Genomic DNA, 72,089 nt, shown 5'->3' on the forward strand with positions numbered 1-72,089 from the left:
CTGGGAGGCCTTCATTAGGAGGCAAGCCGTCATCCTTCCCACCATCGTCCATACGACTGTGCCATAGATCTCCTACCCGGCTTCACACATCATCGGGGCAATCTGTACTCCCTCTCGACCCCTGAAGCAGCAGTCATGGACAATTACATCCGGGAGTCACTCTAGCGACAGGTTTCATTCGCCCCTCTACATCCCCAGCTGGTGCAGGCTTCTTCTTTGTGGGTAAGAAGGATGGAGGCCTGCGTCCTTGCATCGATTATAGAGCGTTGAATGGGATTACGATCAAGAATCGTTACGCCTTAACCCTGATGTCCACCGCCTTCGAATTAGCCCTAGGGTCCCAATTCTTCACCAAACTGGACCTCCGCAACGCTTACAATCTGGTGAGAATCATTGAGGGAGATGAGTGGAAAACTGCCGTTAACAACCCTAGTGGTCACTATAAATATTTAGTCATGCCCTTCAGATTATCAAACTCACCAGCAGTCTTTCAAGCATTGGTCAATGACACTCTTAGGGATATGTTGAATCGGTCCGTCTTTGTTTACCTCGACTACATCCTGATCTTCTCCAAAATCCTTCCAGAACACATACTGCAAGTCCGCCAAATCCTGAGACGCCTCCTGCAGAGCCAACTATATGTCAAGATAGAAAAGAGTTCCACGTATCCCAAGTGTCTTTCCTGGGTCACATTATCTCTACCGCAAGCATGCGAATGGATCCCATAAAGGTTGAGATGGATGCCGTCTGCCCCCGTCCCACCACACTCAAGCAGGTCCAGCGGTTCCTCGGGTTTTCCAATTTTTACAGGCACTTTATATGCAACTTTTGTGCAGTGGCAGCGCCTCTCATGGTCCTAACCTGCAAGTCCCAGACCTGTTTTTGCTGGACTCCTGAGCTAACAGGGAGGTCATTCATGGAGCTCAAAGGACGTTTCACCTCTGGACCCATCCTCGTTCATCCTGATCCTACTCATCCCTTTATGGTAGAGGTGGACGCCTCTGACACCGGAGCAGGGGCGGTCCTTTCACAGCGGAATGAGGAGGACAAGAAACTGCACCCAAGCGCCTTTCTCTCCCAGCGGTTCTCGCCAGCGGAACGCAACTACGATGTAGGCAACCAGGAGGTCTTGGCAGGTAAGTGGGCCCTTGAGGGGTGGAGACACTGGTTGGCGGGTGCACTTCATCCTTTCGTGATCTGGACAGAACATAAAAACTTGGTCTCCATTCAAGAAGCCAAGAAATTGAATGCTCGCCAGGCTAGGTGGGCTCTGTTTTTTAACAGGTCTGATGTCAGACTAGCCTATCGCCCGGGATCCAAGAATCAGAAGCAGAAGCACTGTCCCGCCAACACGATGTATCTTATAAGGTGAGGGACTCCGAGCCCATCATCCCCAGCTCCCGCATTTTGGCCCCTGTCATATGGAGTATTGAGACCATGGTCCGACAAGCCCGAGAACCTGACCCCGGCGGGGGACCCACTAGCAGACTTTATATTCCACGATCAGCCCATTCCTGAGTACTACAATGGCGACACCACTCTAACTTAACTGGGCATCCAGGGGTTAACTTTTTATGGCTGCAGGGGCAGTATTGAGTAGCTTGGATGAAAAGGTGCCCATTGTAAACGGCCAGTTCCTCAGTCTCAGCTGCTAATATATGCATATTATTAGTAGTATTTCCAAAACTGTCGAAATATTCCTACTGTGAAAGACATTTGCGGTTGATATATTATCGATTATATATTTTTAAAACATGAGGATTGATTATAAAAAACATTTGACATGTTTCTGTGGACATTATGGAAACTATTTGGAATTTTCGTCTGCGTTGTCGTGACCGCTCTTTCCTGTGGATTTCTGAACATAACGCGACAAACAAACGGAGGTATTTTGTATATAAAGGTAATCTTTATGGAACAAAAGGAACATTTGTTGTGTAACTGGGAGTCTCGTGAGTGAAAACATCTGAAGATCATCAAAGGTAAACAATTAATTTGATTGCTTTTCTGATTTTCGTGACCAAGCTTCCCGATGCTAAGTGTACTTAATGTTTTGTTGTGCGATCGATAAACTTACACAAACGCTTGGATTGCTTTCGCTGTAAAGCATAATTTCAAAATCTGACACGACTGGTGGATTAACAAAAGGCTAAACTGTGTTTTCCTATATTGCACTTGTGATTTCATGAATATAAATATTTATAGTAATATTTATTGAATGTAGCGCTATGCTATTCAGCGGTTGTTGATGACACTTATCCTGATAGGGGGATTGCAGCCATAACAAGTTAATCAGACACTGGAGTTCCTGAGGCAGAAATTCTGGAGGCCCAACATGATTGAGGATGTGATATCCTTTGTTGCGGCCTGTTCCACCTGTGCCTAAAGAAAGTCCTCACAACAGCGACTGGCTGGGTTGCTCCAACCTCTGCCCATCTCCAGCCGGCCCTGGTCCCACCTGTCCATAGACTTTATCACAGGGTTACCTCCATCGAAAGGGCTTACCACTATCCTGGTGGTCGTTGATCGGTTCTCCTTACCCAAGTTGACCTCAGCAAAGGAGATCGTGGCTCTCATGATTACCTATGTCTATCGACTACACAGACTTTCCCAGGACATTGTCTCGGATCGTGGGCCCCAGTTTGTCGCACGGTATTGGAAAACCTTCTGCTCCCTTTTGGAGGCATCAGTGAGTCTCTCCTCGGGATTCCACCCACAGTCAAATGGGCAAACGGAGCGGGCCAACCAAGAGCTGGAGAAGTTCCTCCGCTGTTTTGTCTCCACCCAGGCCAGCAACTGGAGCAAGTTCCTCGTCTGGGTGGAGTATGCTCACAACACACTGCCAAACTCGTCGACTAGACTGTCGCCGTTCGAGTATCAGTTCGGGTTCACCCCCTCCCTTGTATCCTGAACAAAAGGCTGAAACGGGGGTGTCATTTGCAGAGGCTTTCATTCGATGATGTCGCCGCACCTGAATCAGAGCGGGATCCTCCTTGCTCCGCTCCTCTGCCCGTCACCAAACCAGGCAAACCGGCACTAAAGACCTCCTCCGACCTGGTCACCGGGTGTGGCTGTCCACTCGTTATCTTCCCTTAAAGGTGGACTCACGGAAGCACCCTCCACACTACATAGGACCATTCAATATCTTGAGTTGCATCAACCCGGTCACCTATCGTCTCCAGCTTCCCAGGTCTATGTGGGTCTGTCCTTCCTTCCATGTCTCCCATCTCAAGCTGGTAAGGACCAGTCCCTTCTCTCGCCCTATACCTGCGCTCTGCCTCCTCGACTTGTTGGTGGCCCCCCGGCCTACACTGTTTGGTGTCTGTTGGAGGCTCATCGGGTCCGAGGCACCCTGCAGTACCTGGTGGACTGGGAGGGCTACGGCCCCGAGGAGGTGCCTGCCCGGGACATCCTTGATTCGAGACCGGTTCGGGACTTCAATCAACTACGTGGCGGTTGCCCTGGCTCCACAGCTGGGGCTGCTCCTAGAAGGGGGTTTCTGTCATGGTCCCACCTGTGACCAGAAGGTGGCAGAGACTGTCCTAGAGACATTAACGACACTCATTACTCATTATGATTTCCCTGTTAAAAGAGGTGTGTTTTCTGTTGTCCTTTGCAAAAGCGAGACTTAGTGTTTGCTGTTTTTTCAAGTGTACTGTGATCCTGCGGCTACCTTTTCTCAGTAAAGTATTATGCTTATCCTTAACCACTGATTCCTCATCTGGTCTTTTCTCTACACCTGGGTCCAACCTTACCACGTCACAGTTCTTAGGCCCGAGGCGAAGCCTAAATCTGATGTCAACCAGATGTCATCAAACAGGCACATCAAACAGGCGGCAGGTAGCCTATTGGTTGATGTGCCTGTTTGATGACATCTGGTTGACATCAGATTTGGGCTTCACCTCGGGCCTAAGAACTATGACGTGGTAAGGTTGGACCCAGGCGCAGAGAAACCGAAAGGTTGCTGGATCCAATCCCCGAGCTGACAAGGTAAAAATCTGTCATTCTGCCCCTGAACAAGTTAAATAAAGTTAGGTACAAATACATAAAAAAGTTCACTCACATCATCAAAACTCTCCAACCCATTATTATAACAATATCACCACAAACTAACTCGCTCGCACACACACAAACAATGTGTGATTGACTATAGGATATACATAAGTTATGCTTTAAAGTTGAGGAAGGCCTAATGCAAAGTGCATATTGGATTGCTGACTGCAGGAATGTCCACCAGATCTGTTACCAGAGAATGTAATGTTAATTTCTCTACCATAAGCCGCCAATGTCTTTTAGAGAATTTGGTATACGTCCAACCGGCCTCACAACTGCAGACCACATGAAACCATGGCAGGCCAGGACCTCCACATCTGCCTTCTTCACCTGCGACATCGTCTGAGACCAGCTATCCGGAGAGCTGATGAAACTGTGGGTTTGCACAACTGAAGAATTTATACACAAACTGTCAGAAACCATCTCAGGTAAGCTCATCTGAATCCTCGTTGTCCTCACCAGGGTCTTGACCTGACTGCAGTTCGGCGTCGTAACCAACTTCAGTGAGCAAATATTCACCTTTGATGGCCACTGGCACGCTGGAAAAATGTGCTCTTCACAGATGAATCCCTGTACCGGGCAGATTGCAGACAGCGTGTATGGCGTCGTGTGGGAGAGCGGTTTTCAGATGTCAATGTTGTGAACAGAGTGCATCATTGTGGCGGTGGGGTTATGGTATGGGCAGGCATAAGCTACTGACGACTAACAAAATTGCATTTTATCGATGGCAATTTGAATGCATAGAGATACAGTGATGAGTTCCTGAGGCCAATTTCCGTGCCATTCATCCTCCACCATCACCTCATGTGACAGCATGATAATGCATGCCCCCATGTTGCAAGGATCCATACACAATTCCTGGAACCTGAAAATGTCCCAGTTCTTCAATGGCCTGCATACTCACCAGACATGTCACCAATTGAGCATGTTTGGGATGCTCTGAATCGACGTGTATGACAACATGTTCCAGTTCCCGCCAATATCCAGCAACTTCGTATAGTCATTGAAGAGGAGTGGGACAACATTCCACAGGCCAAAATCAACATCCTGATCAACTCTATGCGAAGATGTGTGACGCTGCATAACATAAATGGCGGTCACACCAGATACTGACTGGTTTTCTGATCCACACCCCTATGCATATCTGTATTCCCAGTCTGTATTCCCAGTCATAGGGCCTAAATTTAAAAAAATGTCACAAATACACTACCGTTCAAAAGTTTGGGGTCACTTAGAAATGTCATTTTTTTTGTCCATTAAAATAACATCAAATTGATTTACAACATTAACAATGTCTACACTGTATTTCTGATCAATTTGATGTTATTTAAATGGACCAAAAATGTGCTTTTATTTAAAAAACAAGGACATTTCTATGTGTACCCAAACTTTTGAACGGTAGTGGACATGTTTTGCAGATCTTATTGTGGGTGTAGAGAAATGCTTGTGTTTCTAGCTCCAACAGTGCAGTAATATATAACAATTCACAACAATACACGCAATACACACAACCTAAAATAATGGAATTAACCTCTCTGGGATATGTGGGACGGTAGCGTCCCACCTCGCCAACAGCCAGTGAAATTGCAGGGCGCCAAATTCAAAACAACAGAAATCCCATAATTACAATTCCTTAAACATACAAGTATTTTACACCATTTTAAAGATAAACTTGTTGTAAACCCAGCCACAGTGTCCGATTTCAAAAAGGCTTTACGACGAAAGCACACCAAACGATTATGTTAGGTCAGCACCTAGTCACAGAAAAACACAGCCATTTTTCCAGCGAAAGAGAGAAGTCACAAAAAGCAGAAATAGAGATAAAATTAATTACTAACCTATGATGATCTTCATCAGATGACACTCATAGGACTTCATGTTACACAATACATGTATGTTTTGTTCGATAAAGTTCATATTTATATCCAAAAATCTCAGTTTACATTGCCGTGTTTTGTTCAATAGTTCCTAAACATTCTGGGATTTTGCAGAGAGCCACATCAATTTACAGAAATACTCATAATAAACATTGCTAAAAGATACAAGTGTTATGCATGGAATTTTAGATCCACTTCTCCTTAATGCAACCGCTGTGTCAGATTTAAAAAAAACTTTACGGAAAAAGCACACCATGCAATATTCTGAGTACAGGGCTCAGACACAGAAACAAGCCATACAGATATCCTCCATGTTGTGGAGTCAACAGAAGTCAGAAATAGCATCATAAATATTCACTTACCTTTGATGATCTTCATCAGAATGCACTCCCAGGAATCCCAGTTCCACAATAAATGTTTGTTTTGTTCGATAAAGACCATAATTTATGTCCAAATACCTCCTTTTTGTTCACACGTTTAGCCCAGTAATCCAAATTCATAAGGCGCGATCACTAGGTCCAGACGAAAAGTCAAAAGTTCCGTTACAGTCCGTAGAAACATGTCAAACGATGTATAGAATCAATCTTTAGGATGTTTTTAACATAAATCTTCAATAACGTTCCAACCAGAGAATTCATTTGTCTTCAGAAATGCAATGGAACGCAGGTCGCTCTCATGTGTGCGCACGTGATCAGTTCATGCCACTCTGGCAGACATCTGGTTAAATCAGCTCTCATTCCCCCCTCTTCACTGTAGAGAACTCAAACAAGGTTCTGTTGACATCTAGTGGAATGCTTAGGAAGTGCATTATGACCCCATAGACACTGTATATTCGATAGGCAATGACTTGAATAACTACAAACATCAGATTTCCCACTTCCTGGTTGGATTTTTTCTCAGGTTTTTGCCTGCCATATGAGTTCTGCTATACTCACAGACATTATTCAAACATTTTTAGAAACTTCAGAGTCTTTTCTATCCAATACTAATAATAATATGCATTTTCTAGCTTTTAGGCCTGAGTAAAAGGCAGTTTACGCTGGGCACCTTTTTATCCAAGCTACTCAATACTGCCCCCCAGTCCCAAAGAAGTTTTAAGGAAAATATAACTATTAGGATGAGCAATGTAGGAGTGGCATAGACTAAAATAGGGTAGAATAGAATACAGTATATACATTTGAGATGAGTAAAGCAAAAATATGTAAACATTATTAAAGTGACTAGTGTTCCGTTATTAAGTGGGCAGTGATTTCAAGTCTATGTATATGGGGCAGCAGCCTCTAAGGTGCAGGGTTACGTAACCGGGTGGAAGCCGCCTAGTGATGGCTGTTTAACAGTCTGATGGCCTTGACATAGAAGCTGTTTTTCAGTCTCTCGGTCCCAGCTTTGATGCACCTGTACTGACCTTGCCTTCTGGATGATAGTGGGGTGAACAGGCAGTGGCTCGGGGGGTTGTTGTCCTTGATGATGTTTTCGGTCTTCCTGTGACATCAGGTGCTGTAGGTGTTCTGGAGGGCAGGTAGTTTGCCCCCGGTGATGCGTTGTGCAGACCGCACCACCCTCTGGAGAGCCCTGTGGTTGCGGGTGGTGCAGATGCTGTACCAGGCTATGATACAGCCTGACAGGATGCTCTCAATTGTGCATCTGTAAAGGTTTGTGAGGGTTTTAAGGTGCCAAGCCAAATTTCTTCAGCCGAATGAGGTTGAAGAGACTCTGTTGCGCCTTCTTCACCACACTGTCTGTGTGGGTGGACCATTTCAGGTCGTCAGTGATGTGTACGCAGAGGAACTTGAAGCTTTCCACATGCTCCACTGCGGTTCCGTCGATGTAGATAGGGGCGTGCACCCTCTGCTGTTTCCTGAAGTCCACGATCAGCTCCTTTGTTTTGTCGACATTGAGTGAGAGGTTATTTTCCTGGCATCACACTCCGAGGGCCCTCATCTCCTCTCTGTAGGCTGTCTCATCATTGTTGTTATTCAGGCCTACTACCATTGTGTCGTCTGTAAACTGTGTGTGTGTGTGTGTGTGTGTGTGTGTGTGTGTGTGTGTGTGTGTGTGTGTGTGTGTGTGTGTGTGTGTGTGTGTGTGTGTGTGTGTGTGTGTGTGTGTGTGTGTGTGTGGAGCAGGATCAGATGATGCAGGTTCAGATGATGCAGGACTCCTGTTTACCCATGAATGAAGAATACATTACATCACACACAGTTTTTTCTAACATTGCAAAATACTGTATGTCATTCACATATTTATTCCAAATAACAATGTTTGCAAGATCACACAGTAGGCCTATGAGGCAAATGCGAAGATATGATCTGCATTCAACCCGTAATAAATAATTCAAAATTATGTATGCCCACTAATTTATACCTTATAAATTTGTGGACAATAATTTAACAACAGTTTACAAACTAAGACAAATTACATGCTATGATTTAGATTCACCCGATAGTAAAGTAAATTTGAGATTTCTTATTTTTTACCAATTGATTTGAATAACTTCTATCAAAGACTCAAAACCTGTAGCTTTCGCAAAACAATTTCACCCAATTTCCTCCAGCACCAACTGTATCTGAAGTACAGAGGGAAGGAGTGAACGAAGGAGGGAGGGGATAAACTGGAGGGTGAGGGTAGCTCCATTTCACACTAAGGTCTGTGCTAATTTGCAATCAGACACTCTCTTTGAGTTCTCTCTCCATGCCTCCAGACAGTGTAAATGGCAGCTGAGACAAAGCAGCCATTCTCTGGGGCCTGAGCGGCCGACCAGCCAGAGCCCTAGCTAGCTCGTACTTTTATTTCAGGCCAGTGCTCTCAGACGGAGAGCATTCTGGGACTGGAGAGAGCCAAGAGACGGCAATGACGTCCTAGGAGGCGGAACCAAAGCAGGACAAACTGCCATTCTCTATCCCTCCCTCCCTTCTCACCAAAGACATGCTGCAGTGCCACACCCTAGGGCCTAGGCAGGCACTGCGTGTTCAGGCCTCTGGGGTAGTTCTACTCTTTTAACATCTGATAACCATGGTTATGTCATCAGGTTTTATAGCTCTGCTCTGTTACAATATCTGGTATCCAGGTCGTGGAGTTCTTCTGTGGCTCTTGGCTATGCAGTATTACATTATACACTGTCTTCACATTGAACTGACATTGTGAGGGAGAGGTCACCTCTGGAAAATAACCTAATTCTCCTTGTTTCAGAAATGTATGCAGAATAATTTGCGAATCACTTGAATAACTTTAGATATTATACAACGTGTTCATGTTAAACTGATATTATGAGGGAGAGGTCACTCTTGGAAAATAACCTTATGTCAGAAATCTACACAGAATAAACTGCTAATCACTCGTATTTCTTTAGAAGAACAGGGTTGTTAGAGGCCTCCCAAAAACATCTGCTATTTCAATAGAATATAATATATTTTATTAAATGGACCTGCATCTTTAACTTTTCCGTACTACCAAGAGACCATCTGAAAGTCAAATATACCCATAATAAAAACATTTCATCAGGACTAAATGTGGCAGACTATGACAGAGTAGGCCTAAGCTTCTGATAAGGCAGTCATAAAGTCTGTCTGTGTGATTGTCGATAACAGCTCACCTGAGTGTGTGTGCATCTCCAGTGCTGTCATTGCCCTGCTATCTGTTGGGTGTTTGCTGTAGCTCTGTTGCCACAGGTAACAGGTGAATGATTACCCAGGGAGCCCCGACCGAGGGAGGGTTTCCTCAGGAACAAGTCATGGCCTGGCCATCAGGCTCACCACACTGTGACAGATACAGAGACACAAGCAGAACCATGCATTGTTAGGCTGTGGTAGCTAAGCCGAGTGGCACAGCGGTCTAAGGCACTGCATCTCAGTGTTAGAGGCTTCACTACAGACACCCTGGTTCAAATCCAGGCTGTATCACAACCGGTCGTGTTTCGGAGTCCCATAGGGCGGCGCACAATTGGCCCAGGGCAATGCTAGCTGTATGCTAGTCTTATACTTTTTTTGTTGTGAACCATAGTGACATTTTGAATTTATGCATTTTAAAAGTAAATTGAGTGTGCCTAGCTCTAGCTGATGTAATAGAACTTGAAGACCTTGTAGCAGGGATATTCAACTCTTACCCTATGAGATCCGGAGCCTGCTGGTTTTCTGTTCTACCTGATAATTAATTGCACCCACCTGGTGTCCCAGGTCTAAATCAGTCCCTGATTAGAGGGGAACAATGAAAAAAACACAGTGGAACTGGTCCAGAGTTGAGTTTGATGGCCTTGTAGGACACATGAGGTAGCACACCCTACTACCTCATCCCAATATTGTTATTTATCCTCTTGCTCTTTTGCACCCCAGTATCTCTACTTGCACGTCGTCATCTGCACATCTATTACTCCAGTGTTGATGCTGAATTGTGGTTATTTCGCCTCTATGGCCTATTTATTGCATTACCTACCTACTCTTCTACATTTGCACACACTGTATATAGATTTTTCTATTGTGTTATTGACTGTACATTTGTTTATGTGTAACTCTGTGTTGTTGTTTTTGCCACACTGCTTTGCTTTATCTTGGCCAGGTCGCAGTTGTAAATGAGAACTTGTTCTCAACTGGCTTACCTGGCTAAATAAAGGTGAAATAAATGTGAAATAAATAAATCAAATATAAATTATGTTAAAAGAGTCACAGTCACAACCTGGCTTGTACACAGTGGTGTAAAGTACTTAAGTAAAAAATACTTTAAAGTACAACATAAGTAGTTGTTTGGGGTATTTGTACTTTACTTTACTATTTATATGTTGGGCAACTTTTACTTCACTTCATTCCTAAAGCAAATCATGTACTTTTTACTCCATACGTTTTCCATGACACCCAAAAGTAGTCGTTACATTTTGAATGCTTAGCAGGACAGGAAAATGGTCCAATTCACGCACGTGCTTCTACACCTGCATTGCTTGCTGTTTGGGGTTTTAGGCTGGGTTTCTGTACAGCACTTTGAGATATCAGCTGATGTACGAAGGGCTGTATAAATAAATTTGATTTGATTTGATTTGACTTGCAGTATCAAGAGAACATCCATGGTCATCCATACTGCCTCTGATCTGGCAGACTCACTAAACACAAACCCATCTTTTATCAATTATTTCTGAGTGTTGGAGTGTGCCCCTGGCTATCTGTACATTTTAAAAACAAGAAAATGGAGCCATCTGCTTTGCTTAATATAAGGAATTAGAAATGATTTATACTTTGACTTTTGATACATAAGTATATTTAGAACCAAATATTTTTACTAGTATTTTACTGGGTGACTTCCACTTTTACTTGAGTAACTTTCTATTAAGGTATCTATACTTTTATGACAATTGGGTACTTTCTCCACCACTGCTTGTACATTTTAGAAAGAGTCAAAGTCATAGTTCAATTTCATGCAACAACAAAAAATAACACACCCCGAACTGCATCACTTTCCCCTTGGCCTGAGTACCACAGGTTGACATAGTTTTGGCCTTCGTGCACTGGGTCTGAGGCTATCTGGGGCTTTCTCACTCAACTCTATCCCACTCTACACAATACCCCTCACACCAATACTAACATACTACAATGCCAGGAATGGGTGCGTATTTGCAGAAACCAATTCAGAAACATCCCCTGGCCTTAATTAATTTTCTCCTGCTGCCAAGCCAGCAAAAGCTTGACTGGAGGGGAGTCAGTCTACAACTGCAAGCAAAGCTAACAGTTTATCTTCATCTTATAATCGTATAGTTGTTATTGCAAAGGACAAGGGAATTGATAGAGTGACTGACTGGGAGCATTATACCCTTGAGGTGACCCCACTAGTGCAGCAGCAAAGAACCACACGCACACACACACACACACACACACACACACACACACACACACACACACACACACACACACACACACACACACACACACACACACACACACACACACACACACACACACACACACACACACACACACACACACACACACACACACACACACACACACACACACACACACACACACACACACACACAGGTCTCTGAGCAACAGTGAGTGAACAGTACAATTACTGTATTGCTTGCCTCGGATGGCCACAAACACTCATTGTCACGGAATACCACTGATGGGATCGGAGGATAAACTTTAGCATTGCAACAACTGCACAATCAAGCTACAACCCTGTCGGGCCGTGTGTGTGCCATCATTTAGAAAACAATGCTTTGTGTTGTGCTGCTAGATAGGGTAGCACAAGTTCAGCATATTTACACAGTAACTATCCCTTGAGCTTAAACAGTGCTGATTTTGTAGATACACATAGGATTTTGTGGATAATGCAATTGTTTAGTTATTTGCCCTCTAGGGTTGCTACTACTAAGTCTGAAAAAAAGTATAGATGTTGCATTATAAAGCACTATAAATGTGTACATCTGTATTTGTCATTACATTCAGTGTGTTCTTTATAAGAACTAACTTAATACTGGGCTGCAGGGCTGAAGAGGAGCAGTGGCTGAAAAATAGTTCCCCCTCCCCCTCCCTGCTTTCTCTGCCCGTCTCCCTTCCCTTTTCTCTCCCTCTCTTGGATCAAGGATCTGCCTGTCCGCTGTCCTCATGCGCTGGCTTCTTTTGCTCCACCCCTCCACATACCCTATCCCATTTCTACATGACATCATCGCACATCTGTCGTCCCAACAGGGTGATGGTGACAAGGCCCACAAAATGACGAGCCTCTCTTTATCTATATTTGCCCCTCTAACTCTCTTTCCCTTTCCCAGTCTGGCTCTCTTTCTCTTTCACTCCCTCTGCCTCTCTCTCTCGCTCTGCCCTCGTCCCTCCCTTTCACTCCCTCTCTGCCCCACCCGGTTTGTAATACCAACTTTTTTCAAGCAGACCACCATATTCACATGCCCGAGAAGACCAAGGTTACCTGCCTAAATTACTATCACCCCGTAGCACTCCCATCTATTTCCATGAAATGCTTTGAAGTGCTGGTCATGGATCACATCAACACCATCATCCCAGACACCCTGGACCAACTCCAATTCACATACCTGCCCAACATTGCCACATATGTCTCTAATCTCTATTGCACGACCCTCACCCACCTAAACAAGGATGCTGTTCGTTGACTGCTGTTTATTGACTCCAGCTCAGCATTTAACAACATAGTCCCCTCCAAGCTCAGGACCCTGGGACTGAACACCTCCCTTTACAACTTGATCCTGGACGCCCCCCCCCCCCCCCCCCCCACCCAGGTGGTGAAGGTAGGCAACAACACAGCTGACCATCAACACTGGGCCCCTCAGGGGTGTGTGCTTACCCCTACCTATATGTACACAGTTACCTCAATTACCTTGTACCCCTGCACATCAACTCAGTACTGGTATTCTCTGTATATAGCCATGTTACTTTTACTCGTTATTGTTATTTGTTATTCATTGTGTATTTATTCCTTGTGTCACAATTTTTTCAATCTGTTTCTTAAAGGCTGTATTGTTGGAAAAGGATCTGTAAGTAAGCATTTCACTGTTAGTCTACACCTGTTGTTTATAATTTAGCAAGTTGTTTGATTTAGCCAGTCTCTCTTTCTCTGCTGAGTTGAGTACTGCAAATAATCAGGCTACATACATTAGCATGTCTGCTAATGTTTTCTCCAACATGTGCTTTGAGAAGCAGAAAATGGTTGTTAAAGTTAAAACAAATGACCCGTTCAGCTAACCCCAGAGTTGACCCATGTGATTATAACCAAGCTTAATCAGCACTAATGCGACATGGCTCTTAAAACTTTTGCCTTATGGGTTGAGCCATTCGAACCTGCTAAAACCTGTTAAGGGTTGCAGTGTGTGTGTGTGTGTGTGTGTGTGTGTGTGTGTGTGTGTGTGTGTGTGTGTGTGTGTGTGTGTGTGTGTGTGTGTGTGTGTGTGTGTTAGGGAGAAAGAGATATTGTCCGTATGTTTCAACAAAGAAACCCAACCCTGTGGACTAATGGCACTCAGTATATTCAAGAGAGACTTACAGAAATCGGATATGTTTGATTCCCAAATCCCCTATTTTGGGAACAACAACCAGTACATAATGGGGACCAACGATCAGTACATAAAGATAACTTCACAATGTAATAAACATTCTGTTATACAGGGCCTTTACTTTTCCTGTCCTTGGTTTCGACATTTTGCCCCAAAAGGGGACACTGCAAATAAACGTTTGCACCTTGCAGATAGTTCACACAAAAAGTGAAAAAAAATGTGTTTAAACAGTTATAACCACACCTTTAAACATCCAATACTCGTTTCATGAAGTAATAATAAGCCTAGTAGCCTACACACAGTGGAAAAACACTTATTCAGATATGAACTTGGTTAGTTGAGTATCAATAATACCGATGCTCACTCTTGCCAAAGTGGGAATCAAAATGGCGGAAACACTGCAGAGTCTCTCAGTACGGTGCAATGGTTTGGAGGGTGTTCGACATCATGAGCTCCAGCACTTTTTCTGCAGCAAATATGGATGAGAAGAGACCCCAGGTGGACATTTAGAGCATTTCTTTCTCACAGAGACAATCCAGAACTTCATTGGCATCACACACAAAGCAGACAATGTAGAACTTGACAAGAATAAATACATATCTATTTTAATGTGGAATATACTGAAATGCATGGGTACTACATTAATAAAATCTACAATAAAATATGAACGTTGAAACATAAGTGAAAACAATGACAATACATATGGGGTAGAGATAAGAGAGAAGCTGAATGTGGAAGTTTAGGCTATATCATCTGAGCTCAGCCATTCTTCAGGTTATTGTCTCCCTCTATTGGTAAAAACTACAAGGGGGCAGAAATTCAAAACTGACCTTAGATCAGTTTCTGGGGGCAACTCACTTCATCATACATCATCCTTCAAAACACCAGATACAATAGTCATTTACAACATTAACAATGTTAGCACTGCATTTCTGATCAATTTGATGTTATTTTAATGGACAAAAAATGTGCTTTTCTTTCAAAAACAAGGATATTTCTAAGTGACCCCACAACTTATGTTGCGAAGAAATCCGAAGAGGGTGGCCAGCAGAGATAGTTGGGATGGGCTGAGGGAAGCTGAGGGTTGGGATGTGGAATTGGAGACAAGTGGTAGTGGAGTTGCTGAGAGGGGGATAGAATGATGGTCAAAGATAAAAGTATAACAAATAAAGTCAAAATAAAACATAATAAAAAGTGCATTTGAATGACACTGAGGGGCAGTTTTTACAACTAATGCAGGTTTGCCTGAGGCTGATGCTGTACAGGTGTTTGCACACATACATGGACACACACACACATGTAAATAGTGCCAGACATGCACACAAACATATACAGTTGGGCTTGCTGTTATGATTTTAGTTGTCCTTGGTGACCTTGTTTTCCTTTTTCCTCTGTCTCTTTATTTTTAGTTAATTTTTTTGGTTGTTGGTGCATTGGGGGGGGTTTTGGGGGAGGGGGGGGGGGGGGGGGCGGTGGGAGGGGTCTCAGATGGTTGAGGGGCAGCTCTTGGGGAACTGTGGGGGGATCTTGGAGGGTTGGGGTCCCTGTTTTTGGCATTGTGGAACATCTGTCGACGTGCCCTTGGGCATGGTGTTGACCCTTTATGCTTCTTTTGTGTGTCGCTCTGAATGGGAGTCTGTTGGATGACTGCTGTGGTGTAGTTGATGAGCGGCTTCACTGCAAGGATATTGTATGTTTTGGATATTCAATAAAATAAAATATATATATATATTTTTTAAATCCACTAGGCTTTATTGTAAATACTCCCCATGGGTTAGTTTACTTTTCATCACCCATACTGTGTGTGTGTGTGTGTGTGTGTGTGTGTGTGTGTGTGTGTGTGTGTGTGTGTGTGTGTGTGTGTGTGTGTGTGTGTGTGTGTGTGTGTTTGTGCGTGTGCGTGCGTGCGTGTGCGTGTATCATACAATCTCAGAGGAGCAGAGGTGAGAATACACATTTTCTCCACAGATTCCTGACGGTTAGTTTATGCTTTTTCCTTTTACATGAATGATTAGTGGTGCCATGTGTTTGTCCAAGCATGTTACTGGTGATAAATGCCTCTGCTGTTTTGTAAAGGATAACAGCCAAGCCATCTGATAAGGATGAGTTGAGATTACTTAAATGTGCTGGTTGGTCTTATTATCTTTTCCTACACTGTATAGTGTCGACATCTGTTTGGGATGAATAGGATGAAAGTCAAGTGATATTTGGAGTGGTACCAGACAGAAACCCTTTATGGCACTAAACTTTTAACCCATAAAAGTCTTAGAAATTGTTATATGATATCTACTACCTTAACATATATGATAACATGACCATCTAGCTATTTGGTTCTCTATTTTAGGGGACCTGGGGGTATCAGAAACAAATGTGTAAAAGTTATTTGATGAAACCGGGGTGTATTCCTGCTTTACACATGCAGGATGTCCTAGTCCAGAGATTACCAAACGTTTACTGCACCTTAAATTGGCACTGGAATATCCAGGGGTCCCAACATGATATCCCCTAGTTAATGCTGTGCCGGCTGTCCAGACACATAATAATGACATGAAAGCACATTCTTATAACGCAAGGGGTCCTTAGTTGACACTAAAAGGTTGCATTATATACCCATTTGAAGAGAAAAAAGTAATTAATTTGTTTGGTAAATTTACAGATTTTCTCAGGGGACCCCATTTCAATTTCAGGGGACTCCACATGTGAAATGCCAAAAGATAGATTAATATACATGGCAAACAGGCACATGGGGAGAATCTCAATTGCACACTCCTCACAAAAGCCAGAGGTGAGGTCCCTTCCTCTGACCTTCTCCTGCAATGGGTTTTGAGAAGGAGGCGAGGAGAGAGGACATGAGGAGTATGCAATTGAGATTCTCCCATGATATCCTACCTGACTGTCACTATCCCTGCCCTTGGGTCAAGTTCTAAGAGAGGACAGAGGAGGCCATCTTGCACCAAGCAGAAGTTCTCTATCCTTTCTCTCTGGGGATGGATTCACATATTAAAGACAACTTACATTATTCTGTGAAGTTTTCCCCGTGGTTGGAAACCAAAATGATTCAAATCCCTTTCATTTCTCCCCCTCCCTCCCTTACTATGTAAAAACATGATAAGAAACAGATACCATTGTCCAGACCAGTTGAAACAGCGAGTGCACTGCTTAAGTGCTGTCTTGGCTTTAGACACAGTGGTCAAATACACTAACAAGGGGTACATCCTAAATGGCACCCTATTCCCTATATAGTGCACTACTTTTTACCAGAGTCATATGGGTCCTGGTCATAAGTAGTGCACTATATAGGGAACAGGGTGCAATTTGAGATGCAGCCAAGGCCTTTTGGAGGATTATACAAAACTGTCAGAGAGAAAGTTCCAGATACTCTGTGTATGTCTCAAATGGTACCCTATACCCTATTTAGTGCACTAATTTTGACAAGGGCATGGTCAAAAGTAATGCACTAAATAGGCAATAGGGTGCCATTTGAGATGCACACTTAGTCTGCTGTGCTTTGTGCGGGCCCTGATCAGAAAGCCAACAAAGTTATCTGTGAGATGTCCGCTGGAATCAGAAGTAGGACACAAGTTGTGTTTTACTGACAGGGGCTTTGTTGAAACGAAAGATATGAAAGCCTGGATTGAGGTGTTATCAGCTAGAGAATTCTATCTAACTCTAAGGTGGTTTGTTGGCAGAGAGGTTTTAGGCAGGGTGAATCTGAGTCTTTGTGGCCACAGATAGTCTGTGACCAAGATAGACTGTGACCAAGAGGTTGGCAAATAGGTTTTAGTAGGAAGGGTGTAGTGCAGTGGTTCCGAACTCCGGTCCTTCGAGTACCCCCAACAGCACACATTTTTGTTGTAGCCACAGACAAAAACACCTGGTTCAACTCATTGAGGGCTTGATGATAAGTTGACATGTTGAATCAGGTGTGCTGTTGGGGTACTGGAGGAGTGGGGAAACACTGGGGTTGTGGTTTGCCTTGCAAATGGGTGAATCTGAGTCTGCGGTTACACAGATAGTAGTCTCAGCTTGGTGTGGCTTTTCTGATCTGATCTGGATAAAGAATGTGAGATATTTCTCTTCATGTTTTCTTTTATTGATTGAAACAAAGCATGCCTTTCATACTTGAATGACTGCTCAGTGCTCAGCTGGTCCAATCTGTGCTGGCAGACCAAGATGAAGAGCACAACAGTCAGAGGATGTCTTCAACACAACACTTCACTAACATGACACGACACCCCCGAAAAGGAGAGAGAAGAGACAACATGGGCGTACTTTGCCCTCAGTTATCATCCCATGAGAGAAGTATCCTTGTAAAACATGCTTTGAAGGTTGTTTGAAACTAAACAGCACCATCCCCACCCACTGAGATTTTTTACTCACACTAAGTTTCTAGGCAAACAAGCTGTTATTTGCATGGAACATCTTTAAAGGGAAGACTGTAAATATGTCTTTCTTTGTTTCTCATTCCCATCTGATATTCTAGAGTGCTTTTGGTGGTTTTATTTGCATGTCTTGGAAGTTTTAAACATGTGGTTAAAACATGGGCCTGTTTGAGAAGAATCACTCAGAGCTTAGATACAGTTTTGTCTTCATGAACTAGTAAGTGATTCCTGACAAGATTAATACTAAGAAAAAGTATTAAATAATAGCTTCTTTCTGCAGTGTGATGTGTTCAAGATCACAACTATTTGACCTCCTTCAAGTTGACAGTGATGGCAAATGCATTCTACCTTTCAACCACATGAGGGTATCTTCGAGATCTAAAGATCATTGAGAGAGCAAGATAATGAATTGTGTCCTGAAAGTATCCTACATTATTTCTATAGTTGTTATTTAGGGATTGAGTGGTTATATTGTGTGTCACCCCATGTATGTCCTACCTGTTTCCACAACAACCAATGTTATGGTGTCTCTTTTATCAGTTGAAATGAACAGGACCTGTCATGCATGCCTTCACAAGCTATTGATGGTTTTACAATTGTTTTTACGCGAGCCTTTTACTGGATGGAACATCATTCAATGAGACCTGTTGAAGACATAATGTCCAGAAATATCTGTATCCTACCTAACACCATAATACCAATAATATAAATGCATAAAGCACAGATTTTTAAGACAGTATTGATCACATGGATTCATTGATTGAATGAAAAAAAATATTTGGGAGCTAAATAGTCGAAGTCTCGTCTCTCTACCGTTGTCCCGTTTGGTTTTAACAGGGGGTGGGCGGTTTAGCACTGTCATACTCCCTCCACTGTGTCTCCCTCTGCAAATGATAAAACAGTGTCTCTTGGGAGGCGAAAGCGGCACATCCCTGTTGTCCCGGAATCTAAAATCCACCCCATCAGTCCAGGAGGACAACCACATTCACACCACTGCCGCCAAGAGATGACCCGTCCAGTTTCCGCACCCGAAGCCAACGCTACTACCGGGGGGCTTGGAGCTGCATAGCACCAACGCTCCGCCGACTGACCCAAAGAAGAGAACAGAGATTTTTTTTATACGAACACCCAGGACTACTTATCTTCTAAAGGAATTATCTAGCTAATTTCATTTTTCCCCCTCACTAAAGCAAGCAGCGGTCGTTGTGTTCAATGACACCATGCTCATTGTCTCGTCCCGCAGTGCGCTGCTGTCCGTCTACTATCCCCAGATCTTCCTCATCCTCACCAGCGGTAGCTACCTGTAGGTTGGCACGTGCTTTTTACCCTTCTCTCCAACAGGTGCTTGTAGAGAGAGCCATGTGATGGTGTGCATTTGTAAGATCTCTTTACATATTGAATCTCTATTATACACTAATTTAATTAATTTGTTGATTAGGACATTTACGCACGTGAAAAGTATGTGTAGTGTATAATGCAATTTCACTATAAAATGATCAACTCAAATAAGCTATTGGAACTTATATAATAGCCTATTATAAAATACTGGTATGGTATTGGCCTTTACATTAAATTGTTGGTGCCAAACAACAAATATCTGTTTGGTTTTGTGACTGAAAAAAGAATATTAATAACAAAACCTACAAGAAAACCACTTAACAAGAATAAAAACGTTTAAAGAACATTTAACATGTCTGTTGAATAGCTTAATTTAAACGTTATTTGACTAAATGTATTTTCCAACTAGCCTAAAAGTGGTACAGTCAATGGAGAGCTGCTCCAACTTCCCAAACTGGCAAATTAAATTAAATCAATATTTTGATGGATTTCTAAATGACTTATGTTATATTCACAGTGTTCAATAACTAAATTGATGAGCTTACCTAACTCGTAGGATTTGCGCATTGCATCATGACCATGTTCCAGGCACGCTTTTTTTGTAAAGCAACATATGGAAAAGCGCAACATCGCTGGATGACATCCTGTGTTCTGTAGACAGTAAGACTGCACAACTGGTTATTTCTTATTACATTAAAAGACCCAGGCCCTCACAGAACGAATGATTACTGCACAGATATGTCTCATACTTGTACAGACAGACCTGACCAATACCTAAAACAGTCATTGTTGAGGTTCATGGCTTTAGTTAAAATGTGGGAATAAACGGCTATTAGTCAGAGTTGGTTTGTTGTCTGTTCTTCATCAGCTAACCATTGTCTGCTTTTGTGCATTTTAAAACCTGATTCAATGACCCAAAGTAAACCTTACACACAGTGGTCCTTTAAAATTTATGAGGGTCAAGTTGCAGGTTTTGCTTGTTTATCTGAAGTTAGTATTTAACATGTTTATTTGTCAGTCTCAAAACATAATCAATCAAGTGTAAACCAGAAGTTATTGGCAAATACAATAGAGATATTGGCCCAGTACTGTGATTCGGCTCATTTTCAGGGTTACGGCAAGCCACGCGAGTCACGCTCCCCATCCCTTTCTCTTTTTATAAGAGGGCGGTGGAGCAGGGTCGTTCCTAACTGACTCAGATGTATAAGGTCACAATAAACAATCTCAGTGACCTGCTTGTCTCGAACCAGGAGTGTGTCTTAAATCAGCTGTGTGTCTTAAGTGCTCTATCTAGATTGGTAGCGAAACTACCTGCGAGCCAAACCAAAACCTGACTGATATGAGGGAACACTGTTGCCCATGGGGGGACCTGTAGAATCTGTAGCTACAGTCCGTGCCACACCGACTCTGCCCTGCCAACTCTATGTCTTGATGATTAACTGTCCTCCCTCTCTCTCCCCTCCCCTCCCCCATAGGGCGCTGTCCTCGGTGGTAGCTTTGGGCGCTAACATCATCTGCAACAAGATCCCTGGGCTAGCCCCTAGACAGCGCGCACTCTGCCAGAGCCGCCCGGATGCCATCATCGTCATCGGTGAGGGTGCCCAGCAGGGCATCAATGAGTGCCAGTACCAGTTCCGCTATGGCCGCTGGAACTGCTCTGCCCTGGGCGAGAGGACCGTCTTCGGACAAGAGCTGAGAGTAGGTCAGTCTACCTGCTGCAATTAGTCTAGTCAAATGCTTGTTAGGGGGTGCTGGGCTGAAGAAAACTTGTAGGGACAGTTTCCCTGAAGCAGATTAACCCTATTCCTGGAAAAAAAGAAAAAAACAATTTGATGGAGATTGCCCATTGAGCTTGCTTTTTAGTCCAGGACTAGGCTTAATCTGTGTCTGGGAAATCACCCTGTATAGATGAAGTAGGACCCGCAATGTTGTGGGTCGTACTTCATTTCTACTCTACATTCTCTACAGTGTGGCCGCTCCACACTGAGAAGGATATAATAATAGTTTATGATGATGATGCAGTGATTGCATCAGAATGCCCACCAGACCAAGCATTGGTGAGAGGTGAGCATCTGATTGTGCCAACTGGGCAGAATGAGAAGTCACTGGCTTTTCCTGTGCCCGATGAAAACGTATAGGTCTACTGTCAGTGACTAGCACCTAACTCACAGTCCAACCAATGCAGTCCAAGGTGCATGACACAAAGCGTAAGCTGGATATATAAAAAACAATCTGATCAGCCACTCTTAAAGGAAAATGAAAGTTCAATTAAAGTTGTTTCTGTTGAACTTCCTTTTTCTTCCCAGTGGCTATGTTCAGACCAGGGCACTGGTTACAGGAGAGGTTATGGTAGTCAGTTCAGGGCAGTACAAGTTGGTGAAGGTGGGAGCGATAGCTATCATCATGGCCAATTTGGTTGTTGTAGTGTGTGTGATGCTACTCTTGCAATAGAAGCAACAATGAGAGGTTCACAAACTAGACCTCCTCTTCATTAGAATGAAGAGTGAAGCTCTATGGTTAGTGAAACTACTTCAGTGAAATCTTCCAGTGAGAATATTATTCTTTCACCATCATCCTCCTTCAATAACCACAGTGAATACCGTACTTTTACTCCATAATATTAGGCATACGGGAACAATTGAAACTTGAAGCCGTGTTGCTAGTGTCCTGAAGGGGTTTCAATCCTACAACAGTCAGTCCTACATGTGACCTCATTGTGTAGAAGTCTGTCCTGCTTCTGGGCTTGACTGTCCTAAATACAGTAGATCTATAATAATTATTGTGTGAAAATGAACCACAATGTCCTTAGAAGTGCAACCTCTCCTAACTATCTATACTCATAATCTCTAAACATCACTCTGATCTGGTTTTAGTCAGCATTCCCCTATTTTTTAAATTTCCCACAGCACACCAGTGGTATTGGTCTTAATACGGGCTCTCTTATATAAGTTGTCTATCAGTCAGAAATGTTTTGTTGCGGTCTCACTGTGGTTTGGGAACTGTGTTTAATCCAACAGCTCTGGAAACAATCACTTCTCTCACAGACAGGCGGACTGCTGGATCGAGGATTCATTTAGTTGTTTTGTTAGAGGAAAGGAAATGTACAGTGCCTTGCGAAAGTATTCGGCCCCCTTGAACTTTGCGACCTTTTGCCACATTTCAGGCTTCAAACATAAAGATATAAAACTGTATTTTTTTTGTGAAGAATCAACAACAAGTGGGACACAATCACGAAGTGGAACGACATTTATTGGATATTTCAAACTTTTTTAACAAATCAAAAACTGAAAAATTGGGCGTGCAAAATTATTCAGCCCCTTTACTTTCAGTGCAGCAAACTCTCTCCAGAAGTTCAGTGAGGATCTCTGAATGATCCAATGTTGACCTAAATGACTAATGATGATAAATACAATCCACCTGTGTGTAATCAAGTCTCTGCATGAATGCACCTGCACTGTGATAGTCTCAGAGGTCCGTTAAAAGCGCAGAGAGCATCATGAAGAACAAGGAACACACCAGGCAGGTCCGAGATACTGTTGTGAAGAAGTTTAAAGCCGGATTTGGATACAAAAAGATTTCCCAAGCTTTAAACATCCCAAGAAGCACTGTGCAAGCGATAATATTGAAATGGAAGGAGTATCAGACCACTGCAAATCTACCAAGACCTGGCCGTCCCTCTAAACTTTCAGCTCATACAAGGAGAAGACTGATCAGAGATGCAGCCAAGAGGCCCATGATCACTCTGGATGAACTGCAGAGATCTACAACTGAGGTGGGAGACTCTGTCCATAGGACAACAATCAGTCGTATATTACACAAATCTGGCCTTTATGGAAGAGTGGCAAGAAGAAAGCCATTTCTTAAAGATATCCATAAAAAGTGTAATTTAAAGTTTGCCACAAGCCACCTGGGAGACACACCAAACATGTGGAAGAAGGTGCTCTGGTCAGATGAAACCAAAATTGAACTTTTTGGCAACAATGCAAAACGTTATGTTTGGCGTAAAAGCAACACAGCTGAACACACCATCCCCACTGTCAAACATGGTGGTGGCAGCATTATGGTTTGGGCCTGCTTTTCTTCAGCAGGGACAGGGAAGATGGTTAAAATTGATGGGAAGATGGATGGAGCCAAATACAGGACCATTCTGGAAGAAAACCTGATGGAGTCTGCAAAAGACCTGAGACTGGGACGGAGATTTGTCTTCCAACAAGACAATGATCCAAAACATAAAGCAAAATCTACAATGGAATGGTTCAAAAATAAACATATCCAGGTGTTAGAATGGCCAAGTCAAAGTCCAGACCTGAATCCAATCGAGAATCTGTGGAAAGAACTGAAAACTGCTGTTCACAAATGCTCTCCATCCAACCTCACTGAGCTCGAGCTGTTTTGCAAGGAGGAATGGGAAAAAACTTCAGTCTCTCGATGTGCAAAACTGATAGAGACATACCCCAAGCGACTTACAGCTGTAATCGCAGCAAAAGGTGGCGCTACAAAGTATTAACTTAAGGGGGCTGAATAATTTTGCACGCCCAATTTTTCAGTTTTTGATTTGTTAAAAAAGTTTTAAATATCCAATAAATGTCGTTCCACTTCATGATTGTGTCCCACTTGTTGTTTATTCTTCACAAAAAAATACAGTTTTATATCTTTATGTTTGAAGCCTGAAATGTGGCAAAAGGTCGCGAAGTTCAAGGGGGCCGAATACTTTCGCAAGGCACTGTATCTATTCCTCTGTTCACCGTGGTGTGTTAGGGTTATGGTGTGTTAGGTGGCTAATAGGGACACTCAGCTTGTCCCTCTACTGACTGTATGTGTTGGGAGAGATTGATATGGCAAGAACTCTGTCGATCTACTGGGAAGTTATGGTAGGACTCACCTCTTGGGTTGTTGTTGGTAGTGATGAAATGTTGGATTTGTCATTCACAGGGCCTGGGGACAGGCTCATCCTATGGTCAGTTGATCCATTCGAGTTCATGCATATGTAAAGGCATCACAGGTGTCAAGAAGTTCCTCTTCAAACACTTAATCTGATTGACCTGCAAGGACAGGGAATATACACCATAACTATTGAGTGAGACCGGAGTTTCTGTCTTGACCACTAATCAAGGTCAGCTACAGCAGTTAAAATACCCACAACAATGGAACCAAGCATGTATTACTCTACAATCAAAACACATTTTATATGCTGGGGACGACATTTGGCAGCTCGAGGAAAACCTTTACTATTCTACATTTACTGAAAGGTCAGTTTCCCTGGTTCAGACTGATGAGAGAAGACTTCAGAGTTTGTTTAAAGTTATGGATCAGTGAGCCACAGAGCTAATGGGAGAGCTACGAGTGAGTTTGTCAGGTTGGAGAGAAGCCACCCCATTGCCTTCCGCTAGACACCATGCATTAATACTCAGGTTGTTGAGGAGAATGGAACCCAACATAGTATCTTGATTGAGGCGAGAAATATCCTATTACAAGGACAACGCACTAGTAATGTTACAGTTGAAGTGGGAAGTTTACATACACTTAGGTTGGAGTCATTAAAACTAGTTTTTCAACCACTCCACAAATTTCTTGTTAACAAACTATAGTTTTGACAAGTTGGTTAGGACATCTGCTTTGTGCACGACACAAATAATTTTTCCAACAATTGTTTACAGACAGATTATTTCACTTATAATTCACTTATAATTCAATTCCAGTGGGTCAGACATTGACATACACTAAATTGACTGTGCCTTTAAACAACTTGGAAATTTCCAGAAAATGATGTCATGGCTTTAGAAGCTTCTGATAGGCTAATTGACATAATTTGAGTCAATTGGAGTTGTACCTGTGGATGTATTTCAAGGCCTACCTTCAAACGCACTCTTTGTCTCTTTGCTTGACATCATGGGAAAATCAAAAGAAATCAGCCAAGACCACAGAAAAGAAATGTAGACCTCCACAAGTCTGGTTCATCCTTGGGAGCAATTTCCAAACACCAGGAAGGTACCACATTAATCTGTACAAACAATAGCACGCAAGTATAAACACCATGGGACCACGCAGCCATCATACCGCTCAGAAAGGAGACGCCTTCTGTCTCCTAGAGATGAACGTACTTTAGTGATGAAAAGTGCAAATCAATCCCAGAACAACAGCAAAGAACCTCGTGAAGATGCTGGAGGAAACAGGTACAAAAGTATCTACATCCACAGTAAAACGAGTCCTATATCGACATAACCTGAAAGGCTGCTAAGCAAGGAAGAAGCCACTGCTCCAAAACCGCCATAAAAAAGCCAGACTACGCATGGGGACAAAGATCGTACTTTTTGGAGAAATGTCCTCTGGTCTGATGAAACAAAAACAGAACTGTTTGGCCATAATGCCCATTGTTATGTTAGAAGGAAAAAGAGGGAGGCTTGCAAGCCAAAGAACACCATCCCAACCGTGAAGCACGGGGGTGGCAGCATCATGTTGTGGGGGTGCTTTGCTGCAGGAGGGACTGGTGCACTTCAAAAATTAGATGGCATCATGAAGAATAAACATTATGTGGCTATATTGAAGCAACATCTCAAGACATCAGTCAGGAAGTTAAAGCTTGGTCGCAAATGGGTCTTCCAAATGATTAATGACCCAAGCATGCTTCCAAAGTTGTGGACAACAAAGTCAAGGTATTGGAGTGGCCATCACAAAGCCCTGACCTCAATCCTATAGAACATTTGTGGGCAGAACTGAAAAAGCGTGTGCGAGCAAGGAGGCCTACAAACCTGACTGAGTTACACCATCTCTGTCAGGAGGAATGGGCCAAAATTCACCCAATTTATTATGAAAAGCTTGATTTAAAGGCAATACTATGTTAGCAGTGTATGTAAACTTCTGACCCACTGGGAATTTGATGGAATAAATCAAATCTGAAATAAATCATTCTTTCTACTATTATTCTGACATTTCACATTCTTAAAAAAAAAGTGTTGATCCTAACTGACTTAAAACAGTGGATTTTTTACTTGGATTAAATGTCAGGAATTGTGAAAAACTGAGTTGAAATGTATTTGGCTGAGGCGTATGTAAACTTCGACTTCAACTGTACAGTAATTCATTTCCTTTCCATGCTGTAAATGTGAATGTGTTTGTTCTGAAATGGAAAGCGGGTCGTTTGAAAGTCTCTTACGGGTATTTATCGTTGCTTTGATGGTGTAGTTTGACAGAATGATCAATGGTACAGCAGATGTGAGGATGTATCATGTGGTTGTGGGTCTATAACCCGTGATAAGTTACCACCACCAGCTACAAAAACAATATGAGTAATGTTCACTTAACATTTATCGAGCATCTTTAAGCGGATTTGTGTGTTTATTAACATCTTATAAATCATTTACAAGACGTTATATTACATCCATAAACAACTTGTCTAGAGTGAAGGTAGTGAGTTCAATAACGCTACATTGTCAGCTATAGAATGACAAATGTGTTGGCTGAAGCAGAAACCAACTGGCACACATTAAGTGCACTTATAGATAGGATAATTTACACTGAACAAAACTATAAACATAACATTTAAAGTGTTGGTCCCATGTTTCATGAGCTGAAATAAAACATCCCAGAAATTTTCCAAATGTTAAAAATATTATTTGTGCACAAATTTGTTTACATCCCTGTTAATGAGCATTTTCTCTTTTGCCAAGATAATCCATCCACCTGACAGGTGTGGCATATCAAGAAGCTGATTAAACAACAATATCATTACACAGGTGCACCTTGTGCTGGGGACAATACAATGCCACTCTAAAATGTGCAGTTTTGTCACAGAACACAATGCCACAGATGAGCGTCCAATTGGCATGCTGACTGCAGGAATATCCACCAGAGCTGTTGGCAGAGAATTGAATGTTAATTTCTCTACCATAAGCCGCCTCAAATGTCATTTTAGAGAATTTGGCAGTACGTCCAACTGGCCTCACAACCGCAAACCACGTGTATGGCGTAGTTTGGGTGAGCAGTTTGCTGATATCAAATCAAAATCAAATAAAATTGTATTGGTCACATACACACAGTGAGCAGATGTTAATCCGAGTGTAGCGAAATGCTTGTGCTTCTAGTTCCGACAGTGCAGTAATATCTAACAAGTAATCTAAGAATTTCACAACAACTACCTAATACACACAAATCTAAAGCGATGAATGAGAATATGTACATAGAAATATATGGATGAGCGATGGCCGAGCGGCATAGGCAAGGTGCAATAGATGGTATAAAATACACTATATACATATGATGTGAGTAATGTAAGATATATAAACATTATTAAAGTGGCATTATTTAAAGTGACTATTGATCCATTTATTAAAGTGGCCAGTGATTGGGTCTCAATGCAGGCAGCAGCCTCTCTGGGTTAGCACCACCCTCTGAAGAGCCTTGCGATTGAGGGCGGTGCAGTTGCCATACCAGTTTGTTAGGGTTTTGGGTGACAAGCCAAATTTCTTCAGCCTTTTGAGGTTGAAGAGGCGCTGTTGTGCCTTCTTCACCACACTGTCTGTGTGGATGGACCATTTCAGTTAGTCTGTGATGTGTAAGCAGAGAACTTAATCAATAAATTTATTTATAAAGCCCTTCTTAGATCAGCTGATGTCACAAAGTGCTGTACAGAAAACATTCCACCTTCTCCACTGCTGTTCCTTCGATGTGGATAGGGGGATCCTCCCTCTGCTGTTTCCTGAAGTTCACGATCATCTCTTTTGTTTTGTTCATTTTGAGTGAGAGGTTGTTTTCCTGACACCACACTCAGAGTGCCCTCACCTCCTCCTTGTAGGCTGTCTTGTCATTGTTGGTAATCAAGCCCACTACTGTTGTGTCATCTGCAAACTTGATAATTTGAGTTGGAGGCGTGCATGGCCACGCAGTCGTGGGTGAACAGGAAGTACAGGAAGGGGCTGAGCACCCACCCTTGTGGGGCCCCAGTGTTGAGAGTCAGCGAAGGGGAGATGTTGTTTCCTACCTTCACCACCTGGGGGCGGCCCGTCAGAAAGTCCAGGACCCAATTGCACAAGGCGGAGTTGAGACCCAGGGCCTCCAGCTTGATGATGAGCTTGGAGGGTACTATGGTGTTGAATGCTGAGCTGTAGTCAATGAATAGCATTCTTACATAGGTATTCCTCTTGTCCAGATGGGATAGGGCAGTGTGCAGTGTCATGGCGATTGCATCGTCTGTGGACCTGTTGGGTCACCGTTGTGGACAGAGTGCTCCATGGTGGCTGTGGGGTTACGGTATGGGCAGGCATAATGTCACGTGACTAGGGGGTATTCTAGTTTAATATTTCTATGTTGTGTTCTAGTTTATTTTTCTATGTTGGTGTTTTGTATGATTCCCAATTAGAGGCAACTGGTAATCGTTGGCTCTAATTGGGTTCACATTTAAGTAGCTATTTTTCCCACCTGTGTTTGTGGGATATTGTTTTGTGTTTGTGCACCACATAGTCACGTTTCCTTGTTCGTTTATTGATTTATTGTTTTTGCTTTAAGTTTCACTTTGAAATAAATACGTGGAACTCAACATCCGCTGCGCCGTGGTCCCATTCTTACGACAACCGTGACACATAAGCTATGGACAACGAACACAATTGTATTTTACTGATGGCAATTTCCATGCACAGAGATAGCGTGACGAGATGCTGAGGCCCTTTTTGTGCCATTCATCAGCCGCCCAGTTCTTCAATGGCCTGCATACTAACCAGACATCTATTTCCTTATATGAACTGTAACTCTAATTGTTGCATGTTGCATTTATATTTTTGTTCAGTATATATACTCTATAATACTATAGTACATATACTACTATAGTAATACTATAGTACATACAGTAATTTGTACTGTATCTGCTGTACAGACACAGATACAGTAAGGCTCCTGTGGTCAACCAGCAGATGTCACTTGGGGTTTTATCAGTGGAGTCTTACCCAGCCCACCTGTTAAAAATTAGGGCTCTGACGAGAGTCAGTTAGAAAGAGACTATCAAATAAGGAATGGTAGGTATTTATTAGCCTGTTACAGGTTAATTACATTAGACTAGTAAAAGGCCAAATTGCAGTCAGGTCACCTAGTAATGTAAAGTGTGGATGAATTTTGTTGTAGTGGGCCACAAGCCTTTCATTAGGCCACAGCATAAAATACCATACTGTATAGTAACACAAACTCATACTATGTACTGTAATGCACTACAACTCACCTAGGACTAGTGCAAGATAACTCTTTGCCGCTCTCTCCCTCTCTCTCCGCCCCAGGCAGCCGAGAGGCGGCGTTCACCTATTCCATCACGGCGGCTGGCGTGGCACATTCGGTGACAGCGGCGTGTAGTCAGGGCAACCTGAGCCAGTGTGGCTGCGACAGGGAGAAGCAGGGCTACCATGACCAGGAGGAGGGCTGGAAGTGGGGAGGCTGCTCGGCCAACATCAAGTACGGCGTGGAGTTCTCCAGACGCTTCGTGGATGCCCGAGAGATCAAGAAGAACGCCCGACGTCTGATGAACTTGCATAATAATGAGGCAGGACGAAAGGTAAAGTGACTGACACTGCTTGTCTTGTTGTCTGGGGTTTTAACACACCTAACAAACATGTAGTTGTTTCTGTAGTGATCTAGAATATCAGACAATAGAATATAATACAACTCAATCAGGAAAGTATACTGAACAAAAATCTAAAGGCAACGTGCAAAGTGTTCGTCCCATGTTTCATGAGGTGAATTAAAAAGATCCTGGGAATGTTCCATACGCACAAAAAGTGTATTTCTCTTAAATTTTGTGCAGAGATTTGTTCACATCCCTGTTAGTGAGCATTTCTCATTTGTCACGATAATCCATCCACCTGATAGGTGTGGCATATCAAGAAGCTGATTAAACAGCATGATCATTACAAAGGTGCACCTTGTGCTGCGGACAATAAAAGGCCACTCTATAATGTGCAGTTTTGTCACACAACATGGATGTGTTGTTTTAGAAAATTTGGCAGTATGTCCAACTGGCCTCACAACCGACCTCCACAGCCGGCTTCTCCACCTGCGGGACCGTCTGAGACCAGCCAACCGGACAGCTGATGAAACTGTGGGTTTGCACAACCAGAGAATTTCTGCACAAACTGTCAGAAACTGTCTCAGGGAAGTTCATCTGTGTGCTCGTCTTCCTCACCAGGGTCATGACCTGACTGCAGTTCGGCGCCATAACCAACTTCATTGGGCAAATGCTCACCTTCGATGGCCATTGGCATGCTAGAGAAGTGTGCTCTTCACGGATGAATCCCGTTTGTTTTCTCTGGATTGATGTGTATGACAGCGTGTTCCAGTTCCCAGCAATATCCAGCAACTTCTCACAGCCATTGAAGAGTGGGATAACATTCCACACGAAACAATCAACAGCCTGATCAACTATATGTGAAGAAGATGGTTTTCTGGTTTTCTGATCCACGCCCCTACCTTTTTTTTTTTAATTATCTGTGACCAACAGATGCATATCTGTATTCCCAGTCATGTAAAATCTATAGATTAGGGCCTACGGAATTTATTTAAATTGACTGATTTCCTTATATGAACTGTAACGCAGTAAAATCTTTGAAATTGTTGCATGTTGCATTTATATATTTTTTCAGTGTAAATATAAGTTCAGAGGAGACCGCATCGCTGTGCTAAATTATGCTATACTAGTTTAAAAACAGAAGGTTTCAAAATGTGTGTGTGAGCACATGCGTGTGTGCCTGCCCATGTGTGGGTGTGTGCGTGAACTCGCCCCTGCGTGTATGTGTGTGTGTGAGCGGAGGGAACGCAAGGCCGGGCAAACCGGCTGCCAAATGGAGTCCTGCCATAACCCTGCAGTTCCATTCATTGAAATACAGAGCATTAAGTCAGGATGCAGGATATTATTGCAAAGTCTCTCTCTCTTCCTCTCTCGTTGGCAGCCCCCAAAACCATGCTGCTGCACCACTGCACACACTGAACCAACCTAATCAAGAGCCAATTCCCCTAACTTGATAGCAGGGCAGATCAAGTGCAACAGGCTTGATACACTCGTACATGATAGGCTAGTAGGCTACAGTACTGGCCACACAGAAGTTTTTAATTCCTATTGACAATGCATCTAATGTCAACACTGATAGATATTGCTTTGTGTTAGAATTTGCTATTCTTTTTTGGGGAACATTAGTCTACACATAAACATTTCAGATTTGGTCACAACTAAACTCAGCAAAAAAAGAAACGTCCTCTCACTGGACGTTTCTGGCCCTTGCTACATATTCTGGCCCTTGCTACATATTTGTCGCCAGACCCACTGGCTCCAGGTCATCCATAAGTCTATGCTAGGTAAAGCTACGCCTTATCTCAGCTCACTGGTCACGATAACAACACCCACCTGTAGCACGCGCTCCAGCAGGTATATCTCACTGGTCATCCCCAAAGCCAACACCTCCTTTGGCTGCCTTTCCTTCCAGTTCTCTGCTGCCAATGACTGGAACGAATTGCAAAAATCGCTGAAGCTGGAGACTTATATTTCCCTCACTAACTTTAAACATCAGCTAACTGATCGCTGCAGCTGTACACAGCCCATCTGCAAATAGCCCACCCAATCTACCTACCCCATCCCCATATTGGTTTATTTGGTTTTCTGCTCTTTTGCACACCAGTATTTCTACTTGCACATCACCATCTGCTCATCTATCACTACAGTGTTAATTTGCTAAATTGTAATTACTTCACTATCATGGCCTATTTATTGCCTTACCTCCTCACACCATTTGCACACACTGTATATAGACTTTCTTTTTTCCACTATTGTGTTATTGACTGTACGCTTGTTTATTCCATGTGTAACTCTGTGTTGTTGTTTGTGTTGCACTGCTTGGCTTTATCTTGGCCAGGTCGCAGTTGTAAATGAGAACTTGTTCTCAACTAGCTTACCTGGTTAAATAAAGGTGAAATAAAATACAATTTTAAAATTGTAAAAACTGTCAACTGCGTTTATTTTCAGCAAACTTAACGTGTAAATATTTGTATGAACATAACAAGATTCAACAACTGAGACATAAACTGAACAAGTTCCGCAGACATGTGACTAACAGAAATGGAATAATGTGTCCCTGAACAAAGGGGGGGTCAAAATCAAAAGTAACAGTCAGTATCTGGTGTGGCCACCAGCTGTATTAAGTACTGCAGTGCATCTCCTCCTCATGGACTGCACCAGATTTGCCAGTTCTTGCTGTGAGATGATACACCACTCTTCCCGGACATTCCTGGGGGGAATGGCCCTAGCCCTCACCCTCCGATCCAACAGGTTCCAGACGTGCTCAATGGGATTGAGATCTGGGCTCTTCGCTGGCCATGGCAGAACACTGACATTCCTGTCTTGCAGGAAATCACGCACAGAACGAGCAGTATGGCTGGTGGCATTGTCATGATGGAGGGTCATGTCAGGATGAGCCTGCAGGAAGTGTACCAAATGATGGAAGAGGATGTCTTCCCTGTATCGCACAGCGTTGAGATTGCCTGCAATGACAACAAGCTCACTCAGATGCAGTGACACACCACCCCAGACCATGACTGATCCTCCACCTCAAAATTGATCCCTCTCCAGATTACAGGCCTCGGTGTAACGCTAATTCCTTCGACGATAAACGCGAATCCAACCATCACCCCTGGTGAGACAAAACCGTGACTCATCAGTGAAGAGCACTTTTTGCCAGTCCAGTCTGGTCCAGAGACGGTGGGTTGGTGCCCATAGACGACGTTGTTGCCTGCCTTACAGCAGGCCTACAAGCCCTAAGTCTAGCCTCTCTCAGCCTATTGCGGTTAGTCTGAGCACTGATGGAGGGATTGTGCGTTATTGGTATAACTCGGGCCGTTGTTGTTGCCATCCTGTACCTGTCCCGCAGGTTTGATGTTCGGATGTACCGATCCTGTGCAGGTGTTGTTACACATGGTCTGCCACTGCGAGGATGATCAGCTGTCCGTCCTGTCTCCCTGTAGTGCTGTCTTAGGCGTCTCATAGGCCAGTTGCAATTTATTGTCCTGGCCACATCTGCAGTCCTCATGCCTCGGTGTCTAAGGCATGTTCACGCAGATGAGCAGGGACCCTGGGCATCTTTCTTTTGGTGTTTTTCAGAGTCAGTAGAAAGGCCTATTTAGTGTCCTAAGTTTTCATAACTGTAACCTTAATTGCCTACAGTCTGTAAGCTGTTAGTGTCTTAACGACCGTTCCACAGGTGCACGTTCATTAATTGTTCATGATTCATTGAACAAGCATGGGAAACAGTGTTTAAACCCTTTACAATGAAGATCTGTGAAGTTCAAATTATCTTTGAAAGACAGGGTCCTGAAAAAGGAAATAGTTTGTTTTTTTTTGCTGAGTTTATATAACTCAACCCTAAATGGTAAACTGTCATCTGTCAAATGTGTCCGCTAAATATATCCGCAAGACATCAAAACTTAAATCGCACATGAAACCAAGTACAACGTTATACAGGTTCTGGTTACATAAGAGTTCTGGTCGTTTATTCTGTCCATTGTGGTCCTTAAAAAGGTCTAGTTAGTAAGAGAGTAGAGGCTTGAGCCATAAGTTATTTTCACTTTATTTTTTTACATAGCTGGCATCACTGTCCAGTTGGTGGATTTGAAATATATAGTCCATATATTAGACTATATTGTAGGGGATGCCCTTAGTTGATAGACTAAGTATTGTAGAACTGTTGAATGGAAAATACAATTTGTGGATATGTGGGCTGGCCTAAACTCTTTCATACAAATCTCCAATTCACATCACTTTGAATGAAGTAGTTAAGCTACCTACACACAACTATTCAACATTTGGGATTTACCAACTCTTACTCAAAGCATTTATCTAACCCTCGGGTCATGTCAACCTTTTCCAAACCTTGTATCCAACCCTCTTCTCTCCTCTCCCTCAGATTCTGGAGGAGCATATGAAGTTGGAGTGTAAGTGTCACGGCGTGTCAGGCTCCTGCACCACCAAGACCTGCTGGATCACCTTACCCAAGTTCCGGGAGATTGGCTACATCCTGAAAGAGAGCTACAGCGAGGCGGTCCAAGTCGAACCGGTCCGGGCCTCCCGTCTCCGCCAACCATCCTTCCTTCGGCTGAAGGAGGCGCGGGGCTACCAGAAACCCACGGACACAGATCTGGTCTACCTGGAGAGGTCTCCTAACTACTGCGAGGAGGACACGGCGACAGGGAGCACAGGGACGCGGGGGAGGCTGTGTAACCACACGTCACCCCATACCGACGGCTGCAATCTGATGTGTTGTGGTAGAGGCCACAACACCCACCAGTATACCCGCGTGTGGCAGTGCAACTGCAAGTTCCAGTGGTGCTGTTTTGTGAAGTGTAACACGTGCAGCGAGAAGTCTGAGGTGTTCACCTGCAAATAAAGGATGGATGGACAAGCAGATGGATGGAGGGGGACGGAGGGATGAAGGACGGAGCTGGGAAAAGGGACAAGGCAAGGCCATGAGAGAGGATACAAGGAAGGAAAAAAGGGTACTAGGACGTGGACTTAGTGGGGAAGGACTTCAGGAGGGACTCTACAGAGTGGACTTGGAAAATTGTTTGATTTTTCACGGCTTCATTTTGCACATTGGACATCCTATTTGATTTTAAAAAACAAAGGAAAGATTAAATGTACTAAAATTACTTAGAGAGAAATTACTTTGAAAAGTAGGCAAATAATGTTTTCTTCTTATGTGCTGACTGGAAAACTGTGATGCAGATATACTATGTGTTGCAAGATATTGATGAAGTGCAAGGATTGTGGTTGTTCATTTTTCTGTCTCCAACCAAGCAAATCTGTTATTGGAAGCATTGCGGACCCAAACTTTATCAAGTGCAGTTTTCACCTCCTCGGTAACACTGCTCATAAAAGCAAAATAACCTCGACATCTGAAACAGGGGAAAAAAAAACAGATTAACTGACATAATTACAACCTCAAACTGGAAACGGTACATCAGCAAAGTGCCTTTTGACTGCGATGCGAGACGGATGCAGAGAGAAAGGAGCGTGGTTTAAAAAGACTGGTGTAGAATGGTGGTGTACCTTGACTATCCAGTCACACTGTATTTACAATGCCTTCAGAAACTATTCACACCCCTTGTTTTTTTTGTGTAGTGTTACAAAGTGTTATTAAAATGGATTTGTAATTTCCTGTCAACAATATACTCTATAATGTCAAAGTGGGAGAAAAATTCTAACATTTGTAAAAAAAAAAAAACGAATGAACACAAATACATCTTGATTAGTTAGATAAGTATTCAACCCTCTTGAGTCAATACATGTAAGAATCACCTTTTGGCAGTGATTACAGCTGTCTTTCTGGGTAAGTCTCTAAGAGCTTTCCACACTTGGATTGTGCAACATTTGTCAATAATTTTTTCAAAATTCTTATTGTTCTGTCAAATTGGTTGTTGATCATTGCTAGACAACCATTTTCAGGTCTTGCCATAGATTTTCAAGCAGATGTAAGTCAAAACTGTAACTCGGCAACTCATTCACTGTCTTCTTGGTAAGCAATTCCAGTATAGATTTGGCCATGTGTTTTAGGTTATTGTCAACAACAACAAAACATTTGATGAAAATGTAAGTTGCTCTGGATAAGATGTAAATGTTGAAAGGTGAATTCATCTACCAGTGTCTGGTGGAAAACAGACTGAACCATGTTTTCCTCTAGGATTTTACCAGTGCTTAGCTCCATTCCATTTATTTTGATCCTGAAAAACTCCCCAGTCCTTAACAATTACAAGCATACACATAACATGTTGCATACACCACTATGCTTGAAAATATGGAGAGTGGTACTCGTAGTGTGTTGTGTTTTCCCCGAACATAACACTTTGTATTCAGGACATAAAGTTAATTACTTTGCCACATTTTTAGCAGTATCACTTTAGTGCCTTCTTGCAAACAGGATGCATGTTTTGGAATATTTGTATTCTGTACAGGCTTCCTTCTTTTCACTCTGTCAATTAGGTTAGTATTGTGGAGTAACTACAATGTTGATCCATCCTCAGTGTTCTATCACAGCCATTAAACTCTGTAACTGTTTTAAAGTCGCCATTGGCCTCATCCCGGAGCAATTTCCTTCCTCTCTGTTAAAAACAACGCCTGTATCTTCATAGTGACTGGGTGTATTGATACACCATCCAAAGTGTAATTAATAACTTCACCATGCTCAAAGGGATATTCAATGTCTGCTTTTTTTTTTTTAACCCATCTACTAATAGGTGCCCTTCTTTGCAAAGGATTGTAAAACCTTTCCGAAAACAGAATTCCACTTTGACATTATTATGGGGTAAACCATTTTCAATTCAGGGTGTAACACAACAAAATGTAGAAAAAGTCAAGGGGTGTAAATATTTTCTGAAGGCACTGTATGTTTGAACACTGAAAATAAATGCTTTATTTATGTTAAGATATCTTCAAACTAAAAGGTCTTATAGTATGGATAGCAATGTTTAATATATATTTTTTTCTCTTTGATTGCTACTGAAGTTTACCAGAGTTAGTGTGGCATTAAGCATAAAGCCACAACAGTAGAGTACAAAACATTTTTTCATTTGCAATTTTCATTTTCTTAAATCTGTGCATTTCTATTGTCAGTAGCGTGTCTAAGTAGTTATCTTATTATTTTGCTCACCATCCCTCCTCAATTCATTGAACATGATTTTAACATGTTACTAGGTGAATTGGTGAGTGCTGCACTGAATCATTTTACCAAAAGAGCCCAACAAAGCAACCCGTTCAAGTCCAGACAAAAGAAAAAGAAAACATGTTCCTATTTCGGTCTCAATTCCAACATGGGGGGGAGGTAATTATTCCCATTCTGAGATGATGCGGTGTAAGCATTCTGAGATGATGCGTTAAAGAGTTAAAGGCAACCTGTCCTGAGAATAAGTATTTTGCCGAACCATATAATACAGATCTATGGAAAGAGGGCATGGGCCAGGGGTCATTGAGCTATTTCAGGCATCAACCTTCTATGTATTCAGCGATTTTGTTTTATTTAGGCTTTATATAGCTAAAAAAAAACAAAGAGTATATTTTTATATGCATTACATATGGCACTTTGTTTTCATTGATTGTCATTGTTTTTAAAGATTTGAGAGCTACAAATTATTCTGAATGATTTTTCTGTCTCTGATTTATTAAAGTTGCTGTAGTGTACATAGACCATGTGTTCGACAATTAGCCCAGATTATTTTATTCTCAATATGAAGACCATCATTTTCTATAGCTCCTGGTTTACTTGGATTATCAAGAAATGCGCCGGCAAAATGTTAAGTATTAAGAAAATAAATGGATGTTACTGATCCAGTGTTGGATTGGATGTCTGCTATCATGAGAAATGATTACTTAGCTTTTAGGCCATGCAGGATTGAGTGCACCACAGACAAATGGATACTTATAATTTTTCTAATAAAACCTGAGCATCCTTTAGTGATTTATTGGGTTCCCTGTCCAAACTACTATACCGCTGTCTTTAGACACAAAAGCATACTTGAATTTACAAAAGACTGACCCATTCTCTCTGGAAAAAAAAAAAACAGAACATTTGTCACAAGTTTTATTCAGCAGTTAAAGTTACAATCATCCATTATATAGAGCTTGAGTAGTACGGATATAATTTGTGAAGAATACCAGTACAGAAGGCACAGGAGTACAGAGTTAAGGTTTGAGTTGTGAAACGGCTGATCTTGATGACACCGCTCAGTCCTGACTGCGGTTGGACAGCTGTTTACTCCTGACCCAGAAGTTGTTGAATAGACGGCTGTGACTGCCACCTCATTCAGCCAGCCTGACGCTCCCTCTGTGTTTTCCTGTGTTTGAAAAGCATTGCAGGCAGCCGCTGGAGCAGAAGTAAAGGCCGTGTTTTGTTAGGCGTCTGAAATGCTGGGGACCGGAACCTCATAAGCTCCCCTCACTATACCCAGCGGATTGGGAAAAGTCAACCCGATTGTTTCAATACATTTTGTCATTAAAAAATAAGAGACCGAGTAAATAGGGCAGAGCGGCGAGTGGGCCGGGTGACTAAAGCAATGCATTGTTGAGGTGTCAGGACCGGTCAGCTTATTCAGTGGGGGGGGGGGGGGGGTCGTTCTGCAAGCCAATACTTCTGGTCTGATTCACACGCACTGCCACTCACACTACCTGTTCTCTGTCTACAAACACATATACTACCACTTACACAACGGCTCACTGTCTACACACTGTTCCAATCACACTCAGGTCGTCTGTCCTCTGTCTAGCTGGCTGCTGAACATCCACACTAGTCAAAGTACACACACACACACACACACACAGTAAACAAAGCTGCCACATAACATAGATTAGGTTATTGAAATGTGTAAGGAAGTTGACGACTGGTGTTGTTGGTTGGAACATGTAACAAATACGTATCTAAAATGTAACTAAGGTTTGTTGTTGTAAAGAAACATGCGGTACCTGAAGGACAGGAATGGTCCTATGTGTCATTGTTATTCTCACCAAAAGCCAAAACAGGGTGGTAAATGCAGATATAGTGCAACGCTTGTAGCGAGACAATCAAAATGCATTCCATGAGCAACATCCTTAGAAATGGAGGGGGCACCCTGTATAGTTTGGTTAGCACCATTAAATTGGTTTGAAATCATTTGTGTGGAAATCAAAAAAAAAACATTCTCCAGTCAAAATGCCTGAGGTTTCCATAAAATGTGAGAATTCCAGAAGCTAGCTTGAAGTCAGATCGACATTCCAGTCCAGTTCCTTAATGTTTCGGTCACTCTCTCGCTTTTTGTTGATTTCCGCAAAATTGATTGGTTTTGGGATTAGAGCCCACCCCCTGCCGATGTTAAGAGTCTCCCTCAGAGGGGTGAAAGGGCAGGAAACAGAGTAGCCCTTTGTTGGATGATTAAACCCCAACACTAGATCACCGATACCAGCAGGAGTTCACTTGACCCATAGAAACCCTTAATTTCCCTTTACTTAAGAAACACACATTTAAAAAAAAAAAAACACCACTCTACACTCCAAATTAAACCTACTTTTAAATAAGGGCCCATCCTGTGTGTTTTCTGTACCATAACAAATCTCAGCAGAACATTGGGTCCAGGCCATCCCACAGTTTAACCAAAAGAAGAAAAAAAAAGAGCTAGAGCTAAAAAAAGTAGTGCACTACCAGAGCAAAACAATAGTGCACTAAAAAGTAATGCAGCACTATATGGTGCAGCACAATATAGTCCTTAGAGTTTAGGGCACCTTTAAGGGTCCTTTGAACAAGGTTTGAGCAGCACGTTACCATCTCTCTCCTCTACTCTAAAGCCCATGGCCCTCAAGGCGGAGTCATCGGCCACCCCGCGACGTTCTAGAGCTGCCACCAGCTCCTGATTCTCCAGGTTGTGTTCTAGAATATTCCGGGTGGCAAAGATGGCCCATTGACTGATGACTGGTGGAGAAACAACAGTTAAGGATAGCATTACAAATACATTCGTGGCACAAAGAGAGTTAAAGTTTTTACTATGGGAGAGGAACAAGAGCTAGACAAACAAGACCTTCAAAAGCTTTTTTCTACACAAAACTACCCACATTGGTTGGTCTCCTACACATTCACGCATACTCCCTTTCCACCACAAATCAAAGTAAAGTAACACTAACCCCCACTCTCAATTAGTTACCACCATCCCACTGTACAGGAAACTATCAGTACAGTGAGTGAGTACTGTGTCCATTTTGAATGACAAGGAAGCGACCCAGCCTCCCGTCCTTCCTCTCCTTCCTCTGTGACCAGGCCATGTAGCTGTGGCTGAGACCTGGGCTCAAATAGCATTCTAAATCATTTATAAATGCTTTATCTGTGCTTGATTGAGCTTGCCTGGCTGAATGGACCAATAGAATAATCTCAAACTGGCAAAGCCCGCACAGCTACCCACTGGGCACAGACGTCATTTCAACATCTAGCTTTGGTTTACATTAGATTCAGATGTCAACTTAAGTGAATTTTACTTGAAATCAACAAAACATTTAATGTCATTGGATTTATGTTAACTTTTCAAATCGAATCAGTTTTTCACATTGATTCAACGTTACCACGTATCATTTTTTTGTTGAATTGACTTGGAAACAACATTGCTTCAAACAGTTTTTGCCCAGTGGGCCTGGCTATGGCCCACCTGAGAAGAGCAGAGGGAGCTCAACAGTAACCGTCGATGACAACTTCCTTCCTGAGGGGGTCAGGGGGAGAGTGGGGCTCAGATGAATAGCTGATGAAAAAGACAAGCTGGCACCGTGCCCTGACCGGCAGCTAGTCCCCGGGGGGTGTTCGGAGGCGGACACAAACTAAGCCGCTGTTCTGTCAGTACCAACATCCACCAACAGTATAAACATGATGGATACACGACGCATACTGTATAATAATTCACCAGTGACTTGTATGTAGACATACACTCCCCTACATTTATTTGGACAGTGAAGCTAAAACGTTTAATTTGGCCCTGTACTGCAGCATTTGGGATTTGAGATAAAAATGTTTTATGAGGCGAAAAAGTACAGATTGTAACCTTTTATTTGAGGGTATTTTCATACGTATCTGTTTAACGTTTAGAAATGAATGCACTTTATTCATCTTGTCCCCCCGTTTGACCTTGTCGTAAGTATTTGGACAAATTCACATAGTACATCAAATGTAGTAATTGGTCCCATATTCCCGAGCACACAATGACTACATCAAGCTTGTGACTCTTCAAACTTGTTGGACGCATTTGCAGTTTGTTTTGGTTGTGTTTTGGATTATGTTGTGCCCAAAATAAATGAATGATAAATAATGTATTCTGTCATTTTGGAGCCACTTCTATTGTGAATAAGAATATAATATGTTTCTGAACACTTCTACATGAATGTGAATGCTACCATGATTACAGATTATCATTAATTAATCGTGAAAAATGTGTGAGAAACTTACAGATGTACAAAGGTCATGCCCCCAAAACACGATGATAGTTACACGACTAGTATCATTTATTCACCAAAGGGACATTAGATTCTAGACAAAAGAAAAGGATACAGGGATTGTTGCTGTCAATACTGCAGTTGTCCATAATGAGAGGAAGACCATCCAGTTTCCGAACCTGGAAGAACACAAAACAATATAATCAAAACAAACATATTTACAATGCAAAAAACTACTTTCTCATCCAAACACAGTAAAAAACACTAGTCTCACTAATTATTCTGCTTGGCTTGAGTCTATGGATAGGGCCAATTTAAAACAATGCTGAGATGGCGATTTTCCTTATGCAAGAAGAAGCTGTTTAAAGTGTTGTTTCTCCTTGGTTTATATAGGACAATCTCAATAACTAACCAACATCTACGTCCCGATCAGCCAACATTGAGGTCCCTATCCTTAGGAAATCCCTACTACCATGGAAAATAGCCATGTGTGGCTGTGGGCTGGTCTAAAGCTGTCACAACGTGTTGCACTGGTCTCTGTCACCCATCTAATTATATCGGTTAATTTACATACACGCGGTTACTCTACAAATTCATTGGTAGAGTCATGAATGGCCATAGCAAGAGAGAAAATGCTGAGTTACTGTAAGTGTGCACTTTTCGTTAACTAAAAATGTAAACTTAAGCCTATATGTAAAAAAGACTTACTCAAACAGTATCATAATGATTATTAACCAGCTGGGAGCCGGCGAAGGTTTACTACTATGATTCTCAAGGGCCTTGTAAAGTGGGAGCAAGGTTTTTAAGCCAATGCAAGTGGACACATGCCAGTTTCCCCCCCACATTCCTCTTATTTTCTATTAAATGTGTTTATATCAGTCAGTGATAGCTGCCGATAGCTGGGATGGAACAGATAATGAGTAAGGAAATGTTTCTCTTTCCTCCATTAATTTAATAATAATACCACCATGAGGAAGCCAATATGGCTCAGTGCCACGATGGACTCAAAAGCACATATTCTCTCTCCGGTGTGACCCAGGAAGCACAGAGACAGCATGAGGAGATCACTGTATGTGCTATTCAACTCAAAATGTGTCTCAAATGACATCGTATTCCCTTTAGTGAACTACTTTCGACCAGAATTGATTAGAATAGGAAGTGTCATTTGACATTTTCTCCATTTTACATGTCTCCTTGCCTGACCTTTTACACATGCTTTTTGACCCTTGATCTGTCCTTTGCAAGGATTAAACCCCTCTTTTAGACACTGAGAAAGGACCCTAGGGCTTATTTAAGGGTTCAAAAGGAGTTTGCAAATCCTACTCTGAAAGGACACGCTCACAGACAAAACCTGTGGAGGGTGAGTAAACTTCAAAGCCTAGGATGAAATGTAGTTTATCAATGGTGTTGCATCACAAGAAAGTCAGTCATTTAATCTTCGACCCCCGCACCCATGTTTTGTCGACGACGATCTGCACTATATCTGTGCCAGCTGTATGCCTGTGTGTCGGCATTGTTTGTCTGATGTCTGCTGCTGGTGGCAAAACATATTTCCCTCATTGGGGATCAACACAGTAAATTCATTTGTTTGTTTTTTCCTTCTTTCATACATCCATCCATACCTTGTTCTGGTTGGCAGTGTTTCCGTGACAGAGGTTTCCTATGAGACGGATGAGATGTGCCTTGAAGCTGACAGAGGGAGAGGAGGAGCAGTCTCCTCCCTGAGCCAAGGAGAAGTTCTGAGCTGCAGTGAATACATTCTTACTGGTCTTCCCCAGAGCATGGACCTGCTGCAGGAGATCTGTAAGAGGAGAAAGAGAGATGAACAGGAGAACACACATTTTACACACAAAGGGATACAGTACCAGAATATCAATTAAATCAGTCACATTTACTTATAAAGCCCTTTTTTACATCAGAAGTCGGACAAAGCATCCAGGGCCCAGGAAAAGACAAAATAACAATCAGTGAACAGAAAAAAGCAACAGAGAACATAAAGGCAAAATTATCAATTGGACAGAGAAATCTGTTCTACAGAAGAGGTGAGAGGTATTCCCTTGTCTCAGTCCCGCTGATGATAGATTCAATTATTAAGATGTGACTGCTGTTTCAATGTAACAGCGTCTCTCTCAACAGAAAGGCATGAACCTGCTGGTACTTTAAGTGTCATAGTTCTGTTCCATCACAGTACAACCATATTATGTCACTGGATTTGTAGTGATAGTGTAAACTCTAAACTGTGGGCCACCTTCTTTGTCATGGACGTTTGAGACAGTGTGACATGCTGGTGGTTTTTACAAAAAAAAAAGATAACAGCACTTGGCCATTTATCAGGGCTCTAATGTCAAAAGACTAAGCATCATAGGTAAAAGGTTTTGTAAACTTCCAGTTCAATAGACCTTGGTGTACTTATTTATTTACCAACGGTAGACTTGAGGAGGTCAGGATGGTTCTGCAGGAACATGAACTGTTTGTGATCAGAGGTCATCTCACAGAGAACATCTAACAGGCTGATCACAGTCAGGGCCTCCTACAAAATACAACACAAATCAATCAACCAATAAAAAAAAGGCAATCTAAAATGTCACAGAAACAGTCAGGTACCCAGGCTATGGAACAGGTAATTTATACAACCAATCGGATCATTGATACCTCATTGTCTGATTCGGAGGCGAGTGTGAGCACGGCCCCACAGCGCTCCTGGAAGCAGGATGCCAGGAAGGTAGCTACGGTGGGGGGGATCCCACAATCCTCAGAGTCCTCCTCTCCCAACTGAGCAGAGATCAGCTCCAGCAACGTCACCCTGCAGCTCCATCAATATTTATGTAATTAATTGGATTTATGTACAGTCGTACCCAAAATGTTAGAGAATGACACACATGAATTTTCACAAAGTCCGCATCTTCGGTGTCTTTAGATATTTTTGTCAGATGTTACTATGGAATACTGAAGTATAATTACAAGCATTTCATAAGTGTCAAAGGCTTTTATTGACAATTACATGAAGTTGATGCAAAGAGTCAATATTTGCAGTATTGACCCTCTTTTTCAAGACCTCTGCAATCCACCCTGGCATGCTGTCAATTAACTTCTGGGCCACATCTTAACTGATGGCAGCCCATTCTTGCATAATCAATGCTTGGAGTTTGTCAGAATTTGTGGGTTTTTGTTTGTCCACCCGCTTCTTGAGGATTTACCACAAGTTCTCAATGGGATTAAGGTCTGGGGTGTTTCCTGGCCATGGACCCAAAATATCGATGTTTTGCTCCCAAAGCAACTTAGTTATCACTTTTGCCTTATGGCAAGGTGCTGCATCATGCTGGAAAAGGCATTGTTCTTAGGCAAAATTGTGAGTGAACCCACTTCCTTGGCTGAGAAGCAACCCCATACATTAATGGTTTCAGGATGCTTTACTGTTAGCATGACACAGGACTGACGGTAGCGCTCATCTTGTCTTCTCCGGACAAGCTTTTTTCCAGATGCCCCAAACAATCGGAAAGGGGATTCATCAGAGAAAATGACTCCAGTCCTCAGCAATCCAATCTTTATACCTTTTGCAGAATATTAGTCTGTCCCTGATGTTTTTCCTGGAGAGAAGTGGCTTCTTTGCTGCCCTTCTTGACACCAGGCCATCCTCCAAAAGTCTTCGCCTCACTGTACGGGCAGATGCACTCACACCTGCCTCCTGACATTCCTGAGAAAGCTCTGTACTGGTGGTATCCCAATCCCGCAGCCGAATCAACTTTAGGAGACGGTCCTGGCGCTTCCTGGACTTTCTTGGGCGCCCTGAAGCCTTCTTCACAACAATTGAACCACTCTCCTTGAAGTTCTTGATGATCCAATAAATGGTTGATTTAGGTGCAATCTTACTGGCAGCAATATCCTTGCTTGTGAAGCACTTTTTGTGCAAAGCAATGATGACGGCATGTGTTTCCTTGCAGGTAACCGTGGTTCAGAAGAAGAACAATGATTCCAAGCACCACCGTCCTTTTGAAGCTTCCAGTCTGTTATTCGAACACAATCAGCATGAGAGAGTGATCTCCAGCCTTGTCCTCGTCAACACTCACACCTGCGTTAATGAGAGAATCACTGACATGTCAGCTGGTCCTTTTGTAACAGGGCTGAAATGCAGAGGAAATGTTTTGGGGGGGATTCAGTTCATTTGCATGGCAAAGAGGGACTTTGCAATTAATTGCAATTCATCTGATCACTCTTCATAACATTCTGGAGTATATGCAAATTGCCATCATACAAATTGAGGCAGCAGACTTTGTGAAAATTAATATTTGTGTCATTCTCAAAACTTTTGGCCACGACTGTACAGTCTAGCTTTTCTAGAAGATCAATGTAAGGAGGAAACTCATGTCAATCACACATTTGGGACCATCAAAAGGAGAAAGAATTGCTCACTTTGGGTGTAGATATACTAGTTTCAAAGTATTTGTGAAAGTAGTTAGATTCTTTAATTGGATGAACTAGATGGAGTTACCTCTCCTGATGGCTCATCCCTGCATACATGTTCTTAACGAGCACTGAGGACTTGAGGAAGTGCTGGGTAGCAATCAAAACCCTGTCAAAAATAGGTACCATACATGTTTATATACTGTGTGTACATTAACACACAGCAAACCCCATCTCCCACACCTCTCAGAGGGTACCTACGTCCAGTCCAGTTCTGACTGAGTCCTACACAGCTCCATGACCTTCAGGGCCAGGTGGATGTTCCCTGGATGAGATAGTCGCTCCACCTTGTGTTCATCTAGACAGGTGTGGAGCACCATGGAGGAGTAGCCCACTGCCCTTTCATCATCCACACACAGCAGGGCCCTGTGATCAAAGACAACACAGAGTTGACTTATCACTCACACCTATAAGATCCCTGCAAACACAGACAACACAGACAGGTGTGGAGCACCATGAAGGAATAGGCCAATGCCCACTCATCATCCACACCCAGAAGGGCCCTGCAAACACAGCCAACATAGAAATCAAACTGGATGATCTTCAGAGATAGATGGGATGGGTTGAGGGTAGATGAAGGATAGGATTAAAAACAAACAAAAAGATAACTACTGCAAAATACTTTGTGTCTGTAAATTGTATATAATGAAGGAATACAATTGTTTGTAAAAACAAATAAGAACAGTCAACACATCAGTAACTTTGATCCAGTCTGGTACGATTCGCTGACACTATGCTTTCATGCATAAAATCCCTTTGATTGCTGTTTGTAGGCCTAAAGGGTCAATAAAGATGAAGTCCTAACGTGAATTGTGAAAACCATGTAAGGCTCAAGCTTAATTCTTTAACATTAATTTCCCATACATGATTTGCATATAAGGTCGAGGCCTTGAGAGGTGAAACTGATGTAGGGCCCAAGTACTTACAAGAGAAGATCTGGAAAGATGAGCGTCCAAATGTCATCTTTGCAGAACTGGTTATCAACAGCAAGGTTTCCAATGAACTGTACCCCACATCGAAGTGCTAGATCAATGATAAAGTGCAGCGATCAACAGTCAGACATGTATAAGACCATTAAGAGAGATGTTACGATTTTTTAAAAATCCTATCAAATTTGAACAGTACAATATGTTACAATGTTTTACAAGTAAGCAGAACTGCAAATATCAGATTACACTTATTCTCTTCAGCCATAGGAGGGACTATAAAACAATCACCTTCAAAGACGTAGTCAGTGTTCTCAGACTTCAGTTTCTGAAGCATGTCTAGGATTCTGATTGACAGGTCAATAGCACCAAGTGACCTGGATAACAAGGTAGGTTTGCTTATGTTTTAACCAAACCACACACACAACCGGACAGAGGGGGGAACACTTCATAACAGGGAAACTGTTAGAACACCCCCGGGATTTTGATGTGTAAATTCCTGTGAAAACAAAAACTACTGACGTGGATGTGCTTGGTAATGTTATTAACTCTTCCTTGACTGTGCGTGAGATTGGATTAGTGTCTGGTAAATTAACTAAATGTAGGCCCAATGTAAAACGTTTGTGTGCATGCTTTGTGTGTGTCAAGGAAACTGGATTCAATACGGACTGCAGCCCACCTCAATAGGGACTGGTTGCGTGCACACTGTACACAGCCATTCCTCTGGGCTCTGAAGCATGCTGCAGTCAACTGCAGGATCAGCTCTTCAACCTCTCCACCTGCAGCCTGGATCTCCTCTGATAGCTTTGACAGGATCTTCATTAGGCTCCTGAAGGCTTCATCCTCACTGCGGTCTCTGTGAGCGCGCGCACACACACAAACACGTTGACTTGGGTGTAGCTTTTAAAATTGTCAAGTGAAAACTGAACACAGAAGACTTGAGAATAATGGATAATACAGCAAACGAGCAAATATTCATTTATACAGACAAAATCAGGACATGGCTAACACGATGGCTAGCTGCTACTCCTGAGCTTGCCTCGGACTGTTTAGCTGAGGACTTTTGATAGCTAGTTAGTTAGCCACATTTAGCTACATAACTCTTCCATTTGCGCACCTGTAATCCTGAATTCGTAACGCATTTGTCAGTGATTGTAAAACAAGTAAATGTTTTTCACGGAACTTCTCAGCGAGAATTTCATTCAATAATGTTGGAAAATCCATCCTAATCCATGATTCCAAAGCGGGTTCCGCCATGTTTGTTTGTATCGCTCTCCAGTGTGGGTGGGACTTCCGTGTTATATTTTGTTGTTTGATACGATAAAACCAGGAAAGAGGCGGCGCTAGAAGTACATTTCATATCAATACCCATGTAAACCTTCTAATTGCGATGACATTAGCAGTTAAAATGATTGGATAGGTTTGAGTTTTTTTCACATTAGAAATAGACATAGGTAGCTATATATACACATTAAAGCAAAACACATGCTACAGATTATTGTGATCATGCCATAAATTGACCCCAGCTAGCTCATAATGTTCTGAGAAACCATGTTTCTCACAGCTTGGTGAGAGCGGGGTTGTCCTATACTAATAGAAATTATAATATATTTATTTTATATAGCGCTTTTTATACAGAATCTCAACATCGCTTTTAAAAAAACTAACAAAAACAAAATTCCCCTTTACAATAAAACATTGCATGCATCTATAATCACATTTGCACATGGGGATTTTTTGGGGGGGGCAGAGTCTGGAAAAACATTGGCCTTTTACAAACGCATTTATTGCAATTCTATATCATTTACATGATAATACATTTGCATTATATTTTTTAATACCACACAAATGACCAAAAGGAGTGGCTACTCTGACAGTGCCAAACTGAGCAATAAAACGACCTGGTCTTCAACATAAACAATGGCCCAGTTCAAGACACAGATTGTCCAAAATTTGAAAAAAATATATAGGCTATAGCAGGCTACTAAATAAACTTTCCAGTGGCACTGCCTCACCCAATGTTGAAGACAAAGTTTAGGCTCATCACCATTGATAGCTACTATTATTTGACCATGCTGGTCATTTATGAACATTTAAACATCTTGGCCATGCTTCTACACCTGCATTGCTTGCTGTTTGGGGTTTTAGGCTGGGTTTCTGTACAGCACTTTGATATATCAGCTGATGTAAGAAGGGCTATATAAATCAATTTGATTTAATTTGATGCGCTCGTGCCAATAAAACAGACAGATTAATCTTCTCTTTTCAGCAGTAGACATTTGGAAAGCAAACGTTTTTCATGCGATAGCATTTTGAAATTTGTGAAAGACAAATTGACAGCTGCAACCAACCAAATAAATATAAATCCTAAAATGACAGTTCCCAGTCAAATAATGGATTGCCAGCCATTGTTAGTGTACCCATTAGTTTCACAGTCAAATTACCAGGGTCAGAGAGTCCAATACCCTTCTATGGAGTAGGCCTATACACTCACCGGCCATTTTATTAGGTTCACGAAAATGGATGGCTCCTACAGACATTGAGTCACGTGGCCTTGGCTTGCTATATAAAGCAGACAGATTGGCATCGATGCATTCAGTTATTGTTCGATTGGACAACAGTATGGATAAAACGAGAGACCTAAGCAACTTTGAGCGTGGTATGATCGTCGGTGCCAGGGCTTTTCACACACAACAGTGTCTAGGTTTAACTGAAAATTGTGCGACAAACAAAAAACATCCAGTCAGTGGCAGTCCTGTGGGTGAAAACAGCTTGTTGATGAGAGAGGTTGAAGCAGAATGACAAGAATCATGCAAGCTAACAAAGCGCCACAAACTGACAAATAAAGGTGGTGTGAATCATTTTAATTTTTCCTTTATTTAACTAGGCAAGTCAGTTAAGAACAAATTCTACAATGACGGCCTACCCCAGCTAAACCCTAAACTGGACGATGCTGGGCCAATTGTGCGTCGCACTATGGGACTCCCAATCACGGCCGGTTGTGATACAGCCTGAAATCAAACTAGGGTCTGTAGTGACGCCTCTAGCACTGAGATGCAGTGCCTTAGACCGTTACGCCACTTGGGATACACAACCCATTTCCTGTTGCGTCATGCTGATGTCAGAGTCAGGATTTGGCATAAGCAGCATGATTCCATGCACCCATCCTGCCTGGTGTCAGGCTGGTGGTGGTGGGGAACTGGTGTGGGGAATGTTTTCTTGGCACAGTATGGAGGATGTACAGTGTACGGAGGGTGTCATGCAATTGCTGAGCCTCCGGAGGCCAAATCAAGCATCGCTGTCCTCCTTCCAAATTTTGGAACAATGCAGAGGGCTATGTATTGCTCTGCAGTGACATGATTGGTTGACGTTAGGTGGGGGCGGTACATTTTGTATAAACACAAACTCACTTCCTTGACAAACTTATTCACAACAGCTCTGCTCTGCAAAGCGCAAAAAGTATGAATGCCCTGACTTCTGCAGAGACCGCATCGCAGTAAATGCTGTACAACCAATATAAACGCCAGATTGACCGTGAATCGTCTTTTAGTACTTGTGATAAAACCACAGCAATTTTTTAGAAGCTATTGTTCCTCTGTGGCTAAATGATGCTCTTTGGTGTAGTATTTTCAATTATTTTATTTATGTTGGTTCAGGCAGGAGTAATATACTGTTATCTTTGGCAAAATTGACATTTAATTTCAGTAAACTTACTAACATTTATCAGAGGGTGCTGCAGCCACCCCAGCACACCAATGTGTATGATTCATAGCAGAAGTAAATAGTGTCTGTCTTAACAATGGTACTCTAGTAGGCTCTTTGATATCACATGCACATACATCAGTCTCATTAAGACTACAGAACTGGCAGTGTACAAGCTTAAATTAGTGCACAGTACAACATAACACAAACTGGCAGGAAACGTTCTTCCATGGGTGTCCAACAGAGCTAACCCAAGGCCACGCCTCCAACAAGCCACACCTCTGCTACATTGCCCCTGCTACATTGCCGCTGCTACATTGCCCCCATCCAAGGGGGCTGTCGTCCCTGACAACCACGAAATCCAACACAATGTCATTAAACCTGGACGGGAGTCTTCAGCAGCGGCGTTCTGATTGCTGTAGTGGGTTGCTACCTGACCTCGAGACGGGTGCTAGCGGCGACGACACCCTGGTGGCCATGTGGGAGTCCCATTCTGACCTTGCCCCTCGAGTAAGGAAACCATTGCCTTGTCTGATGGTCCAGGTGTGTGAGGAGGAGTAACCTTCCTGCTCTCTCTTCAGGTTTCAAAACGATAGGTGGTCATTGGACCAAGACACTGTCAATCAAGTGAACACCGCTTGTCTCATTGGTGCGTAATGATGGCCCTTCACTGTAATAACTCATGTAAATTGGAACCTGCAGTTAGATAACAATCATTTAAGTTTTCTGACAATATAAAACATGTCTATGTCCCAAGTTGTTGGCTATTGTTTACAACACCATTCTAGTCACATATTGCATATTAAACAGCAACTGTCATGATTTCAGGACACTGATCCTGTACAGTAGTTAAGAGTACAACATTAGAGATGAATTGGCATGGCACTTTCTCCCACGGGTCAGAGCTAACCCAAGGCTACGCTTCCAAAAAACCACACCTTCAGATCCTGTAATAGGCTGCCACCACTACAGTATGTCTATAGTCACAACGCATCAAGCTGTTCTATATTTGGCACGTGTGCTGCCCAAATTGCGGCCTTCCCGACTGTAAGTGCTTGTGATAAAACAATCCACAATAATTTTTTTGAAGCTGTTGATCCTCTGTGGCTAAATTATGCTCTCTTCTGTAGTATTTTGTATGATTTTATTGATGTGTGTTCAGACAGAAGTACCTTAAATGCCGAGTCTCAAATAGCCACCTGTCCCTTTTAAAGGATGGTTAGAAATGTATTGAATGACCTGGAGGAAAATGGGGCAGGGTCATGCTTTTTCAATTTCAGTTAGGGGGTGGGTTTAGTCTTTTTTTAAATCGAGTCCAGGGGAGGGTAATGTAATTTGTAATTGATGAAATGTCAATATTTCTCATTGTTTGAGAATTAGTTGCTTATTAGGCTATATATTGATGTGTACCCGATGCCGCCCCTCAACTCTGATTCTCCGGTGAGAGTGCAATGTCAAGTGCGCCTAAAAGCTATTTAGTGTGGTCCAGGCATGTGCACAGGAGGGCTCTACCTGTGCAGAGCACATGCCCATTTGCCCTTCCAGTCTTCAAAGCTTCCTTTTTGTTGGTAGTATAATTTCCCCACAAATGTTTTTTGTATATATTTTTTGCCTTTGTTGTTCTGAACCCACTGCCCGCAAGTCATCGTTAAATTCTCATTAGTGCGTAAGAACCAAAAAGCTGTGCATCTTGATTGTTGACCAATGACCAGTCATCAGCATTCGAGCGCAAATCCAGCATATCCAGATTAGTGACCTGATTGGTGGAGTGCTGCAGAGATGGTTGTCAATATGAAAGGTTCTCCCATCTCCACAGAAGAACTCTGTCAGAGTGACCATCGGGTTCTTGGTCACCCCCTTGACCAAGGCCCTTCTCCCCCGATTGCTCAGTTTGGTCATGAGAAACATGATTATCTGGTCTGATGAAACCAAGACTGAACTCTGTGCCAAGCGTCACATCTGGAGGAAACCTTGCACCATTCCTACGGTGAAGCATGGTTGTGATAACATCAAGCTGTGGGGATGTTTTTCAGTGGCAGGGACTGGGAGACTGGTCAAGATAGAGGGAAAGATGAACGGCTCACAGTACAGAGAGATCCTTGATGAAAAAGTAATCTAGAGCACTCAGGACCTCAGACTGGGGCGAAGGTTTACCTAACAGGACAACGATCCTAAGCACACAGCCAGTACAATGCAGGAGTGTCTTCGGGAATAGTCTCTTAATGTATTTGAGTGGCCCAGCCAGAGCCCGGACTTGAACCCAATCGAACGTCACTGGAGAGACCTGAAAATAGCTGTGCAGCGACACTCCCCATCCAACCTGACAGAGCTTGAGAGGATCTGTAGAGAAGAATGGGAGAAACTCCACAAATACAGATGTGTTAAGCTTGTAGCATCATACACAGAAAAATTGAGGATGTAATCGCTGCCAAAGGTGCTTCAACAGAATACTGAGTAAAGGGTCTGAATACGCACAGTACCAGTCAAAGTTTGGACACACCTACTCATTCAAGGGTTTTTCTTTATTTTTACTATTTTTGTACATTGTAAAATAATAGTGCAGACATGAAATAACACATGAAATCATGTAGCAACCAAAAAAGTGCACCGTTTGCCTTGAAGATAACCTTGCACACTCTTGGCATTTCAATTAACAGGTGTGCCTTGAAAAAGATAATTTGTGGAATTTCTATTTTTCTTAATGCGTTTGAGCTAATCAGTTGTGTTGTGACAAGGTAGGGTTGGTATACAGAAGTCGGTCCATATTGTGGCAAGAACAGCTCAGATAAGCAAAGACAAACGACAGTCCATCATTACTTTAAGACATGAAGGTCAGACAATGCAGACAATTTCAATCACTTTGAAAGTTTCTTCAAGTGCAGTTGCAAAAACCATCAAGCGCTATGATGAAACTGGCTCTCATGAGGGCTGCCATCAACATTTTAAGCTAAACGTTCTGATCTGTTGCGTCAGCCACATTGCGTAAAAAAGTTTTTTTGATGCTAGTGGTTGTATTAATTTGTGATCTATCACATCCCACAACTGCCCCAGACTATGTTTGGAATATTTATTTATTGCACAGCATAGAATAGGTCGACATTTGTACTATGGGTTATAGTAGATTGACTGTTCGTTAGTGCTCTTGCTGTTCGTTAGGCCTTCTCATATTGTTGGCTGATGAAAAGTAAATGTGGACAGTTCTTCCAATATCTTCAATATGCACCTCGGAATTAGATAAGGACACGCGCAGTTGGGTCCCTGATGTGTCTGTCTTCACTTGTAGCCTGTGATAATGTGCTGGAGCACGCAGCACTTAGGGAGAAGCACACGACGGGCACTGGCCGCAAAAGGCATGGATTTGTTTAGGGTGCATTATGGCCACACAAAGGGGATGCCGCCGTGAAATTCTAAGCATGATCAAGTATTTGTCAAATTGTGAATGAGTGACTGATGTTGTGTGTACAGCCTGTGCAAAAAAAACTAATCAGAGCTCATGCCTTTCAAGCAACTTTTTTCAAATCATCATTAGTCGCATCATGCAGCCTTACAATGTATTAAAAATCAAAATATATAGCCTAACGTTTGTAGAATAACTAAAGTTACATTAATAACTCTAAATGAACCATATAGGAGTGTCTATTTCTTTGTTAACCGCTCAACACGGAATAGCCGTATGTGCGTACTCCCTCAAATAATTTGGAGAAAATATCCTCTCCATTTTATTCAGCTTTGTTCAATTGTATTCTTCATACTACAAAATAATGCCACAGAATTGTAAGCAAATCTTGTCTGCTAAATGAACTAGCGTAGCCCACAGCCATTTGGCATAGCCATATCAGGACCTAACATAAGGACAACTCAGAGTATGCTATTCTGTTCTTCTGAAAAACACTACATTTTCTTCATATCATGCTTCTTTAGACCTTTCTAAAATAAATAATGGATTTATTGTGAAGGTGTAGGCTATATTACATGGATTTATTAGACTTTTTAAAATGTAGATGTTCCAAAGGTCTGCATCAGTGGCTTGTAGGATATGTGTGGAAGCCAGAAGATGCTAAATGTATTTATGTTAATTAATGGTCAATTACCATGAGACCGACAGTTAATTTCTGACAAAATTTCATGACCGGGGTATTTCGTGACCCCCTCCTTTATAAATTCTATTAATCTATTTCAGAAATTCTATAAATCTGTTTCAGAATAAGACAGAATAAAGTGTCTCACGAGATTAACCTCCCCCCTAGTGATCCTATAGTCAGAGACATGGGAAGCAGTTGTATCGCTTTCGATTCTGCCTGTTACCCTGCTTAATGTAATATGTTTTCCTGTCATAAATGTAGCTTATTTCAAGCTCCTTTGCCCCGCTACACTCACTCTTCCAATGACCATTGGCCCCACACCTAAAACAGGGCTCTGACACTCTGCACCTTGGAATAGATTCACTGCCGTTAAAACCACTGTTAGTGACTTTCACTGTGGCTTTATTAACCACATGCACGGCTGCGAAGTGAGTGGAATTAGAGTCCACTCTCAAAGTCTCCTTTTACTATCTCATCCTAGTGAGAATGTTGGTCCACTAACCCTGCAGTAGCCATTTTGATAACAGGTTTCAAACCTGCCAACCAAGCAGACTTACAAATTCTATTAATGTACTCACATACCCAGTCCTCTCGATGCAGAGTACATCTACAAATGTTGTTAATGTTAATGCTATTTCCAATAGCTGTCACAAATAGTTCAATTTGAACCTGCTAGGTTGCTGGATCGCATGCCTCACGGGTGGACGACCAGGCGGGAGTACGATAGTTTCCAACTAATTGTGCCAACATCGCTCTTGGCAATGGGGATGGGAAAACATGATCATAACCACCAGCGTGGAATTCAAAAATGTGTCCCTGTCCCCTCAGGAAACGGATCAATTCCTGACACTCTTTAACCGGGTCAGGCACCCTTTATTATGCTACTTATTTGACCAATACTCAGCGGCTGGTGTTGGTGTTGATTTTGGATTCGTGTGTAGTTTGACCATCTGGCAGTATGGGGTTCCCTCCTTCTGGGCGTCTCTGCCTGGTATACTAAGTCATCGCAACTGCATGAGTACGAACTGGGCACACCTTTCTATAGTTTCCAGGATCTATGATCCAGTCTGGGACTACTATGTCTGGATTGGTGAAACGTTCCTCTTCTGCCTCTCTCAACCCGTAATGCTCTTTTTCCTCTATAGTGGGAGTGGGATATAGTGGAGACATGACCTATTTGCCTGGGATACTTGATATCCCGTGGAGAACGGTGGGGAAGGTTCTCATCAAGGATTTGCCTATAGTTGGCTCCATTCATTGTTCCCTCGATCATTGCCAGTCTCCAATTTCCTTCCGCTGAAAAGTATGCCCATAGCATGAAGATGCCACAACCACGGTTTACGGTAGTGATGGTGTTAGATGGGTGATGAGCTGTGCCTTGTTTTCTCCAGACAGCGCATTTCATTCAGGCCAAAAAGTTCAATTTTTGTCTCATCATACCACATCATCTTTTGCCTTATGATCTCAGATTCTTTCATGTGCCTTTTTGCAAACTCCAGGCGTGCTGTCATGTGCTTTTTTCTCAGGAGTGGCTTCTGAGAAACTGTCCCATAATGCCCAAATTGGTGAAGTGCTGTCAAGTCTGTTGTCCTTCTGGCAAGTTTGCCCATCTCTGCCAAGGAACTCTGTAATTCTGTCAGAGTGGTCATTGGGTTCTTGGTCATATCCCTGATCAAGGTCCTCCTTGCCCGGTTGCTCAGTTTGGTCGGACAGCCAGCTCTAGACAGAGTCTGGGTACTTCCATATGTTCTCAATTTTCCAGTGAAGGAGACCACTGTGCCTATGGAAACTTTCAACACTCTAGAAATTGTTTTATACCCTTCCCCAGATATATGCCTCATCACAATTCGATCTCAGAGCTCTACGGACCGTTCCTTGGACTTCCTGGTATAGTATCTGCTCTAACATGCACTATCAACTGTGGGACCTTATATAGACAGGTGTGTTTCTTTCTAAATCAAATTGGCCACAGGTGGACTCCAATCTAGTTGTGGTGACATCTCAAGGATGATCAAATTAAATTGGATGCACCTGAGTGGAGGTATACACCATATGAGTTATGTAGTACGACAGAGAAATCAGGCATTTAATAGCCTACACAAATGTTGGAACTCCGCTCAGGCGTCTTTGTATGCCTGCTACGTTAGGTTAGGTTGTTACGAATGCACCAATAGACACTGAGGGTACAAAACATTAGGAACTCCTGATCTTTCCATGACATAGACTGACCAGGTGAATCCAGGTGAAATATACTGTATGATTCCTTATTGATGTCACCTGTTAAATCCATTTCAATCAGTTGTAGATGTAGGGGAGGTGACAGGTTAAAGAAGGATTTTAAAGCCTTGAGACATGGATTGTATATGTGTGCCATTCAGGGGGGAATGAAATCAAATCAAATTGTATTGGTCACATACACGTGTTTAGCAGATGTTATTGTGAGTGTAGTGAAATGCTTGTGCTTCTATTTCCGACAGTGCAGCACTATCTAACAAGTAATATCTAACAATTTCACAACAAATACCTCACTTCCCTGATCCTCAACACTGGGGCCCCACAAGGGTGTGTGCTCAGCCCCCTCCTGTACTCCCTGTTCACCCATGACTGCGTGTCCATGCACACCTCCAACTCAAATCATCAAGTTTGCAGACGACACAACAGTAGTGGGCGTGATTACCAACAACGACGAGACAGCCTACAGGGAGGAGGTGAGGGCACTCGGAGTGTGGTGTCAAAAAAACAACCTCTCACTCAACGTCAACAAAACAAAGGAGATGGAAACAGCAGAGGGAGCACCCCCCTATCCACATCACTGGGACAACAATGGAGAAGGTGGAAAGTTTTAAGTTCCTCGGTGTACACATCACGGACAAACTGAAATGGTCCACCCACCCAGACAGTGGGATGAAGAAGGCGCAACAACGCCTCTTCAACCTCAGGAGGCTGAAGAAATTTGTCTTGTCACCTAAAATACACAAACTTTTACAAATGCACAATTGAGAGCTTCCTGTCAGGCTGTATCTCCGCCTGGTACGGCAACTGCACCGCCCACAACCGCAGGGCACTCTAGAGGGTGGTGCAGATACTCAACTAGTCTAAAGAAGGACAGTTTTATTGCTTCTTTAATCAGCACCAGTTTTCAGCACTGCTAACATAATTGCAAAAGGGTATTCTAATGATCAATTAGCCATTTAAAATGATAAACTTGGATTAGCTAACTCAACGTGCCATTGGAACACAGGAGTGATGGTTGCTGATAATGGGCCTCTGTACGCCTATGTAGATATTCCATTAAAAATCTGCCGTTTCCAGCTACAACAGTCATTTACAACACTAACAATGCCTACACTGTATTTCTGATCAATTTGATGTGCTTTTCTTTTAAAAACAAGGACATTTCTAAGTGACCCCAAGCTTTTGAACGGTAGCGTACATATGAGATGAGTAATGCAAGATATGTAAACATTATTAAAGTGACATTATTAAAGTGACTAGTGCTCCATTTATTAAAGTGGACAATGATTTCATGTCTGAATGTAGGCAGCAGCCTCTGCGCTAGTGATGGCTATATAACAGTCTGATGGCCTTGAGAAGCTGTTTTTCAGTCTCTCGGTCCCAGCTTTGATGCACCTGTACTGACCTCGCCTTCTGGATGAATGCGGGGTGAACAGGCAGTGGCTCAGGTGGTTTTTGTCCTTGAGGATCTTTTTGACCTCCCTGTGACATCGGGTGCTGTAGGAGTCCTGGAGGGAAGGTGGTTTGCCCCCGGTGATGCGTTGTGCAGACCGCAACACCCTCTTGAGAGCCTTGCGGTTGTGGGTGGTGCAGTTGCTGTACCAGGCTGTGATACAGCCCGACAGGATGCTCTCGATTGTGCATCTGTAAAAGTTTGTGAGGGTTTTAGGTGACAAGCCAAATTTCTTCAGCCTCCTGAGGTTGAAGAGGCGCTATTGCGCCTTCTTCACCACACTGTCTGTGTGGATGGACCATTTCAGTTTGTCAGTGATATGTACGCTTTGTTTTGTTGACGTTGAGTGAGAGGTTGTTTTTCCTGACACCACACTCCCAGAGCCCTCACCTCACCAATTGCACAGGGCGGGGTCTAGACCCAGGGCCTCGATCTTAATAATGAGCTTGGAAGGTACTATGGTGTTGTATGCTGTCTTGTTTTTGTTGGTTATCACTACTGTTGTGTCATCTGCAAACTTGATGATTGAGTTTGAGGCGTGCATGGCGATGCAGCACGCACCCTTGTGGGGCCCCAGTGTTGAGGATCAGCGAAGTGGAAATTTTGTTTCCTACCTTCACCATCTGGGGCGGTCCATAAGGAAGTCCAGGACCCAATTGCACAGGGCGGGGTCTAGACCCAGGGCCTCGATCTTAATGATGAGCTTGGAAGGTACTATGGTGTTGAATGCTGAGCTATAGTCAATGAACAGAATTCTGACATACAGTAGGTATTCCTCTTGTCCAGATGGGATAGGGCAGTGTGCAGTGTGATGGCGATTGCATCGTCTGTGGACTTATTGGGGCGGTAAGCAAATTGAAGTGTGTCTAGGGTGACAGGTAAGGTGGAGATGATATGATCCTTGACTAGTCTCTCAAAGCACTTCATGATGACATAAGTGAGTGCTACGGGGCAACAGTCATTTAGTTCAGTTATCTTTGCATTCTTGGGTACAGGAACAATGATGGCCATCTTGAAGCATGTGGGGACTGCAGACTGAGATAGGGAGAGATTGAATATCTCCATAAACACACCAGCCAGCTGGTCTGCGTGTGCTCTGAGGACGCGGCTTGGGATGCCGTCTGGGCCGACTTTTAAATGTCTTACTCACGTCGGCCACGGAGAAGGAGAACCCAAAGTCCTTAGTGCAACCGACGTGGCCAGCTACCATGTTATCCTCAAAGCTGGCAAAGAACGTGTTTAGCTTGTCATCTGTGTCCGCGACGTGGCTGGTTTTCCTTTTGTAGTCCATGATTGTCTGTAGACCCTGTCACATACAGTACGTCTCGTGTCTGAGCCATGGAACTGCGACACCACTTTGTCTCGATATTGACGTTTTGCCTGTTTGATTGCCTTGTGGAGGGAATGACTACTCTGTTTGTAGTCTGCCATATTCTGGGCTTCGCTTCATACTTGTTGCCAAACCCACTGGCTCCAGGTCATCTACAAGTCTCTGCTAGGTAAAGAACCGCCTTATTTCAGCTCACTGGTCACCATAGCAGCACCCACCCGTAGCATGCGCTCCAGCAGGTATATCTCACTGGTCACCCCCAAAGCCAATTCCTCCTTTGTGTTTCCTTCCAGTTCTCTGCTGCCAATGACTGGAACGAACTGCAAAAATCACTGAAGCTGGAGACCCATATCTCCCTCACTAGCTTTAAACACCAGCTGTCAGAGCAGCTCACAGATCACTGCACCTGTACATAGCCCATCTGTAAACAGCCCATCATCCAACTACCTCATCCCCATACTGTATTTATTTATTTATCTTGTTCCTGTACACCCCAGTATCTCTACTTGCACATTCATCTTCTGCACATCTACCATTCCAGTATCTAATTGCTATATTGTAATTATTTTGCCACCATGGTCTATTTATTGCCTTACCTCCCTTATCTTACCTCATTTGCAATCACTGTATATATTTTTTTCTTTTTTCTACTGTATTATTGACTGTATGTTTGTTTATTCCATGTGCAACTCTGTGTTGTTGTGTGACGAACTGCTGTGCTTTATCTTGGCCAGGTCGCAGTTGTAAATGAGAACTTGTTCTCAACTAGCCTACCTTGTTAAATAAAGGTGAAATAAAAAATTAATAAAAATTCTCTGTCACCTTGCCATGGTTAAATGCGGTGGTTCGTGCGTTCAGTTTTGTACGAATGCTGCCATCTATCCACGGTTTCTGGTTAGGGTAGATTTCAATAGTCACAGTGGTTACAAGACAAAAGGTTTAAATGCCTTTGAACACGGTATGGGAGAAGGTCCCAGGCGCGGCAATGCTGCTGGGTTTTTCACACTCAGCAGTTTCCCGTATGTATCAGTAATTGTCCCCCACCTAAATGACATTCAGTCAACTTGACACAACTGTGGGAAGCATTTGAGTCAACATAGGCCAGCATTCCTGTGGAACGCTTTCGACACCTTGTAGAGTCCGTGCCCCAATTATTTGAGGCTGTTCTGAGGGCAAAGGGGGTGCAACTCAACATTAGGAAGGTGTTCTTAATGTTTTGTCCTCTCAGTGTAAATCACTAGTTACCACAGCCACAAAATAATAATTATGGCTAAACTATAAATCTGACTTTATACCCAACCTTAACCACACTGCTAACCTTATGCCTAATCCTAACCTTAAATTAAATCAAAGCTCATTTTGTTTTCATTCATTGATAGCCTATAGCCGTTTTGGAATTCTGACTTTGTGGCTGTGGTAACTAGTGATGACCGATTTTAAGCATTTTGGCCACATTGAAAAAAAAACATTTATATCGGAGTTATGCCTACTGGAGTATTTGCCCTCTCATTGTCTAGAATTGTCCCACCTGATCTCGTCTTTTCCTGCCTGCCTTCCATCTTTCAGGACATGTATTACTTCCAAGTAACCGATTGTGCTATCTGGAAGGTAACTCCAATTTGCCTGACATAAGAAGTCTGATCCCACTTCTCTCAGACATCTGCCACCCATCCACATCAAGCACTGATCATTTCAAAGGGCTAGCAGTACTAGGGGATCAATTTGTCTTTATTCCCTAGACAAGTTGTGGGACAAGTGCTTAAGCTGCAACAACAAAGAGAAACCATGTTCTTTGAATTTTAATTTGTGTGGCAGAGTATTTTGGGTCTGTAGACTTTCCAGTCTGTGGTTATTCTGTGTTGACTCTAGCCTTGGGTAGAGAAGCACTGGTAAAAGTCAGTTAATTATGGGATGGACACGGTATGAGACTATTAGCCCAAGTCCTGAGCAGCTAATATAGTAAAAAAAAAGTGCTGCTAAGGTACACAAAAGTAGATTTTGGTAGACAGAAGGTGCTCTTTGGTAACAGGGGTAAATTGGTCATCAAAAAGGAGGACCAAGTAACTCTTCATATAATGAATTGAAATGCCTTTGTTTGTTTGGCATGTTCACTAATAAAGGCATTTTAATTCATTATATGAAGAGTGCCTTGGCCCTCCTTTCTTTTTGATGAGCTAATAGATGGCGTTCTAACAGTAACCAAACCCTATAGCATGATATTCACTAGCGTTTTAAGAAGCAGAAAGATTGGAATTGCAAACCGGTGATCTTGTAAAAGCACTGGATCTGTAAATCTGTATATTCTCTATTTTTTTTGCTGAATATTGGCTACAGTCGAAGCGTAATCTGCGACTGTTCTGTTTTAGTCTTTTTTGGGTTAGGGGGGGTTGTATGTGTGGAAAATGTTTTTGTTAATTGTCCTTTTTGAAAGTAATAAATATGTGTAAAAATGTACTTTTGGAAGTGTAGGTTTCTAGCACCAGTGAAAAGAGGACATCCAACTTTTAGTTAGTCAGTTTGAAAACCTCTAATGCAAAGTGTTGGAAAATGTATGTAGGTAGCTGCCTTGTAGTTTCTGGCCAATTCACCCACTGTCAAAGTACACAGATACAATAAATGTATAGCAATATGTTATAACCCAATGATGAAAAAAAAAAAAAAACATTTACAGAAAATACAGTTTCTATTCCACAGTAAGATGGTATGGATCGAAGTAGGTAAACCATGCGTTCTATGTGTCAACAACAATATTCGTACCTTCATTTTTTTATCATTATGGTGTTCAAAAAGAATTTCTCACATTCTGGGATTTTACACAAATCTACAGAAGTCATAGTTATAACATTATGCAATTCCACAGGTTAATATTTCATCACAGTGGCACACGTGTATTGATCATTTACTGTTTGTTTCTCATTTATCAAAACTCTGAGATGAAGATGTGGATGAGAACAATGTTCCAGTGAGAGATAACGTCTCAACGTAGTTCATTGCCAACTCCAGGATGACATTCAGAGGGCCAGTGATGGGCTTCACCTGCCGAACAACACCTGAAGATCACACAAAGACAGAAACTTTAACCTGGATAGGAAAATAACTCTGGTTACACATTTAGGTAACATTATTTTGAGAGACCCTATACTCATGTACAGTACTGCTCAATACACTATCAATAGAATATACAGTTGACATGTTACTAATGGTCTATTGATAGTTTGTCAGAAGTATAGGGACTTTCAGCTTAAACATGCAAAAGGGGCCCATTGGAATACTGCAATTTGTATTTTGTCTGAATCTCCTCATATCTGGGTTTTGTCTTCTTGTATTATCCCTTAAGATAAAAAAAAAAAACCCACCTCTGGCTTCTGATGCAACCAGGAGGGACACAAAACGAAGTATTAGCCTATCTGAAATCCAGAGGAATTTGGGGAGGCTTGTTTAAATGAATATGTGATTGTAAGGGAGCAGAAATTCCCTGTGTTTATGTTCCTGTCCAGTCTATTTCTCTCAGTGGAACCCTGGTTATATTCCAGCTTGCTTGGATATTGCCAAATATAAATTAGGGCTGAAACTAGCATAAGAGTATTCTTACTCACTGAACTTGTTCTTCACATGTTCTTCTTCATTCTCTCTCTGTTTTGAATGACTCCGTAGCACTTGACTCCCTCTCCACTCACCCATAATCATGTCATTTTGAGAGAGCTTTACAACATCGAAAGAGAACTGGTTGTCATCGGCAAGGATGTCAAAGAAGACATCAGCAGATGTTGAGAAGGAAGCTGGGTTGGCAGGTGCGATGGTACTCAGGAAGACAATCGGCGTTGTTCAAAGGTAGAATAAGAGGTATGCAGATTATGCTTTCAAAACCCCTTAAAGAAATGATATGGTTCACCAACTACATTCAGCTAATAACCCAGTTAGCACAATGTCCTGAGAATGATATGTTTCTTAGAGCTTGGTGAGAGCGTGGTTGTCCTATGGTTATTTTGCAGGCTTACAGGCTTGCTAATACATATTCAGGAATTGGGGGGTGGGAACGTTGTGGTGATTTCCACGTATAGCAGAGAAATTACAAATAGGGCACTAACTGACAGAGTTAGCTAGCAGGCTAACTTTAGCCAGCTAATAAAAGTTGTGAGCACCATTTCAGTTAAGACGAGCATAGTGTAAGTTAAAATCATTATTTCTGAAAAAGAGACTACCAGCCTACCTGTAAAGAGATGAGTCTCAGCTAAACTGTGCCTATACAAAACTGTTGACACGTTGAGGGTTGAAGTTTGCCTGACTTTTGCCGTTTGATAATTCCAGTGAAACCATGTCAAATTCCAGACATCGTTAATATTTGGACATGCACACGGACATGATCAAATAGCTATATTTTGTTCTCCCTGTTATAATTTCAGCAAGCTAGCTAGCTCCAGTGCCTTCAAAAAGTATTCATACCCCTGGACTTATTAGACATTTTGTTGTGTTACAGCCTGAATTCAAGATTTATTCAAATGTTTACCCCCCCTCACCCATCTTAGCACAATACCCCATAACATGTTTTTAGAAATGTCTGGCAATTTATTGAAAATTAAACACAGACATCTCATTTAAATAAGTATTCACACCCTTGAGTCAATAAACCTTTGGCACACTTGGATTGTGCAACATTTGTCCATTATTCTTTTAAAAATTATTCAAGTTCTGTCAAATTGGTTGTTGATCATTGCTAGACAACCATTTTCAGGTCTTGTTATAGATTTTCAAGTAGATTTAAGTCAAAACTATAATACGGCCACTTAGGAACATTCACTTTCTTATTGGTAAGCAACTCCAGAGTAGATTTGGTCTTGTGTTTTAGGTTATTGTCCTGCTGAAAGGTGAATTCATCTCCCAGTGTCTAGTGGAAAGCAGACAACCAGGTTTTCCTCTAGGATTTATTTTACCCAGAAAAACCCCATAGTCCTTAACGGTTACAAGCATACCCATAACATGATGCAGCCACCACTACGCTTGGAAATATGGAGAGGGGTACTCCGTAATTTGTTGAATTGGATTTGCCCCAAGCATACTGTAACACTTTGAATTCAGGACAAAAAGTGAATTGCTTTGCCACATTTTTTTGTTATTACTTAAGTGCTTTGTTGCAAGCAGGATGCATGTTTTGAAATATTATTCTGTACAGGCTTCCTTCTTTTCACTCTGTCAATTAGGTTAGTATTGTGGAGTAACTACAATGTTGATGATCCATCTTCCGTTTTCTCCTATCACAGCTGTTTAACTCTGTTTTAAAGTCACCATTGGCCTTATAGTGAAATCCCTGAGCGGCAATGGAGTTAGGAAGGATGCCTGTATCTTTGTAGTGACTGGGTGTCCTGATACACCATCCAAAGTATAAGTAATAACTTCACTACGCTCAAAGGGATATTCAATGTCTGCTTTTTATTTTTTACCCATCTACCATTAATATCCCTTTGCGAGGCATTGGAAACCCTCCCTGGTCTTTGTGGTTGAATCTGTGTTTCACTGCTCGACCGAGGGAGTACAGAGACGAGTTAATCAAAAACCATGTTAAACACTATTATTGCACACAGAGTGAGACCATGCAACTTATTTTGTGACTTGTTACACATTTTATCTTTAGGAACAATGGAATGGTTGAAAATGACCAAACCCTGCACACGCAAAATGAATGTGTCTAAAACACTGGTCAAAGCCATTCATCTTGGTGCGACGGGTAGAGCTGTGTTCTAAAATGCTATCAATATCACGAAATTTGACCATTTAAAAAAAAGTTTTGTAAACAGACTAGATCAAAAATAAGCAACATTTAACAAGTTATCAAATGTAAAAAAAAAAAAGAAAGGGGGGACATACAAAGGCAGTTTGCGCCACCTATTTTTATTTGCTGCATGGCAAGGTGGCAAAGTGTAGGGTAATCACTATTTAACACAGCTGTCATAAACCCGTCTGATTCTAAAATCAGATTTTAAACCTACTCTCACCTTAACCACACTGCTATCCTTAGACTAACCCTAACCTTAATGTAAGGCCAAAACCTAATTTTATTTTCATGAATATGTACAATAGACAATTTTGACTTTGTGGGTGTTTTATCTAGCAGAAACCCAAGTGAGGAGTAACTATTTCTAACACAGCTGTCATAAACCATCTGATTCTAAAATCAGATTTTAAACCTACTCTCACCTTAACCACACTGCTATCCTTAGCCTAACCCTAACCTTAATGTAAGGCCAAAACCTAATTTTATTTTCATGAATATGTACAATAGACAATTTTGACTTTGTGGGTGTTTTATCTAGCAGAAACCCAAGTGAGGGCTTCAGAGAAAAGCTCTTTGGCTCTCAGAGGACTCGCAAATAGAAAGAACTTTGCAGCAGGTGGTTCAGATTAGCAAATATTGCCATGCTGGTGGGTGGTAATATTTACATAAAACCCAGCCCTGAATCGAAACATAAAGATGAAAATAATTTGCACATCATGTCAAAGGAAAAAACAAGTAAAGTCCAAATAAAACAAATTAGAATGCACAGGCGTGAATGAGAGAAAAACAGATGGGCTGTGAGTGTTAAACAGCATCTACAGCTCAAATCACACAGAGTGACAATGGCATCAAAATTGGCATGTGAGAGTAGAGCGCGTCAAGCTCAGGCAGGTAGTTGGATCCGGCAGATCCTGGCTGACCTGGAAGAGTCTGGCTGACTGGCAGATCTGGAAGAGTCTGGCTGACTGGCAGATCTGGAAGAGTCTGGTTGACTGGCAGATCTGGAAGAGTCTGGCTGACTGGCAGATCTGGAAGAGTCTGGCTGACTGGCAGATCTGGAAGAGTCTGGCTGACTGGCTGCTCTGACTGCTCCATGCTGACTGGCTGCTCCATGCTGACTGGCGGCCCTGGCTGCTCCATGCTGATTGGCAGCTCTGGCTGCTCCATGCTGACTGACAGCTCTGGCTGCTCCATGCTGACTGGCTGCTCTGGCTGCTCCATGCTGACTGGCTGCTCCATGCTGACTGGCGGCTCTGGCTGCTCCATGCTGACTGGTGGCTCTGGCTGCTCCATGCTGACTGGCGGCCCTGGCTGCTCCATGCTGACTGGCGGCTCTGGCTGCTCCATACAGACTGGCAGCTCTGGCGGCTCCTTGCAGACTGGCAGCTCTGGCGGCATCCTGCAGACTGGCAGCTCTGGCGGCATCCTGCAGACTGGCAGCTCTGGCGGCCCCTTGCAGACTGGCAGCTCCTTGCAGACAGGCAGCTCCTTGCAGACTGGCAGCTCCTTGCAGACTGGCAGCTCGATGCAGACTGGCAGATCCATGCAGACTGGCAGCTCCATGCAGACTGGAGACTCCGGCAGCGCTGTAGAGACGGAAGGCTCTGGCAAAGCTAAACAGGCGGGAGACTCCGACAGCGCTGGAGAGGAGGAAGGCTCCAACTGCGCTGAACAGGCGGGAGACTCCGGCAGCGCTGTAGAGGAGGAAGGCTCTGACAGCGCTAGATAGGCGGGAGACTCCGGCAGCGCTGGAGAGGAGGAAGGCTCAGGCAGCGCTGGACAGGCGAGGCGCACTGTAGGCCTGATGCGTGGTGCTGGCACTGGTGATACTGGGCCGAGAACACGCACAGGAAGCCTGGTGCGGGGAGCTGCCACCGGAGGACTGGTGTATGGAGGTGGCACAGGATGGGCTAGACCGTGAAGGCGTACTGGAGATCTTGAGAGCAGTGCTGGCACAGGACGTGCAAGGCTAGGGAGGTGCACAGGAGGCCTGGTGCGTGAGACTGGCACCATCTTCATCAGCCGACTAACACGCACCTCAGGACGAGTATGGAGCGCTGACTCAGGTGCCATCAAATCCCCGACACGCTCCGTCGGGCGAATTCCATGTTTAAAACACCAACACAGCAACTCCCTCATTACTCTCTCCTCCAATTTCCTCATTAACTCCTTCACAGTCTCTGCTTCGCTCACCTCCAACACGGCTCTGGTTCTGGTCTCCTCCTTGGCTCCTCACGATAAACAGGGGGAGTTGGCTCAGGTCTGAACCCTGACTCTGCCACACTCTCCCTGAGCCCCCCCCCCCCCCCCTTAGAGAATTTTTGGGGCTGACTCTCAGGCTTCCTTCCGCGCCGCCGTGCTTGCTTCGCCAACTCCATTCTCCGATAACCTTCCGCGCACTGCTCCATCGAATCCCAGGCGGGCTCCGGCACTCTCCCTGGGTCGACCGCCCACCTGTCTATTTCCTCCCAAGTCGTATACTCCAGACTTCGTAGCTCCTGCTGCTGCTGCCTGTCACCACGCCGCTTGGTCCTGTTGTGGTGGGTGATTCTGTAACGGCTTTCTTCTATCTCCTCCTCTGACGACCAAAATGCGGCGTGTAGATTGCGATCCATGTTTATTAAACTGAAGCAACACGAATCTAAATACAAACACTACAAAACATAATGTGAAAACCGAAACAGCCTAAACTGGTGCAAACTAACACAGAGGACACTAAGGACAATCACCCACGAAACACTCAAAGAATATGGCTGCCTAAATATGGTTCCCAATCAGAGACAACGATAAACACCTGCCTCTGATTGAGAACCACTTCAGACAGCCATAGACTTAACTAGAACACCCCACTAAGCTACAATCCCAATACCAACACACCACATACAAAAACCCATGCCACACCCTGGCCTGACCAAATAAATGAAGATACACACAAAATACTTTGACCAGGGCGTGACACATACACTGCGTAACGTATGCCAATTGAATTGTCACGAGAATCCATAACAAACAGTTGTATTTGTTATGTTCACTATGTAGTCCTTGTGAATTATTGTTATGTGTTCCTTTTGACTCACCTTATATAAGTCATAAAGGAGCCACCGTATGTACCTGCCTGCTCTAAACAGTTGTTAGCTCATGAACATGAGGACAGTTGTAGCTAATACACCTGAGCAGTTTATAAAGAATTTAGCTAGCCTCATTCTTTCTACATAAAAGTATTCTCTTGAAAATCGAGTTCCTCGAGTTTCCCAGCCATAGCCTGTCTAGGCTATTCATGGGTTACACGTTGCGTTACAATATTGTTTTGAACGTTAGTTTTAGGACTGATGCCCAACTGAGCATTCTACTCAATGCATCCTCATTGGGCGCTGATGAAGATTACCTACTAATTATTTGCCGCCTTTAGACAAATTTGTCATAATTCTGATGTCGCCAGATTGACTTTAGTAGCAGTACAATGTTAGCTATCTAAGATTAAGGGGAGACCTCCAGATTTTAGCTAGCCAACTCTAGCATTTCTAGCTATTTTTGATTAACTTTGCTAGCTAATTACAACATTTCTGTCTAAAGTATATTTGACAACATGATGGCAAAGTTGTTTACTACTAAATATGTGCAGATTTTGCAAATGCATTCCCAAGCACCTAGTGTAATTTAGGTGAAACAGTGATTAGCCCCAGTTCTACTGTCGAGCAACAATATGGCTGTGGAATATGTAGAAATGTTGTAAGATGGCGCAGTACATTGTTTTTTTCGTGTGTTATTTCTTAAATTATTAGCCCAGAATCTTTTGGTGTTATTACATACAGCCGGAAATAACTTTTGGATATCAGAGTGGAATACATCAGGAAGTGTATATGAGATGTTGTACCCACTGTGACTATTAAAACCTACATAAAAAACGGAAACTGTGGATAGATGGCAGCATTCGCACAAAACTGAAAGCGTGAACCACCGCATTTAACCATGACAAGGTGACTGGGAATATAGCCGAATACAAACTGTGTAGTTATTCCCTCCGTAAGGCAATCAAACTGGCAAAACGCCAGTACAGAGACAAAGTGGAGTCATAATTCAACGGCTCAGACACAAGATGCATTTGGCCAGGTCGACAGAAAATCACGGACCATAAAGGTAAAACGAGCCACGTTGTAGACACCAACGTCTTGCTTCTGGACAAGCGTGTTGTCCCTCGCAAGGCTGCTGGCCCAGACAGCACCCCTAGCCACGTCCTCAGAGCATGCGCAGACCAACTGGCTGGAGTGTTTACAGACATAGTCAATCTCTCCCTGTCCCAGTCTGCTGTCCCCACTTGCATCAAGATGTCCACCATTGCTCCTGTACCCAAAGCAAAGGTAACTGAACTAAATTACTATTGCCCCATAGCAGTCACCTCTGTCATCATGAAATGCTTTGAGAGACTAGTCAAGGATCATATCACCTCTACCTTACCTGACACCCGAGAGTAACTTCAATTTGCTTACCACCCCAATAAATCCACAAACAATGCAATCGCCGTTGCACTGCACACTACACACTATCCCATCTGGACAAAATAAATACCTATGTAAGAATTATGTTCAATGACTACAGCTCAGCATTCAACACCATAGTACCCTCCAAGCGCATCATTAAGCTTGAGGACCTCGGTCTGAACCCCGCCCTGTGCAACTGGGTCCTGGACTTCCTGACGGGTCGCCCCTAGGTGGTGAAGGTAGGAAACAGCACCTCCTCTTTGCTGATCCTCAACACTGGGGCCCCACAAGGGTGTGTGCTCAGCCCCCTCCTGTACTTCCTGTTCACCCATGACTGCATGGGCACGCACACCTCCAACCCAAATCATCAAGTTTACAGACGACACAACAGTAGTGGACTTGATTACCAACAACGATGAGATAACCTACAGGGAGGAGGGGAGGGCACTCGGAGTGTGGTGTCACGAAAACAACCTCTAAATGTCAACAAAAGGAGATGATCGTGGACTTCAGGAAAACAGGAGAGAGCACCCCTCTATCCACATCGAAGGGACAGCAGTGGAGGAGGTGGAAAGTTAAGTTCCTGGGCGTACACATTACAGACAAACTGAAATGGTCCGCCGACACAGACAGGAGGCTGAAGAAATTTGGCCTGTCACCCAAAATCCTGACAAACTTTTACAGATGCACAATCGAGAGCATCCTGTCGGGCTTTATCACAGCCTGGTACGGCAACAGCACCGCCCTCAACCGCAAGGCTCTCCAGATGGTGGTGCAGTCTGCACAACGCATCACCGGGGCAAACTACATATGTTTCCAATACAGCCATTTTAATTGAATTGAGAGACATGTTCTATACAAGTGCACAATTACATTATGCAAACTGAAATATAGTAACAATACAAATCAGTGTAGAAGTGCCAATAACACTTACAGAAAAATAAACAAATTCACAAGGATCCCTCATTCAATGCAATGGTGATGAATGGATAAGCACTTCTAAAATCCAGAGCATTTCACACAAAACTCTGACAACACCTGAATAGATCCATAGATATTTTCAATGGTATATTAATGAATCAATGAAGGTGAAGGTGAATAAGGTGAAGCTGGAGGGAGCGCAATTCAAATAAGTAATCATAAACATTATGGATATTAAACATTTAGGTACATACAAGTGTCTTATATCGGTTGAAAGCTTGAATTCTTGTTAATCTAACTGCACTGTCCGATTTACAGTTGGCTTTACAGCAAAAGCAGGCCATGCGATTGTTTGAGAACGGCACCCCACATCAAAATATTTTTCCACCGGCACAGGTTTCATAAATTCACAAATAGTGATTAAATATTCACTTATTTTTGAAAATCTTCCTCTGATTTGTCATCCAAAGGGTCCCAGATATAACATGTAGTGTTGTTTTGTTATATCAAATCCTTCTTTATATCCCAAAAAGTTTGTTTAGTTGGCACTATCGACTTAATTAATCCACTCGTTCAACATGCCAAGATAGGAATCAGAAAATCTACCCCTAAACATTGTTTTAACAATTCAAAATATGTTTATATACAATCCTCAGACACCCTAAAATGTAATTAAACTGTAATATTTCATACGGAAAGAAGTATGTTCAATAGAAAAACGATATTAGCATGTGCATGTCCTCTTTATCGCGCACATACACAAATGTCCCTGTAGTAAAACTCATTATTCTTACTCGTTTTGGAAGAAACAAGCCTGAAACCTTGAGTGTTGACACCCAGTGGAAGCCATAGGAATTACATACTGGGAGCTAGATTTAATTATTTCCCTATACTTTCCAATGTAAGAGCATGGGCTCTCAAAAAAAATAATTCAGTTTGGTTTTTCTTTGGATTTTCTTCTACCATATCTATTGTGTTATAGTCTCCTACATTATTCTAACATTTCTACAAACTTTATCAAAGTGTCTTTTTTCCAATGGTACCAATTATATGCATATCCTGGCTTCAGGGCCTGAGCAACAGGCAGTTTACTTTGGACGCGTCAGGCGGAAATTGAGAAAAAAGGACCCTAG

At 42.7% G+C, this 72,089-nt stretch overlaps 2 protein-coding genes across 2 annotated transcripts; one reads left to right on the plus strand and one right to left on the minus strand.

Annotated features, from left to right (window-relative positions):
* Positions 1-19,356: 19,356 nt before the first annotated feature.
* Positions 19,357-35,119, plus strand: LOC139392599 (wingless-type MMTV integration site family, member 7Ba). Its single transcript, XM_071140688.1, has 4 exons — positions 19,357-19,620; positions 21,131-21,357; positions 29,915-30,186; positions 34,577-35,119. The coding sequence occupies exons 1-4, from the start codon at positions 19,538-19,540 to the stop codon at positions 35,054-35,056; spliced, it is 1,062 nt and encodes a 353-aa protein (XP_070996789.1). The 5' UTR covers positions 19,357-19,537; the 3' UTR covers positions 35,057-35,119.
* A 2,682-nt stretch (positions 35,120-37,801) lies between these two features.
* On the minus strand, positions 37,802-48,273 carry LOC139393066 (ataxin 10). The gene is made up of 11 exons (XM_071141407.1): positions 48,103-48,273; positions 47,665-47,841; positions 47,277-47,362; positions 46,986-47,082; positions 46,261-46,425; positions 46,088-46,168; positions 44,251-44,401; positions 44,020-44,128; positions 43,221-43,399; positions 41,714-41,777; positions 37,802-40,099 (listed from the first exon to the last, which is right to left on the minus strand). The coding sequence occupies exons 1-11, from the start codon at positions 48,240-48,242 to the stop codon at positions 39,915-39,917; spliced, it is 1,434 nt and encodes a 477-aa protein (XP_070997508.1). The 5' UTR covers positions 48,243-48,273; the 3' UTR covers positions 37,802-39,914.
* Positions 48,274-72,089: the final 23,816 nt, after the last annotated feature.

Source organism: Oncorhynchus clarkii, chromosome 33 (genome assembly GCF_045791955.1).
Source record: "Oncorhynchus clarkii lewisi isolate Uvic-CL-2024 chromosome 33, UVic_Ocla_1.0, whole genome shotgun sequence".
NCBI classification, from domain to species: domain Eukaryota; kingdom Metazoa; phylum Chordata; class Actinopteri; order Salmoniformes; family Salmonidae; genus Oncorhynchus; species Oncorhynchus clarkii.

Coding starts and splice junctions, on each gene's coding strand:
- LOC139393066 (XM_071141407.1), bottom strand. CDS start 48,242: ATGGCGGAACCCGCTTTGGAATCATGGATTAGGATGGATTTTCCAACA. Junction 47,083..47,276: donor CACTGACTACGTCTTTGAAG/GTGATTGTTTTA, acceptor TCATTGATCTAG/CACTTCGATGTGGGGTACAG. Junction 44,402..46,087: donor GGGATGAGCCATCAGGAGAG/GTAACTCCATCT, acceptor ATGGAGCTGCAG/GGTGACGTTGCTGGAGCTGA.
- LOC139392599 (XM_071140688.1), top strand. CDS start 19,538: ATGCTCATTGTCTCGTCCCGCAGTGCGCTGCTGTCCGTCTACTATCCC. Junction 19,621..21,130: donor CTCACCAGCGGTAGCTACCT/GTAGGTTGGCAC, acceptor CCTCCCCCATAG/GGCGCTGTCCTCGGTGGTAG. Junction 21,358..29,914: donor CGGACAAGAGCTGAGAGTAG/GTCAGTCTACCT, acceptor TCTCCGCCCCAG/GCAGCCGAGAGGCGGCGTTC.